Genomic DNA, 72089 nt, shown 5'->3' with positions numbered 1-72089 from the left:
ATGCATAGAATCATTCCTGCTTTTGTACTTTTCTTAGGGATGATAAATGTAGATTCATCGAACTTGAGAGCTGGAAGGGATCTTAGACATAAAAATTGTTGTAGGCATGCAGTGCTAAGGAAAGACTTGCTTTTCCTATAACTCTATGGATCTGATGCCCATGAAGAAAGAAGAGCAAAGGCTTCTGAGGGAAAGTGTCTGAGATTCAGCTGCTGGTCCTTGGATCTCCATGGTCCATCAGACATTGTGGCAGCAAGAGAACAAGGCAGTGGTTGTTGGGCAAGGGCTAGGGGTTCATGGCACAAATGTAAGAGCTGTGGAGTGCTAGTGCAATGAAGAGGCCACAGAGCAGCAAGAACCAGGAATTAAGAGGGATGAAATACAGACCATATGGATACCATTGGCAAAGACTGCCTCAGGTCTCTCCCTACTCCAATCTATCCTCCATTCAGCCACTAAAGTGACTTACCTAAAAACACAGGTCCTCTGTCACCACTACTCCCCAACACACAGGAGCAAATACAAAAACTCTATTTGGCATTCATAGCCCCTCATAGCCTAACACCCTCCTACCTTTCCTGTCTTCTTACACCTTATTCCCCAACACATGCTCTTAGATTCAGTGATGCTGGCCTCCTGACTGCTCCAGGAAGAAGACATTCCATCTCTTGGCTCTGGACATGTTCTATGACTATCCCCCATGCCTGAAATTCTCTCCTTTCTCTGCTCCAACTACTGATCTCCCTGACTTCATTTAAGTTCCAACTAAAATCTCACCTTTTTATATGAAGCCTTTCCCAAACTCTCTTAATTCCAGTGCCTTCCCTTTTAAAATTATTTCCTATTTATCCAGTATATAGTTTGTTTAGTATGTATTTGTTTACATGTTATCTTGCTTATTAGATCGTTCCTTGAGGGCAAGGGCTGTCAATGCCTCTTTTTTTGTATCCCCAGCACTTAGCCCAGTGTCCAGAACATAGGTCGTACTTAATAAATATTTACTGATTGATTGGTTCCAGCCTCTGGTTGAAGACGCCCAAAGAAAGGGAGCCTACTATCTCATGAGGTGGCCCGTTCTACTTCTGACCAACTCTAATTGCTAGGAGGTCTTTCCTGACATCAAGCCTAAATTTGACTCTACAGATTCCACCCATTGCTCCTACTTCTGCCATTGTGGTCCAAACAGTACAAATCAAATCCCTCTCCCACCTAAAAGTCCTTCAGATACTTGAAGGCAGCTATCACATCTCCCAAGTATTCTCTTCTTGAGGTTAAACATTCACATTTCTTTCAACTAATCCTCATACAACATGTAATGGAGCCCCTTCACAATCCTGGTAGCTTTCCTCTGGTCACTTTTCAAAACATCACTGATCTTTAAACAATGGCAACCAGAACTGAACACAATGCTCCAGATGCAGCTTGGTGAGTGAAGGGTACAGTGAGACTACCAGCTCCTTATTCCTGGAAGCAATATTCCTGGAAGCAAGCCTTCTCTGAAGGCAGTGCAAGTTTGCAGTGGCTTTTTGGGGCATCATACTGGGCTTGTGATCCACTAAAACCTCCAGGTCTTTTTCAGAACAAGTGCTATTTAATTGGTCTCCCTGCCTCAAGCCTCTTCTTATTCTAGTCCACCCTCCACCCAGCTGCCAAAAGCATTTTCCTCAAGCATATTTATCACCATAATAATCTCCTACTCAATCAACTCCAGGAGCTCCCTATTGCCTCTAGAATCAAACAGAAACTCCCCTCCTTAGATTTTTAAGCTCTTTGCAACCTGGATCAAACCTTTCTTTGCAACCTCCATGAACATTACCATCCAGTTTGATATTCTACATTTGTCTTTACTGAATTCCATCTTATTAGATTCAGCCCCATGGCTGGTCAGCCTCCTAGAAGAGAAAGTAAAGGGACTGGAGGAATATCCTTCCACACTACAAAGTGTTTCTGAAAAGAACATGGACATGAACAAGAATGATAAGATCAGGTTAACAAGTAGCTGCCTTGGTATCTCTGGGCCTAGAGTCATTCACTACCTCCTACTGTGTTGTGATCTTTCATCAACACATTCTCATTCAGTAGGGAATGGGGAGGGAGGACTTCAATGGGAGGGAATGCATTAGAGAGAGAGGAAAGGATCCAGAGTGGCAGAGGAATACCTTGACACTTGATCAGGAGGCTGGAGAGTAGAGGAAAGTCATATAGAAGAGGAAGGGAAGGAAAAGGATGATTGTATATTTGAAACTAAAAAAATACATTTGAGGCTCTTCCTGAAGAGGAGGGAGCTGGATGCTCTGAGAAGGAAGCGGATGCTTGTTCTCAAAAGAACAGTAAAGTAGAGGCACAGAAAGGATGAGCAGAAGGACCATGTCATCTGGGTCAGAGGAAGAAGAAAATAGGAGGTGGCTGATGAGTTTAGACTCAGAGACCAAGGCAGCTACTTGTTAACCTGATCTTATCATCTTTGAGGATAGGTGGTGTTTGGCTCAGGAGGAGAACCAGACTCTCTTTCTCTGCTGCTCCCCATTCCCATTTATATGTTCCCTCTGCATAGCACCACTTGGTTCCCTACTCCTCCTTTCACGCATGACTTTCTCTCTAGACCTCCCTTTTGGCTCCTCATCTCCAGAGTAGGGTTCTTTAAATCTGTGCACATTGTAGTCAGAAAGGCAACAAGTACATATATATGTAAATATAATCAACATAAAGAGAAAATGCAAATAAATGCAAAGTGGTTAATACTAGGTACTTTGGGAGGGAAAGCAGTTGGGGGCCCAGGAAAGCGGGATGTAGAAGGAGATGCTTCAGCTGCATTTAAAACGAAGAAAGGGATGCTATGAGATGGAGGTGAGGAGGGATTACATTCCAGAAATGGGAGTGGCTAGTGCAAAGGCAGAGAGATGAGAGGTGGGATATTGTATGGAGTGAGGAACAGATAGGCCAGTTTAACTGGATCTCACGTTCAAAGAGGGAAGCTGCGGAAGCTAGGTTGGGGCCAGGTTGTGAAGAGCTTTAAAAGCTGCATAGAAGAGTGTCTATTTGTTCTTAGATGCTATAGGGAACCACTAGAGTTGATTGAGTGGGAGAGTGACTTGATCAGAAGTATGCTTAAGAAATATGATTTTGGCAGCAGCATGAAGGGTACGCTGGGGTGGTAAGATTCTTGAGATAGGGAGACCACTTAGGAGGATGCTGGATTTATCTGGGTGAGAGGTGTATGATAAGGGCCTGAACTAAGCCTCTGTCTGAGTCGAGAGAAGAAATTGTGGAGATAGAAACAGGATTTGGCAACCAATTGGATACGTACGATGAGGGAGACAGAGGAGTTGAGAATGAATTTATGAACCTGAGAGACTGAAAGGAAGGGGGTACCCTTGACAGAAATAGAGAGGTTTGGAAGAAGACTGGAATTGAGGAAAAGATAGTGGACATGTAAGGTTTGAGATCTCTCTGGGACATCTCATCTGAAACATCCAATAGGCATCTAGTGTTTTGGGATTGAAACTCAAGGCAGAGAAGAGGACTGGGGATATAAATCTGTGAGTCATTTGCATAGCAATGATAGTTAAAACCATAGAAGCTTCGAGAGAGAAAAGTAGAGGGCCTAAGACAGACCCTTGAGGAATGCTGACAGTTAAGGGACATGGTAAGTGTAATAAAAGTGTTCCAAACTCCCATCTCAGTTTCTTCATCTGTAAAGTGGGGATGATAATAGCATCCACCATGCAATAATTCCAGAGCACCCAAATGTCTCAATTGAATTAATTCATAAGAGGCAGGAACTTCATGTGAATGAAGCCTATACACTTCTATGAAATCAGTCCATCAATGACACTAAAACTAAGTGTCAACAGCTTGGTTTAAAAGTTTGGAAAGAGTGAAAGTCGTTAGATGAAATGAAACAAGACTGTACAAGAAATGTATTAGTTGAGGAGATTCAGTCACACCCTGTGGGGCTTGCGTAAAATAGTAAACTAGTTTGGAACCAGTTCTGACTCAGAAACCCTGAACTGGAATCCTTTGGTGGGGGCAGGGAAAGAGGAACCTTCTTCTCCTTCTTTCCTTTGACCAGAAAGTGGCCTTGTGAACTTTGAAAGGCAACCAAGGTGTGAGTTATCATCCCCTTTGCCACAGAGGCTTTAAGTTTGGTACCATTTTCCCCTGGACTCTGTAGGTCCAAATGGGACAGTGTGTCATCAGCTTCTGGGAAGATGCTTTGTACCACCTGCTCTTACTGTATCTCCTTGGTAAATGCTCATTAATTAAAAGCTAGCAATGTCTGCTTGGCTAATTGATATCAACCAATAATCAATGAAGGAAGCACTGAACTATAGTAATAAAAAACCAGCTTCTAGAATCCTGAGGAGATAAAGCTGACCTCTGGGGACCCCACCTGCCAGTGAGAATCGAGGTTTGGGACAGTAGCCCTACAGGCTATACTGTATATGGAGGTTGAGCCAGGAAAGAACCAAGTGAGAAGTGTTACAAAACACAAAGAGGAGAGAATATCCTGGGAACATGTGTGTGTTTATGTCTGGTTTATCATAACATTCTTCTCATCTACATTTAATCCCTGTCAAAACACATACGCACACACACACACACACACACAAAAACCAATTTCTTTTGAAAACACATGCAAACTCTTAAAAAAGTTGATGTTGGAAACATGGGCTCAATTCAAGGGCCATATCAAGGTAAGGGACAAGGGTATTAGGAGTATCAGCAGTTTTATTCTTGAAAAATCAGAACAACTACAACCATTCTATATCACACTCCATGTTGCTTCCACATGGTTCAGATATAGTCTTTTCCAATGCCACATTTTCCCAACATGGCCACTCTCCTGTCCTCCTTAGAGTTAGTGCAGTAGATTGCTTGCTGCTTTTGTCCTTTGTTCTTGAAGAGGACTGTGACATGCAAGTGAATTGGATTTAAGTGAGGGAGGGTTGAATGCAGTAGACAGGGTACTAGGCTTAGGGTCAGGAAGACCTGAATTCAAATCTAGCCTTCAGACACTTACTAGCTGTGTAGCCCTGGGCAAATCATTCAACTTCTGTTGGTTTCAACTATAAGACAAGGATAATAAAAGGTCCGACCCTATAGAGTTGTTGTGAGATAATATTTGTAAAAAATGCTTAGCCCAGTGACTACATAGGAGGTATTATATAAATACTTATTCCCTTTCCTGTCTTTTCTCTTCCTCAGTTGCGCCATTGAGGACCTTGTGTACTTTCCCACTGAAAACAGCAACGAAATGATCTATTGTTGTCCCAGGGAATATCTCTAATACATAGAAGAGAACCTCTCAAGCCATCAAAACAGATGACCGCTAATCATTTCTGGTAATAGCACAAATGATATGCCAAAGGTAAACTAAAATTTTGTCTAAGATTACAAGGCCAAGGTTGTGTTTTTCTCACTACTTCCCACTGGAGACAAGAGTTCATTGTTTGAATAAGGAAGTCATGTCTAAGAATAAGATTTGGATTGGGGGACTTTGGCTTAAAATGTGAGGGTGACAGGCTTCTGACCAGGGATGAAGTCTATCTACCTAGCACTGATAATTATGTGTTTGCCTTATTGCATACAAATCTAATGAGAAGTGCCTTAAAATAGTAATAATTTTTAGAAGATCTGGTAGCATGAAAACTTTCCATGTATATCCACTGAGCTTATATATCAAAGAGAGGATAGAGGGAGCACATAGGAAGAAAAATACAGTTAAGAAGTTCACAGAAAGCAAAATCCAAGGAGACAGTGGTAATTCAGATCACCTGGACAGAAGAACTGATTGACTTTTGGGAAAGGACCACAAGTTTGTTAAAGAGGCATGCTATAATTATAATGGGAAACATCAATTATCCAGATGTATGCTAGAGCCCTTTCTCTGCCAAAAGCAGGGCAGACAATTCTTGATTTACCTTAATGATTTCTTTAAATTTTTTTTTTAAATTACAAACCTTATATTATTGAACACAATCTGGTAGTACAATAGCTTGAATGCTGGACCTGGAATTAGGAAGACCTGAGTCCAAATCCCACCTTAGACATTTACTATCAGTGTGACCCTGGGCAGGTCGCTTAATATATCTCATCCCCAGTTGGAGAAGTTGGACTTAGTGGCCTCTAAGGTCCCTTTTAGCTCTAAACCTATGATTCCATGATCCTGTGACCATTTCTATATATAAAGAGAAAAAGAGATATGTATGTGAAACCATGAATCTCTATTATGTATAGTTTGCTTTTATTTTAAAGTATGTAATAAAGTTTACATGCTAAGTCCAATATTGTCTTGCTTTTTTGTTTTTCCTTTGCATGTTTTGTATATTTTTAAAATATTTCATTGATGTTCTTTCCCTCTTTTTGGGAGGAGTAGAAAGGCATTACTATCATTTCCTTCCACTTGTTTCCATAGGTATGTACATTCCCCCAATAAAAGCTTTCAAATTTTACAAATAAATCTAATCAAGAAACCAAATCCATACATTGGCCATATTTGAAAATATAAATCTGGTTATGTACCAATGGTCCATCACATCTCAGCGAAGAAGCAAGAAACATGGTTCATCATAAGTCTTCTGCAGGTGTGATTGTACAAGATTAGAGTTCTTAAGTCTTTTATAGTTTGTCTTTCCAGTGTTGTAATCACATATAAATTGTTCTTCTGGTTGCACTCGTTTCATTCTGATCAATTCATATAAGTCCTTCCAAGATTCTCTCAGTATGTCCCTTTCATAATTTCTTATGGCACATTGTATTCTATTACATTCATATGCCACATTTGTCTAGTCATTTCCCCAATGGGCACTCACTTTGTTTCTAGTTCATTACTATAACAAGAAGTATTGCTATAAAAATTTTTGTGCATGTGGATCCTTTCCTTTTGGCTTTGATCTCATTGGCATATAAGCCTAGATATCATATTAGTAGGTTAAGAGGATGCACAACTTAGTCACTTGGGGGGAGTATATAATTTCAGTTTGCTTTCTAATTGTTTGCATCAATTTATAGATCTATCAACAGTGCATTAGTGTCTGTCCTCCCATAGATCCTCCAGCATTTGTAATTTTTCTCTGTTGTCATTTCTGCTAATATAAAGGGTGTGAAATAGAACCATGGAATTGTTTTAATGTGAATTTCTCTTATCATTGGTGATTTGGAGTATTTTTGCATGGTTATTAATAGCTTGGATATTTTCCCTTTGTTCATATTCTTTGACTCTTGATCTATTGAGGGAACAACTTTTGTTCTTATACATTTGTGTCAATTTATTATACATCTTGAACATTAGACCTTTATCAGAAAAATATGCTAGAAAGATTTTCCTCCCAGCTCAGTGTTTACCTTGTAATTCTAACTGCAGTTTATGTAGAAACAAATTGCAAGTAATCATGATTAGATATTTTCTCTTATGTGATTATCTCTCTCTCTTGTTGGGTCAAGAATTCTTCCACTAATTAGAGTAATAAAAAGCTCTCTCCTTCCTTGTTTCTATAATTTGCTTATGATATGACCTTTTAAATCTAGGTCATATATCTATTTGGAAATTTTCTTTAAACCTATGTATAATATACCTGTGGTGTGAGGTATTGGTCTAAACCTATTTTCTGCCAGACTGTTTTCCAGTTTTTCCCCAGCAGATTTTCCTGAATCTTTGCCATGTGTAGGAATCATGGTCTTGATAGAAATTTTATCCATTTCCTTTGTCAATATCAGGAAAAGGAGGAGGCCTAGGCAGAAGAGGGGAACAGCAGAAAAAAGAAAAGTCAGACAGACTAAATAGCAAAAATAATGTGTGTTCCAATTTGGTAGCTAGATGACTTTGACTGAAATTGTATAACCATAGTGAGGCTACCATAGCAACATAACTCTGCTACCAGTTTTTGAACTTTTTCATGGGCTCACCCTGGTGGTTGGACGTGTGTCTCTTCATATCAGCCTCAGATTCTGAACACCCCAGAGAGTGAGAATACTGAAAGGGCAACATGGAGTAATGAAAATAGCCCTGAATTTATAGTCAGAGAACCTGAATTCAAATATCAGTTCAGCTATTTACTAGCTGTATGACTTTGGGCAAATCCTACTTTGCGCCACTGTTACAAAATGAGAGGCTGGACTTTGTTTTGGGCTAGGTTCAAGTCCTCTGGTTCAAGCTCAGGATTAGGACAAAATAAAATACTTATAGGCTGTATCATATTTTACAAAAAGAATATAATATAGGATGGGAAAGGTATTCAGCAAGGACACAGCCTTATAGACAACCCAATCAGGAGGGTGTTGATTATCATAGTGTCAGGAAATTCTTTAAACTGGAAGAACACTGACTACTTTGCCTACAGGTGAGGCATTTATTCCCTGGACCAATTAAATCTTGAGAATGCTTTTATCATACTGACTGACAGACTCAGGAACTCTTGATTTCTTGAACTCATGAGGCTACCACTAAGACCTCCATGTGGGGTTTGTTTTTCATTCATCTGTACTCAGGAATGTTGCCACAAAACTCAGGAGGCAGTCAGAAAGTTGAAGTTCAGTCTCAAGCTTGTCAAAGCCAGTATGTGTCCTCTAGCTATCATGTATGAACAATCACTGTTTCTGGTAGGGTAAAGGAAGGATATCCAAGGGAGATAGACATCAAACCACATACTATAGAGCAAGAGTGGAGTATGTTTCTTTTTTTCTTTCTTTCTTTTTTTTTTTACTGATAATAGTCCTCTCTTCCTCACTCCATCCCTTTTAACATTCTGAGAGACCCAAAGGATGACCAAAGGATAAGTGGGAGCATCATTCCACAGCTGGCAGGCCTGGGGAACACAAACATTCCAATACAAACATGCTCAAATTTAATCAATAATATATTACAACATTTATCTTTAGGACATTTTTCTTAAAGAACTAGTATACATTCATATCTGTCTCTTATTGCTTAATGCATGGGGACATTTTGCTTTCTAATTCCACCAGTCTAAGTGGGGGTCCCTTCCTTGTCCCACTGAGAGGTATGCAACCAGAAACATGGTAGCCACAGGGTCCAACACTTCCATATTAAGCTATCTGATTGCCTGGAACTCCCTTCTTTTCCCAGCTTCTGTCATGAGGTCATTCCAATCCTGCCAATTATGCCAAATGTCAGGTCAGTACAGACTCAATCCAGTCTGGTGGTTCAGGCTTGGAATTGATGCAAAATGAGACATTCTTAGACTATGTAACATTTTTCAAAAGGAAGTTTGTTTAACAATAGCATGGGGAGGATATCCAACAAGGATATAACATGGTTTCAGATGGGCAAAACTCAGGAGAACGTGTTGATTCCTATGGAGCAGAAGCCAATCCTTCAAGCCTCCAGAGTCTAGACCAATGGTTTAACCCTTAATCCTCTGGACCAGTTAAGTCTCAAGCATGGTTTCATTGCTTTTTAAAATTGCCTTTAAAGGGCAAAACTCTCCCAGTCTTTGTGGCACAGATTTTCTAGTGTTGATATATTTTGCTCCTACCACAGACAACAATCCTCAAGGTTCTTCATTCTATCATCCTAAGAGCAATGCCTATGTCTATGGATCCAGAACAGCATGGAGGCATTCATTCGTTCAGGAAGCATTGCTTGAGCATCACACGTGCACAGGTTAATGTGGCTGGTACTTAGTAGCATACAAAAAGGAGTAGGTCAATATCTGCAAGAACTTACTAGAGAGAGAATGTGCATGACGAGGTCTTATTACAATAGCAATCATGATGAGCTTTGATGGGCCGTCTGACCTGAGATCCTTGGCCCCAGAATAATAACCATATACTACCATGCCCAGGAAGGGAAATAAACAGGGCATCAGAGTATGAAACCCTGATGCTAATGATGCCTAAGGGAAAAGACTGGTGGTAGGAAAAGAAAAAGTAGAATTTTTTGAGGAAGAGGAATGAGGGTTATTTAATAACAATAGCTAAAATTTCTGTAAGGTTTATAAAGCATTTTCCTCACAATAATCCTGAAAGATAAGTATTAAAGAATTATTTTCCTCACTTTACAGATGGAGAAACTGAGGCTGCTCATAGAGGTTAAGAACCTTGGTTAGGGATGCATAGCTAATAAATATCAACACCAGAATTCAAACTCATGTCTTCTTATTCTAAGAACACTGTTCTTTCCACTGCACCATATGCCTAGGCAACTTTTTCCCAAACAAGGAAATCACTAGGCAAGCAGGGTTAGGCCTAGGCTCAGCCACTTTCATGATGATTGCAGTCTTAGACTGGTAGCCACTTCTGTGCTACTAGGCTATGGGTGTAGGGAAGGATACGGTGGGGATTCCACAGAGAGAGGAGCCTGTCTTCTCTCCTTTTCCTCCCATATGTTTTTAGTAAGACAGCTGGGCTCTGTTGGTTAATCTGGGGGGAGGTTTTTGGTATCTACAGACCATTTTCCTCTCTGCTTTCCATTTCTCTGGGCTCTGTGTATCTGCCTATCTTTCTTGATTCACCCTCCTTCCTATTCACATCTACTGTTGGGGATCTAGGTCAGGATGAGTGGGTGGGTGAGAAAGAACAGAGAAATGAATCTAGGCACGACACCCTGCGGGGCAGCAGTGACAACATTTTAACCTGAAAACTGCCTGAAAATAGACTGTATGTCTATGACATCATGCAAATTTTATGCAAAATCAAGAGGCCTTCCGGCTCTATTTCAAGCAGCTAAATGCTGGCCCCCCAGAAAAATCCTAGTGGAACAGCGAGTTCAGAGAAATGGCTTGTTTCTGTCCCCAGCCCTCCAGACTAGTTGCAAGATTTTCTGCCGTCACCTCCGCCCCCAGGGGACTGTGGGTCACTGACGTGGGAAGCTCAGACTGTAATGCCAGTTTCCTTGTTCTAAATCTAATAAGAGATCTGGAGGAGAAACAATCCCCTCAGGAGCTATGGTTGAGCAAAACAGAGCTAGTAGGAGCACCAAGAAAGCCATGTCTTTCTTTAAAGAACTGAACTACCCTGAATTCTCGGATCTTGCTGAGCTAAGCATGCTAGAAGCTATTTGGTTCGGTGCCTAGTTATCATGTTGCCAACTCTCTGCCCAGTCATTATGTTTTCTCTCAGGTATTGCTAGGGATGTAAACTGCTGGCTTCTCAAGGTATAGCCTACTCACCTTTTCATGGTGTTTTTATTGACGTGTTTCTGTTTTTTATAATAGGGATGGGGGATCAGGACTGGATCTGTGATTTCATGGGCAGAGGAAATTCCCTCATCTGGGAATTCCCAGATGAGGGAGTTCCCTCTGACACAGTAGGTTTGTTTCAAGCACTGAGGAATTAAGTGACTTGCCCAGGGTCACGCAGTCAGTAGGTGTTGGAGGCAGGATTTGAATCCAGGTCTTTCTAGTTCTGAGGTCAACCCTCTCTCTAGCAAGAGTTCTGTCTATAGTCTCATAATAACCTCTGTAGAGTGGATAATTAAATACATACACACACATATATGTGTATACACACACATACACATAGACACAGACACACACACACATATAGTCATTTTGTAGATGGCAAAACTAGACCCAGAAAGGTGAAGTTAACTTGCCCAAAGACACACAGATAATAACTTCCAAGAGTACAGCCCCAAAGAGAATTGTGTCAGGTGTTTGGAGATATTTGCTATGACTTGGGCAACAAACATTTATTAAATGCTCACCGTGTGAGCACTAAGTGCTGAGGACACAAAGAAAGACAAAAATACAGTCCTTCCCTTCAAAGACAGCATGCAAACAGTTGTGTCCATACAAGATAGAGATTAAACAGAAGGAAGGCGAGGTCAGAGGGAAGGTTCTAACAGTAGGTGGGAAGGGGTTGGGGTCAGAAAAGGACTAGAAAAGGCCTCCTTCACAGGTAGGATTTGAGCTGAGTTGAAAGAGGCCAGAGAAGCCAAGAGGTAGAGGTGAGGAGGGAGAACATTCCAGACTTGGAACATACAGCCAGTGAAAATGCACCCAGGGGGCAGAGCCAAGATGGCGTAGTAGAAAGACGCACATACACATAGCTCCAAACCCACAACCCATAGAACAACTACAAAGAAGTAACTCACGGCGAATTCTGCACCCAGAGGCCACAGAACATTGGAGCGAGGGAGATTTCTGTTCCGGAGAGACCTGCAAACCTCTCGTAAAAGGTCCTTTGTGCTGCGGACTGGGCGCCGGGACTGGGAGCTGAGTACAGCCCTGCCGTGGCCGCGGCACCGAGAGGAACAGATCCGAGCGGGCTTCAGGGACGGGATCTCCAGCGGCCGTACAAGTACCTCCACCCACAGGTGACGGGGGTCGGTGAGAGAGTCCCTTTGGCGGGTCGAGGGGGGAGTGGGGTGCCCCCATGGCTCGGGCCCCCTTGGGAGACAGAAGCTGAGGGGCAGCGGCAGACCAGGGCTCTCCAAGCAGGCAGGAGCCTGGATCCATTGTTGAAGGTCTGTGCATAAACTCCCTGAGGGAACTGAGCCTGAGAGGCAGCCCTGCCCTCACCTGAGCATCTGAATTTAATCCCACACTGAATAGCAGCCCTGCCCCCGCCCAAAGCCCTGAGGCTGGAAGCAGCATTTGAATCTCAGACCCCAAACACTGGCTGGGAGGATCAGGAGGTGAGGTGGGTGTGAGGAAAATATTCAGAGGTCAAGTCACTGGCTGGGAAAATGCCCAGAAAAGGGAAAAGAAATAAGACTATAGAAGGTTACTTTCTTGGTGAACAGGCATTTCCTCCCTTCCTTTCTGATGAGGAAGAACAATGCTTACCATCAGGCAAAGACACAGAAATCAAGGCTTCTGTGTCCCAGCCCACTCAATGGGAACAGGCCATGAAAGAGCTCAAAAAGAATTTTGAAAATCAAGTTAGAGAGGTGGAGGAAAAGCTGGGAAGAGAAATGAGAGACATGAAGTCAAAGCATGAACAGCAAATCAGCTCCCTGCTAAAGGAGACCCAAAAAAATGTTGAAGAAAATAACACCTTGAAAACTAGCCTAACTCAATTGGCAAAAGAGGTTCAAAAAGCCAATGAGGAGAAGAATGCTTTCAAAAGCAGAATTAGCCAAATGGAAAAGGAGATTCAAAAGCTCACTGAAGAAAATAGTTCTTTCAAAATTAGAATGGAACAGATGGAGGCTAATGACTTTATGAGAAACCAAGAAATCACAAAACAAAACCAAAAGAATGAAAAAATGGAAGATAATGTGAAATATCTCATTGGAAAAACAACTGACCTGGAAAATAGATCCAGGAGAGACAATTTAAAAATTATGGGCCTACCTGAAAGCCATGATCAGAAAAAGAGCCTAGACATCATCTTTCATGAAATTATCAAGGAAAACTGCCCTGAGATTCTAGAACCAGAGGGCAAAATAAATATTTAAGGAATCCACAGAACACCGCATGAAAGAGATCCAAAAAGAGAAACTCCTAGGAACATTGTGGCCAAATTCCAGAACTCCCAGGTGAAAGAGAAAATATTGCAAGCAGCTAGAAAGAAACAATTCAAGTATTGTGGAAATACAATCAGGATAACACAAGATCTAGCAGCTTCTACATTAAGGGATCGAAGGGCATGGAATAGGATATTCCAGAAGTCAAAGGAACTAGGACTAAAACCAAGAATCACCTACCCAGCAAAACTGAGTATAATACTTCAGGGGAAAAATTGATCTTTCAATGAAATAGAGGATTTTCAAGCATTCTTGATGAAAAGACCAGAGCTGAAAAGAAAATTTGACTTCCAAACACAAGAATGAAGAGAACCATGAAAAGGTGAACAGCAAAGAGAAGTCATAAGGGACTTACTAAAGTTGAACTGTTTACATTCCTACATGGAAAGACAATATTTGTAACTCTTGAAACATTTCAGTATCTGGGTACTGGGTGGGATTACACACACACACATGCACACACGCACACACACATAGAGACAGAGTGCACAGAGTGAATTGAAGAGGATGGGATCATATCTTAAAAAAAAAATGAAATCAAGCAGTGAGAGAGAAAGATATTGGGAGGAGAAAGGGAGAATTGAATGGGGCAAATTATCTCTCATAAAAGAGGCAAGCAAAAGACTCATTAGTGGAGGGATAAAGAGGGGAGGTGAGAGAAAAACATGAAGTCTACTCTCATCACATTCCACTAAAGGAAAGAATAAAATGCCTACTCATCTTGGTATGAAAACCTATCTTACAATACAGGAAAGTGGAGGATAAGGGGATAAGCAGAGTGGGGGGGGATGATAGAAGGGAGGGCATGGGGAGGAGAGTGCAATTTGAGGTCAACACTCATGGGGAGGGATAGGATCAAAAGAGAATAGAAGTAATGGGGGACAGGATAGGATGGAGGGAAATATAGTTAGTCCTATACAACACAACTATTATGGAAGTCATTTGCAAAACTACACAGATTTGGCCTATGTTGAATTGCTTGCCTTCCAAAGGGAAGGGGTGGAGAGGGAGGGAGCTAAAGAAGTTGGAACTCAAAGTGTTAGGATCAACTGTAATGTTCTTACCACTAGGAAATAAGAAATACAGGTAAAGGGGTATAGAAAGCTATCTGGCCCTACAGGACAAAAGAGAAGACAGAGACAAGGGCAGAGAGGGATGATAGAAGAGAGAGCAGATTGGTCATAGGGGCAATTAGAATGCTTGGCATTTGGGGGGGGAGGGGAGAAAAGGGGAAAAATTTGTAACCCAAAATTTTGTGAAAATGAATGTTAAAAGCTAAATAAAAAAAAAAGATCTAAAAAAAAAAATTTGATAACTGTATACTAATAAAAAAAAAAAAAAGAAAGAAAATGCACCCAGTCAAGACATGGAGCTTCTCCTGCAAGGAACAGCAAGAGAGCTGGTGTCACCAGACCGTAGAGTATGTGGAAGGTAATAAAGCGTAAGAAGACTGGAGAGATAAGAAGATATCAGGTTATAAAGGGCTTCAGACCCAGAGGAATTTATTGTTGACCCTGGAAGTGAAAGGGAACCAGTAGAGCTTCTTGGGAAGGGGGTAGGGTGACATGTTCAGACCTGCACTTTAGGAAGATCACATTGGCAATTGACTGGAAGAAAGACAGGAGTAGGGGAGATGCTTGAGGCAAGAAGACCAACCAGAAGGCTATTTCTGTAGTCTAGGTATGAGGTGATGAGAGACTGCCCCAGGGTAGAGATATTGTGAAGGTAGCAATGTCAAGACTTGGCAACAGATTGACAATGTGAGGTTGAATGTGAGTAGAAAGATGTGGATGATACTGAAATTGCAAACCTGGGTGACTGAGAGGATGGTAGTGTCTTTGACAGTAATAAGTAAGTTGAGAAGAGGGGAGGATTTTTTGGTGGGGTTCTGTTTTGGACATGTGTCTGAGATATCTTCCTGCTTGAAACATTTACCAATGAACATGACAACAACAACAAAATGGTTTGTGATCACTTAGAAAAGGAAAGAATGATCACTAGGAGCCATCATGGGTTCATATCACTTGGAGTCTGGATCCCCAGGTTCTCATCTCAGCTGTGCCATTAAATCACTATGTAATATCAATAGTCTATAACTTGGAGTCTGAGTTTTCTTATTTCTAAAAGGAAGACAATCATAATTGCATGACCTACCTTGATGGATTGTTGTAATAAAAGCACTTTGTAAACTTTAAGCTGCTATGTAAATGTGAGATTTGTTTTTACATAGTTTTTTAGTCTAATAGATTACAAACATCCTCTGCAGTATAAAGAGAGCACACCTGGATTTCAGCAAGGCATTTGACCAAATCTTTCCTATATCTTGGTGAACAAGATGCAGAAATATGGGATGACTCCTGGTATAATTCAATGGAGCAGTAGGCAGCTGATGGAGCTCTCATCTAGTATTATTTAATGGACTTATGTCAGATTGAAGGAAGGTCTCTAATGGAGTGCTGCAAGACTCTGTACTCAGTCTGGTTCTGTTCCAAATTTTTGCTATTTTTTATTATTTTTAATGTTTTATTGATATATTTTGTCTATATATTCCAATCATTTCCTATCCTCCCTCCCCACCATCATGGAATCTTCTTTTCTGACGAAGAAAATATATTAAGCATGAACATCTGATATATGAACTTTGTTGGACAGCATAGAATATTCTGTTGTGAGGAAGGAGATATATTTTGCTATATACTATACTATATATATTTGCTGTATACTCCAAGGTTTTCATAGATTTTCCTATTATTCAGAGTTCAATTTTCTTCTAGTGGTCATTTCATGAACATTATTTGTAGTCATTCATATATTGTTCTTCCCATTTTAATCTCCCTTGGTTCTTGTCATTTCTGGTTGCACAATAATAGTGCAGTGCATTCATAGACCATGAGTTTTTCAGACATTTCCTAATCAATGGGCATCACTTTTTTCCAGTTCTTTGCTACCACAAAGAATGACACTATGAATGTTTTTAATCTACTGCATCTTTGTTTCTGGCTTTGACTTCCTTGGCATATATGTCCAGTAGTAACACTGCTGGGCAAAAGGGAATGGTAAGTTTGGTAACATTTCTTGTTGAATTCCAAATTTAAATCCCAAAAGGCTAGACTATTATAGTGCCAGTGCCAGTACATCAGTATACCATTCTCCTTCCAAGCCCTCCAGCATTTACGGTCCCATCTTTGTTCCTCAGTGCCAATTTGTATAGGGTGAGCTAAAAACTTAGAGTTTTTAAAATTTGTATTTCCTTTATTACTAGATTATTATTATTATTTATTACTAGCTAAATACCCGTTCTACATTTTTATTAACAACTTGGGTGAAAGCAGATTATTAAATTCATAGATGACCCAAATCTGAGAACAACAGTTAATATGTTGTATGGCAGGCCTTGATGGGCCTTGACGGCCAAAACAATTGAACAGTTTTCTGAAACCAATGAAATGGAATTGAATACAAATAAATATAAAGTCATGCTCTCAGCTTCAAAAAAAATAAATTTCTAAAAATAGGATTGGAGAAAAACCTGACCACTTGCAGTTTATTTTAAAACAAACAAAACCAGAATTTTTAGTTGACTTCAAGTTCAATTTTACGTTAATAGTGTGACTCCCAAATACTATATCACACCTGCACACATACACATGCACGTGCACACACATCTTTAACAAAAAAGAGGCAACGTAAAACTATTATGTCAAGAATGCACATTTAAAGGGAGATGCTCATGGCAGGGAGAGCAGATTGGGGGAGATAAAAATCAGAAGCAAAACACTTTTGAAATGGCTAGGGTGAAAGAAGAGGGAATAGGATAATAGGGGGAAAATAGAATGGAGAGAAATACGTAGTTGGTAATTGTTACCGTGAAAAAATTTTTTATAGCAAATTTCTCTGACAAAAACCTCTTTTCTCAAATATGTAGAAAGCTGAGTCAAATTTATGGAAAAAAGAGCCATTCTTCAATTGATAAATTGTCAAAGAATATGGGCAGGCAGTTTTCAGATGAAATAATTAAAGTTATCTATAGTCATATGAAAAAATGCTCTAAGTCACTATAGATTAGGGAAAACACAAATTAAAAACAACTCTCAGCTACGTCCACAAACCCATCAGATTGGCAAATATGATAGAAAAGGAAAATGACACATATTGGAGGGAATGTGGGAAAATGAAAACATTAATGCACTGTTGGTGAAGCTGTATACTGATTCAATCATTCTGGAAAGCAATTTGGAACTATATACAAAGGGCCATAAAATGTGTATTCTCTTTGACCAAGCAATACTACTACTGGGTCTGTATCCCAAGAGAAAACAAAAAGGAAAATGGCCTATATGTACAAAAATATTTTGACTGAACATGACTGAACAAGTGGTTGTGTATGTTTGTGATGGAATACTACTGTGTTGTAAGAAATGAAGAGGATGCTCTCAGAAAAACTTGGAAACCCTTACATGAACTAATGCAAAGTGAAATGAGCAGAACCAGGAGAACATGATACATAGTAACAGCAATACTGTATGATGAAGAACTGTGAATGACTTAGCTATTCTCAGCAATACAGTGACCCAAGACAATTCTGAAGGATTTCTGATAAAGGGTGCTGTACCTCTCCAGACAAAGAACTGGTGCAGTCAATGCAGATCAATAACGCTTTTGCTTTACTTTATTTTTCTTGTTAGTTTTTTCTCAGTTTTCTGTTACAGAATGACTTACAAAGAAATGTGTTTTGTATGACTATACATGCATAACCTATGTTAAACTGCTTGCTTTCTCCATGGGGGAGAGAGGAGAGAGAGAATTCAGAACTCAAAATTTGAGAAAAGAATATTAAAATTCTTCTTTACACCTCATTGGGAAATAAGTATTAATTTTTAGCAGGAAAAAATACACATTTAGAATAGCAGCAGTTAAATGAATGTTTGTAGACATTCCAAACCCCAAAAGGGGTTACAAAGAGTTGGACATGAGTGAACAAAACAAAACAAGACATTCTAAAAATTGTGAAACCTCTGTCGTTTCTTCCATTCTACTACTGTCATCATTGAAGTACAGGATTGATGACCATTTTGTACTTTATCTATGTCTTAGACTGCTATGGCCAAAAAAAAAAATTCATCACTTAGTGCTGATAAACCTCTTCATACTTAGCCAGACAGGTCTTGGGATAGCAGACAGACTGTCGCTGGGACCATTCTCAAAATCTTTCCAGTGAAGGGATAATTATATTGAAGGGATAATATTTCTTTCATCATCCAGTTCAACTCTTTCACCAACCAATGAATCAACTAATGAACAAATGAAATAACAGATACCAGAAGTTGTACTTTGATGATGCAGTAAAGAAGCTTAGCATCCACAGAGGAAAAATAAAGTGGATAAAGAACATAGATTTTCTAGATTTTGACAAGCAGTTTAACAGGTAGCCCATTATTAGTAGCTTGAGAGGCACCATGGATAGACAATAAGTTAGGATCATTGGTTCCAACTTCATCATTCAACTGAAACTGCTCACTCCAAAGTTACCAGGGATTTGTCAAGTCCAATGCTATTAGCCTTCATTCTTCTAGAAATTTCTACAGCATCTGACATAGCTGTTCATCCTTTTCTTCTGACTACTAACTTCTCTCTAGGTTTCTGTGACTCTGTTCTCTCCTACTTCTTATCCTATTTGCCTGGTTTGATGGATCATCATTCTCCAACTGTAGGTGTACCCTAAGATTCTATCCCAAGTTCCCTTTACTTCTCTCTATAACCTCTCTCTTGCTTATCCAATTAGTTTCTCTGGGTTCGGTGGCCATATTATACAAATAACTCCCATATCTATTTATCTAACTAGGGATGTTATGAGGCTCAAATGAGATAATGGATATAAAACACTTTGCAAACCTTAAAGCGTCATAAAAATGCCAGGTATTTTTGTCATTGTTAGTCTGCAGTCACTAGACCTCCAGCGTGGTGAGGAGTTCCTCCCTGAGCCTTTTCCTGTACTCCTCTTACTCAAGCATATTCCTAGAGTAATACATAGGGGTGTACTGCTAAATAGTGAACAACTAGGTTATCAAAAAAAAAATATGTAAACACTCTTAAGTTTAATCTGCATTATGAACAGTCTTAAGTCTAGACAATCAAAAAATAATAAAGTAAGGCCTGATTTGTAGTAATTCTTATTTTTGAGGTTTAAATATTCACCCTGAAAATTTAACAATCAGCTCTCACAAGCTGATTAGAGCTAGATCCAGCACACCCTTGTTTTCAGCCCTATTCTCTCCTAAGCTTATCAATTGCTTGTTGCTTTGACCACATGTGTTTCCTATATGTGTGCCTCCTTACCAGTGTACTCTAGATATCATACTCTTTTCTCTGAGACCGTGTGTACTTGTGGGGAAGTATGTCCCAGATTTACAGTGGGGAATCTTTATAGCTACTGTTTTCACCATGCCTTCTCAGGTCATGCTTTTGCTTTGAGCTGCGTCTATTGGCTGAATATTAAAGGTAAGTGAACCAGTGGGGGCTCTTGAGTTATTATTTTAGTAGTGCAGATGCACACAGTATCTTTGAACCTGAGCATAACCACATTCTTTTATATTTAATCTTTATATGCTTACTTATATCTTTGCTGTCTTCCTCATTTGAATATAGTAACCACCTTGTAAGCAAGGATTGTTTTCTTCTGTGCCTTTATATCCCTAGGACCTAGTGCAGTAACTGACTCACTTTTGCCAGTCAATTGATCAATCCAAATTATAATCTGTGATGGTGAGTTGGGGAGATTTCTCCAGAAAGGGGTAACATACTGTCAGCTCTGATAGTCTATGAATAGTCTGGGGAATGAAGAGAAGGTCATGGTAACTTACTCCTACAGTAGATCAGATTACTTTGGAGCAATTATATACTGGTGTACCTTGTTTTATTGTACTTCATTTTACTGCGTTTTGAAGATATCGTGTTTTTTACAATTGAAGGTTTGTGGCAATCCTCCATCAAGCAAGTCTATCAGCATCATTTTTTTCCAGGAGCATGTGCTCACATTGTGTCACATTTTAGTAATTCTTCCAATATTTAAAACTTTTTCATTACTATTATTGTTTCATTATTATTCTATCTGTGATCAGTGATCTTTGATGTTACTATTATAATTATTTTGGGGCACTAAGAACTACACCCATGTAAGATGGCAAACTTAATTGATAAATGTTGTGTGTGTTCTGACCACTCCACCGACAGGAGGTTCCTCCATCTCTCTCCCTCTTCTCATGCCTCCGTATTTCCTGAGACACAACAATATTGAAATTAAGCCAGTAAATAACCCCACAATAACCTCTGAGTGTCCAAGTGAAAGGAAGAGTCAATCACTAAGGCAAACATCATTGTTATCTTATTTTGAAAATTGCCACAGCCATTCCTGGCTTCAGCAACCATCGCCCTGATCAGTCTGCAGCCATCAGCATCTAGGCAAGATCCTCCACTAGCAAAAAAAAAAAAAAAGTACGACTTGCTGAAGGCTCACATGGTGGTTAACATTTTTTGCAATAAAGTATTTTTAAATTAAGGTAGGTACATTGGGGTTTTTTTTAAGACATAATACTATTGCACACTTAATATGGACCACAGTATAGTATAAACATAACTTTTATGTGCACCAGAAAACCAAAAAATCTGTATTACTTGCTTTATTGTGATATTTGCTTTATTGTAGCTGTCTGGAACTGAACCATCAGCATCTCCGAGGCATGGTTGTGCCCTTGGCACATACATTTTTCTTCCCTTTGTTTAGATTCAGTTCAATCCAACAAACATTTATGAAATGCCTACTATGTGCCACTACTTTGATAGGTATTGGAGATAATAAGAAAAGACAGAAAGAAAGACAGAAAGAAAGAAGGAAAGAAAGAAAAAGAGAAAGAAAAAGAAAGAAGGAAGGAGGAAGGAAGATCTGACTCTACTCTCAAGCAGTTTATATTCTAATTGGGGCAGAAAATAGAGGGTTAGAGTCATCCTGAGATCCAGGAGTAAAATTTGAATAGAACTATGCATCCTTATTCACTTTCCTTCTTCTAAAAGTTTGGATACTCTGAATACACAAAGAAGGTCAATGGTTCTGGCTCTCCTCTTCCTCCAGTTCCTCTAGTTCAGAGAGATGCTGCAAGGGTTAAGGCAAAAAGAGCCCTGGATAGTCCTGAGTCCGTCACCTCCTACTTTCTCAGTCAATAGTAGTCTGCAAAGTGTTTCTCTGGCTCTCCTAATTCCTCTGTGCTAACACCTTCTGTGAGATCAAAGAGGCTCTAGACCTGGAGGAGGATTAGCTACGGGAAAGACTACAGGAATGAAGAGGGAGTCTGAGGGTCCTGGGATGGAGTGGAGGTTCTTTGGGATGCCGCTCCATGGTCCCATATGCCTCCCTAATAATGGATGATAGGAAAACAGGGTCATAGATTTAGAGTGGGAAGAGAAAGAAATGGGAGGAGAGGAAAATCTTAGTAAATTGAAGGAGGGCTTTTTCGGAGGTATGAGAGGAGTGAGACTAGTGTACTCCTTACACTTCTCTTTATACTTCCCCTATCCACACACTTATTTCTGATGTAACCCTATGAGATTTAGGGCAGGATTTCTGAGCATTAACTTTCCCAGGTTTACCTTCAGCTGAAGTAAGTCTGAGTCCTCCAAGGATGCCCTTTGGAAAACAGCTTCTTCTGTTGGGAGACAGGGATGTATTCTCTCATCTCTGAAACCCTTAGACCACAGGCTTGCTATTTCCAGGCATTACCTAAGCCTACACAATACCTACTTTGAGTAACCTGAAACCTAGAAGTAGTTAGGGGGTACAGTGCATAATTCAAACTCAACTTCAGATACTTAACTAATGGCTCTTTGCCTCAGTTTCTTCAAGTGCTAAAAGGGGATAAAAATAGTACCTATATCACCAAACTGTTGTGGAGATCAAATAAGATCATTTTTGTAAAGTGCCTGACACATAGTAGATATTTAATAAATGCTTATTTCCTTCCTAATTTGGGAAATTAGAGTAATTTATAGGATTATAATCATAGACTATCACAGAGTATCAGAGCTAGAATGCACTTTAAAAGTCTTCTGGTTCAATACACTCATTTTATAGATGAGGACAATGGGGTTGAGAGAAGGCAAATGACCTACCCAAAGACACAAAACAAGTTAATCCTAGAGCCAGGATGTGAGCCAGGGTCTCCTGCTCCAGTATTCTTGACCCTGCTCCAAAATGACTTACTGCATCGCTTAGGGCAGACCTGCACAACATATGGCCAGTAAGCCACTTGTGGCCAAAGGATTTTGGGTAAAAAATGTAGGGTTGCCACTGCACTGTCTCCTATTTGTCATGTGACCCATGGCAACCAAGCATCCTCAGTCTGTCTCTATCTGACCTATCTGCAGTTCAAAGAAGTTTAGACTATTTTAATTTTGGCTCCTACCTACAACCAGGTTGTGCAGGTCTGGCTAAGAGTGTGGTCCATTAGAAGAAGGAGCAATACCCAACCTTATTCTAGAAAGATTGGAAGCATTCCCTAGGTGAAGGGAGCCATCCTACTTAAGGGAGTTGGGGACCATAAACCTGATCAGATTCAGGACAAATAAGCTAGACTTCCATCTCAGTTACTGGAGAACTGTGTGACCCTCAGGCAGATCCCTTCTGCCAAAGTCATTCCCTAACGTGTACATCTTGCCATATCGCCCTCCTACTTGATAAACTCCACAGGTTCCCTATCATTTTTTAGGATCAAATATAAGGTCCTCTGTTTCACTTTTAAAGCCCTTCACAACCTTGCCAGACCTAGTTTTCCAGCCTCATTTATTGTACATCACTTTTGCTCTCTTGCCCTCAGTGATCCAGGCAAACTAGCCTTCTCTCTGTGCCTCATACACATGACATTCCCTCTATTGTCTCTGATATGGCCTCATTCCTGGAATGCATTTCTTCTTCACCTCTTCCTTATAAAATCCCTCTCCTCAAGGAATATATTGGGAGGAGAAAGGGAGAAACAGAATGGGGCAAATTATCTCTCATAAAAGAGGCAAGAAAAAGCCTTTTCAATGGAGGGTAAAAGGGGGGAGGTGAGTGGGAAAAAGTGAAGCTTACTCTCATCACATTTGAGTTAAGGAGAGAATAACATGTACACCCAATTTGGTATGAAAATCTATCTTACACTACAGGAAGTAAGGGAGAAGGGGATAAGTGGGGTGTAGGGGGATGATAGAAAGGAGGGCAAATGGGAGGAGGGAGTAATTAGAAGTAAACACTTTTGGGGAGGGACAAGGTCAAAAAAGAGAATGGAATAAATGGGGGGCAGGATAGGATGGAGGGAAATATAGTTAATTTTTCACAACATGACTTATGGAAGTCTTTTGCATAACTACACATGTATAGCCTATATTGAATTGCTTGCCTTTTCAGTGGGGATGGGTGGGGAGGGAGGAAGGGAGAGAAGTTAGAACTTAAAGTTTTAGGAATGAATGTTGAGAATTGTTTTTGCATGCAACTGGGAAATAAGAAATACAGGTAACGGGGTATAGAAATCTATCTTGCCCTACAAGAAAAGAGAGAAGATGGGGATAAAGGAAGGGAGGGGTGTGATAGAAGAGAAGGCAGATTGGGGGAAGGGGTAATCAGAACACACGGTGTCTTGGGGTGGGGGGAGGGGAGAGATGGGGAGAAAATTTGGAACTCAAAATCTTATGGAAATGAATGTTGAAAACAGAAAAAAAATAAATAAAATTAAAAAAAAAATCCTTCTCTTCAAGATGCACTACCTTTTACCTGGAGCCTTTTTTCATCTACTCAGTGACTCTGAACTAGTAGCTGGCACTGTGGATAGAGCTCTGGACTCAAGAATATTTGAGTTTGAATCCTGTCCTGAAAACTTATTAGTTGTGTGATCATGGGCAAGTTATTTGACTTCTATTTGCCTCAGTTTCTTCATCTGTAAGATGGGGATAATTACCTCCCATGGATGTTGCAAGGCTCAAATGAGATTATATATGTAAAGGGCTTCACAAACCTTAAAAGCATTATGCAAATTCCAATTCAGATCACTAGTATTTGCACATATTTTAAAAATATTTATTCTGTATACTTATATGTATATATACTTCTTTTCTCCATTAGAATGTAGGCTACTTGCAAATAGGAATTATTTCATTTGTTGTATGTATATTCCCAGTGCCTAGCATAGTGCCTGGAGCCTGTTGATAGATCAATTTGCCTTGCCTTCCCTTCCCTTCCCTTTCCTTCCCTTCCCTTCCCTTCAAGTTTCCTCAAGGAACACAGGCAATCTTCATGTTCCTTTCCAGCTTTAGATCTCACAAGGATACAAGAGAAAAGAAGGATGCAGCTTTTCAAGGGCACAGGAAACCTTCCATGGACACAGGAAATGTTTGCCAATGTACCTTGGACTCTGGACCTGGACTTTCTGGAGCCTAGGTTTGTACTGAATTTTCCAACATACTCTGCCACATCCTCCCCTCAACCGCACGCCCCCAGGTTCTCTACACACACACACACACACACACACACACACACACACACACACACACACACACACACACCCCAACTCTTCAGCCTAGCCAAATTTCTCTGTCTTAGCTCTCCGCTCCGTCCCAGGGTGCCAAGGGCATTAGGGGATGCTGAGCCAAAGTTTCATCGTGTGTAAAATAAGGGACTTGGACTAGATGACCTTGAACCCGACTTCATGTCTGATCCCCTGCTTCCTCTTAAGCTGAGGAAAGTTTGCTTTGAACACTTGGGGGCCTTGCCAAGGACGTGGTTACTAACACCAGAGCTGGAGACTTCTCAAGGTCAGGGACTTGTTTGAACGGGAGGGGACCCTAGAGATTACCTACTTCAATCTCTTCAGTGGGGGATGATTTTCCCAATGGGAGGGCCTGCAATCAGGATCTTATTGGCATTAAGTACAGTGGCGCACTTGTGGACTAAAAGGTCCCAGGATGTTTCCCCAAGTGGCAGGGAATAAGCGCTGAGTTAGCCCCAGCACTGGGCCTATTAAAAAGTAGGCAGGTGCTTTTTTTTCTTCTTCTCCCAGACCCAGAAAGAATCAGCTGCTAGCTATTGGTGTGGTGCATTGGCAAGGGACAAGGGAAGAAGATGAATTTATATTGGGGATGGGTGTAGCCTTAGATTTTGGCTCAGAAAGCTCTAAGGATAGCTTTCTATGTATTTTGGAAGTCTCTCAGACTGGGTGCTAGTCTTTTCTGACCTTTCAGTGTCATCATCACCTTTTTGTGACCGGCTACCAAATGCACCAACCTCACTCTTGCTCAGCACTGGCCTGAGAGAAGCTTGAAATTTGAGGTTTAATTCCAGGTTAAGTGGTTTGGGGTAGAGGTTGCCTCTTGATCAAGGATATTTGACATGGGCAGGATTCAGTGACCATAGGTGGCTTCCCACATAATTGATATTCTCTATGCAGTGATGACATCTGGGGAGAGCAAGGACACAGGAGGGGGAGGAACACTTTGGAATTGAGTGCACAGGACCCCCTGGGCAGAGGAATGCTGGCTCTGCCCCAGTCCTTGATGCAACTAGATGATAAGGTATACACACTGTGCCTAGAGTCAGATCCTCATGCCACAGGGTGCATAGGATGTGGCACTATTCACAAGGAGGCTTACCCTGGAAGGGTGCCATGTGGAAGGGATTTGAGACCTTGCACCCTCCCTGCTGACCCCCTCGGCATGGCAAAGTGCACAAGCAGCCGATGGGACAGAGCAGAATGGGGTTTCTATCTCTCTGTTGGTGTGTGCACTTGTACACTGGGGAATTGGGTGGCAGGGTGAATGGGAATTCCCTACCCCTTACCCCAGTTAGGTGATGGTGGCTTCCCTGCAATCCTGTCTTAGGATAGTGTTCTCCTATAACTGGGGCCAGCTAGGATTTAGGCTTCTTGGGGAAGGAGGGGTCAATGTGGGTGTGTTGGGGGTAGGCAAAAGCCAGGCGTCAGGGAGACTGTTCCTTCAGACTGGGCTAGATGCCCTGGCATCAGATTACAGGCCCAGCAATATTTTTGGCTGGGAGAGCTGGGGGCTGGAGGCGTGGACTCCAGCAGCCGTAGCTGCCCTCTCAGGGGACCACCCTCCCCATTCCTCTCCTCCTAAGATCCTGGATAATAAGGAAAGCAGACTCTGTAGTGGTGAGAGGTCCAACCCAGACAGCTCCATACAGCCCTCCCCAGGGCACTGGGGGTATGGGCACCAGACATCTAGTGAATCACTTTGGGCTTCTCTAGATTTGCACAAAGTTTCTGTAAGGTCTTCTTGATACGCAGGGCTGTGAGGCGGGCTGAAGGGTTGGGGTACCAGCATTCCCTCATCGTTTGTGCCAGACCTGAAAGGAACTAGATGGCAGAAAGAGAAAGGAAGAGGGATTGGGAGAGAGAAATAAGAAGCATGGGAAATGAGAATTACAGAGAGAAAGGTAGGGAGAGGGAGGCAGTGTGGAAAGGAGGAAGGGAAAAACAGAGAGAAGTAGAGAGGAATAAAAATGGAGAAAGATAGGGAAGGAGACAGATTGAGGAGGAGAGAGAAAAATATGAATAGAAGAGAAAGAAAGAAAGGGGAAAGAGAAGGAGAAAGACAACAGGAAAAACATTATTGTGTCTCTAGATGCCATTTATATCTTGCCCCCAATAACAACGCCCTCCACATTCCCCTCTAAGAGATATAGAAGGAAGAGGGAGATGAGGAACAAAATTCCCCATTGCAATTCTCCATGATTCTTAGAGATTCTGGCCTTTTCAGGGTGACCCCTGCAGTCAAAGGTGCCACAGCAAGATTCAGGAGAGAAAGCAGAGGGCAGTGTTCACCAAAGGTCTTACTAGGCTGAGAAGAGATAGCCTGGCCCTTCCACCAGTGTCACAGACCTTGGCCTTTGGGGAGGTAGGATGGGCAGAGGACAACACCTGTTTAGGGAAACGTTGGGGCTAGAATCCCAGAGGAGAGCAGTGTGGCTACTCAGCTCAAGCATTCAGGGTTAGGCAGAAACAAAGGATGACCAGACAGAGTTGGTCCCAAAGACCTACCCAGGGCTGTGTATATGTGTATATGGAGCTATCTGAAAGTGAAAGAAAGCCAGGCCTGAATTCAACCTGATCTCTAGTCTGGCTTCAGACACTTACTAGCTGTGTCACTTCATCTCTGTTTGCCTCAGTCCCCTCATCTGTAAAATGGGGATAAATAACACCTACCTCCCAGAGTTGTTATTCAAGTAACAGTGATAATAATTGTAAAGCACTTAGCACAGTACTTGGCACATGGTTAGCACTATATAAATTAGTGGATTCCCTGTAAGTCATCAAGCTGAGCCTGTATGACCATGTGTTAGTGTTGTTGTACCAGTCAAATACCAACTTGACTAGATAATGTCCAACATTCCTCCTAAGACTGAGCTTCTCTGATCCAAAAGCCTTATAGTTGGGAAATCTCCCTTGTCCCTTCTCTAGAGAATGATGGGCTCTGAGCAGCTCAGACAAATGAGGGCTCCCCTTACAGCAATGGACATCTTCCTTAGGAGGTACAAGAGATGCAAAGAGATATGTGCCAATGTCCAATAGGTATGTATTCCACATATATGTAGATGCCAGTGCCGGGCACATAATAGGTGGTTAATAAATGCTTCTTGACTTGACTTGACATATATACTGATGGATTGATTCAACTCTCTACTTTCTGCCCATTGAATTGTCCAGCATTGCTTCATCCCTAACCCACTCTCCAATTACACCCTGGAGCTTGTTCATGATAAAATGGATCTGCAAGTATTTAGAACTGAGAATTCCTCCTCCTCTGCCCATCCCTCCCTCTGTCTCTTTTTGCAGGTGCCAACTCACCGGATCTGCAGCCAGTCGGTTGGGAATGTTGGGGGTCTGCTGGTCAACACAAACCACCTTTTTCATTTCCTCAAAACTGGGGTCATTGGGGACCATGTCAAAGAAGGGCGGTCTATAGTCCTCCACGATGCCTGGGGAACAGAGACACCATGGTGACACCATGCAAGATGGGGTACAGAATGGGGAGGACCCTAATCGGGTCATTGTTTTCACAATAAGAGGTCTTTATTTCACACCCTGGCCACTGTTTACTATTGCATGAACATGGGATCTATAGATTATCAATTTAGAGCTGAAAGGGATCCCCTCATTTTATGATAAGGACCACATATATTAAGTGACTTACCCAAGGTCACGTAGGCAGAAAGAGCCAGGACCAAGAATCCAAAGCCAGGCCCTTTGCCTCCAAACTCAGGTTTCTTTTCATTGCATCTTACACTCCTGAGAGAATAGAGGCTCTCAGCCAGGAGTCCCCTCTCCTCCTTCCTTCCATATTAAAAACCTCTCTTTTGCTTTACACCTGTGTCTGAAGAAGGGATAGCCCTTCCGGCCAAGGCCAACTGGCTCCCTGCTTACTTTCCCTCTGATACCTTCAGGAACTTTTCCCAGTAGCCTCTTCCTCTTCATTCCCCTTGAATTCAACATGCCCTCTCCTGACTCCATGCATTTGTACAAGTCAGTCCCCAAGACTAGGAGGCATTTTTCCCCTGCCAGAACCTGTCTTCCTCCAACCTCCTGCCAACAGATCCTCTAAGCTTTCAGTCCTCTCGCCCTCCTCAGTTCTCCTTGTAATTTACTTAATTATTTCTGTGTATGTTGTACCTTCCTTATCATTTTCCACTTCCTAGAGAATGGAAGCTCCTTGCGGGCAGGAACCACTATTTTTTGTTAGTGCCTTGCACAGAGTAGGTGTTTAATAACTAAATGTTGGATAAGATTTCAGACACCTTGCTGGAGAGGAGAATTTTTGAGCCTGAACTTTGCTCTACTTGGTCAAATGCCTTTGTTTTGTAATCAATGTAACAACATTAAGCATCATGGGATCTTGTGATCTCTATACTTTTAAGTAAAAAAAAGTTATACATACATATATATGTACACACACATACACACATACACACACATGCATGCATACACACATATACGTACACATATGACACATGTACATATACACACACACTCATATATACACACATACATATACATACACACACGTACACACACACACACACACACACACATTCTCCCTCCTGTTCTTCCAGTCGTCTTACCTTCTACTCACCTCTATGTACTCTTTGGTCTAGAGATACCACAGAACTAGGGAAAACATAAGTGTGTGTGTATAAACATATATACATATAACTCATATTGCACTTTATTATTGTCCAAAGACCTTTCCCCACAATAATCTTGTGAGGTGGTCAATATAAGTATTGTTATTTGCATTTTAGCAATAGCTAGGTGGTACAGTGGATAGAGTCCAGAGCTTGGAATTTAGAGGACGAGTTTAAATCTGACTTCAGATATTTACTAGCTGTGTGACCCTAGGCGAGTCATTTAGTTTCTTCCTGCCTCAGTTTCCTCATCTGTAAAATGGAGCTAATAATAACACCTGCCTCCCAGGGTTATTGTAAAGATCAAATGAGATGTCGTTTGTAAAGTTCTTTGCCACCCTTAAAACACAATGTAAATGCTAGCTGTTATAATTGTTATTTTACAGTTAAGGAAATGGACTCAGGGAAGAAAAGAAAATGGCTCCAAGATCTCGCAGTTGGTAAGGGTAGACTCAGAATTAAAACTCAGGTCCTTTGACTCTAAATCTAGTGTTCTTTCTATTATGCCATAATGACTCAGTTCAGACTACTCGTTCAGTTTGGTTTCCACTAACCTGTACTCTAGGGTGCAGCAGATAGAGTGCCAGGGCTGGAGTCAGGAAGACTCATCTTCCTGAGTCCAGATCTGGCCTTAGACACTTATTAGCTGTGTGACCCTCGCAAGTCATTTAATCTGTTTACCTCAGTTTCTCATCTGTAAAATGAGCTGGAGAAGGAAATGGCAAACCACTCCAGTATCTTTGCCAAGAAAACCCCAAACGGGGTTATGAAGAGTCAGACACACCTGAACAACAACAATCTTATATAATTGAATCCATCCTCTATGGAGTTGCTAAGGTGATTTCTGTAAGATCTGACCATGTCGGTGACTTGCTCAATAAACTCCAGTGGCTCGCTATTAACTTTGGAATCAATGTTTGGCAGTGAAGACTCTTCTCAACCTGGCTCCCTCCTGCTCCTCCAGTCTTCTTACCTTTTACTCACCTGTATGCACTTCTTAGTCTAGAGATACCACAGAACCAGGGAAAACCACTTCTTTTTTTTTTTTTTTTTTTTTAGAAATCTCTGTTTTAACTCTTCCTGATTTAGGTGTCAGTATCATATTTGTTTCATCAAAGGAGTTTGGTAGGATCCCTTCTTTACCTCTTACTCTAAATAATCTATTTAATATTGAAATTAGTTGATCCTTAAGTGTTTTATAGAATTTACTTGTAAATCCATCTTATCCTGGTGCTTTTCTCTTAGGAAGCTCATTTATGGCCTGTTCAATTTCTTTTTCTAAAATAGGTCGATTTAGATATTCTATTTCCTCTTCTGCTAATCTAGACAATTTATATTTTTGCAAATTTTTTTCCATTTCACTGAAGTTGTTAAATAAATTGGCACATGTAATTGGGCAGAGTAACTCCTTATAATTGCTTTAATTTCATCTTTGTTAGTGGCATAGTTTTTAACAAATAAAAACCACTTTTTAAGAAATCAATCCATCAACAGAGTAATTGCTTACTCTGTGCCCGGCATTGTTCCGTGGGCCAGGAAATAGAAAGGCAAAACCACAACAGCCATCCCTGGTCTCGTGAAAATAAATAGATTCATACAAGATATGTTCAAGAGCAAAAGGGAAGATGACCTTAGAGGATTAAGTGGACCTGCTGCTCCTAGAATATAACATTCCATCTCTGCCCCTTGGCATAGCTCTTCCCCCTGCCTGAAATGCTCTCCTTTATCTCTGTCTATTTACATCTTTAGCTTCTGTCAAGACTCAGCTCAAATGCTATGTCCTGCAAGGGGCCTCTGAGGGTTGCCCCTCCTATCCCAGCTACTTGAACCTTCCCCTCTCTTCAGTCTATATCTTGTATGTACCTCTTTATTTACAAGCTGCCTTTCCCATTAGGGTATAAGCTCCCTGAAGTTAAGAACCTTGTCTGCAGGGTAAGTGCTTGATATATATTTGTTGATAGAAGAAAGGAGTCTTCCCCTCATTCAACCATTTCATAGCCCAAGGACTGGAGTCATTTGGAAATGAAGCCCTGCTTGCAGGGTGAAGTAAACAGAATTAGGAAAATTATATGCATAATGATTATGACATTAAGAGGCAGCCCAACTCTGACTAACTCAGGAGGAGATGATGAAATATAATTCCTTCGGCTCTGAAGAGAGGTGGAGGACTACGGATGTGGAATGGTGCATACTCTGTCCAATGCCATTGCTACGTCAGTGGGTCTCTTGTTTAATTTTGTGCGTGGAGGGAGTGGTGTATGTATGGGTGGAGGGTGGTGTGTGTGTGTGTGTTGCAAGGGTCTAGTTCAACGCAGGTAGGGAGATCAATATCAAGAAGGATTGTGATATAAAAACAAAAGGCATCTATGTAAAACATGTTTTAAAAAATGAAAGAAAGAAAATGCTTACCACAGAGCCATAGAATGCTCTTAGGAAATCTTTACTCAAACTGGAAGGACCTCTAGGCCTAGAGATAGCCAGCCTTCCTACCATGTCCTCCAAACTCTTGGATTACAGGCACTGAGCCAATGACAAAGACCACACAGGCCACATCCCCATTAGGGCCATGTTCCAGCTGTGCTGGAGGTGGCTGCCTTCCAACCAGGCCCCTCCTGACTTGCATGTCCTAATCAGCACTGCACTGAGGCCTGAGCATGTCTAATGGGCCTTTAATCAGAGCCGGGGCTGACACCAGATTACAGTGTTTATAATGAACACTGTCTGTGTGAAGCTGAATGAGCTTGCCTTGCCCTGAGGAACAATTGGGCTCCTCCGCTTCTTCTGCCCGGTGAGGATTCTAGGCTCTCACCCGATTCTGGGTTGGGGAAGGGAGTCTTACCCAATTCTAGATGCCTCCATTCCTTCCACCCGCCTAAAAGCTTCTTCAGTCATCCCAGGTGAATTCTTTAGGGTTGTTTACACAGAAGAGGCAGACCAGAGTTGTAGCAATAGCATTGGAAAGGGAGTCAGAGGACCTGGGTTTGGCCTGTGTGACTGTGGTGAAGTCTTTAACCTCCTTGAGTTTCAGTTTCCTCATTTATAAAATACAGGGTTGGATTTGCTCTCTAAAGTCCTTTTTAGCTCTAAATCCTATGATCTCATAAATCCTAACGCCACCTGCAAGAAAGACTTTAGCCACTAACTTTAGTGTGGAGCTACCCTTCACATATGCAAAGGATCTTGGTACCATCAGGATGCCAGTGAGAGGACTTCCTAATAGGCCCACACTATAGACCCCCACTCAAAAATAATTCCCAAGATCATTCTACTCTAGTGTTCATCTTGGTGGAGAAATGGAAATAGAACTGAACTCTGAGGCAAAAAATGAAGTTGATTCCAGGCTCTGATCTTTAATGGTCGTGTTACTGTAGATAAGTAATTAAGACTCTCTGTTAGCTTTATCATCTATAAAAATGCCAGTTATGTGGTGTAGTGGATAGAGCACTGGCCTTTGAGAGGAGAACTGAGCTCAAATCCAGTCTCAGATATTAGCAGTGTGACCCTGGTTAAGTCACCTAACTTCTATTTGACTCAGTTTTCTCAACTGTAAAACGAGGATAATAAAGCAACTGTCTCTGAGGACAAAGTGAGTTAATATTTATAAAGTGCTATATAAGGCTAGCTATTACTAAAACAGAGATAATACTTTTCCAAGCTACTTCATATCATTGTGAGAATAGCACTTTGTAAAACTCAAAAACTATAGAAATTTGAGGCATTATCATCAATCAATATTATTACTGTTATCTATCTCTATCTATCTGTCTGTCTGTCTATCTATCTATCTATCTATCTATCTATCTATCTATCATCTATCTAGTTTCCCTTGAATGCCAGGGATATATGTTTTCATGAACTTGGAGAGCAATGGCCATAGATGCCCCATGGTCAAGGTAGACCCAACCAGGTACCAAAAACCATTAGCAAGTTAGCTTGAGTATCTGTTAAGAGGTCACAGCATGGAGCAGCTAGGTATCTCAGTGGATAGAGCACCAAGTCCTGGAGTCAGGAGGATCTGAGTTCAAATCTAGCAGGGCAAGTCACTTAACTCCAATTGCCTCAAAGAAGAAGTCACAATAATAATGATGATAAGGGGAAGAGAACTAGATCAATAATTTCATTGGTATAGGGAACTCCCAGATAAGGAAAGTCTCCCTACCAATGCAGGTCAGCACCTTCTCTGCAGTTTGTAGAGGTGAATGTTAAATGACTTGCCCAGGGTCACACAATTTGTATGTATCAGAGGCAGGACTTGAACCCAGTTCTTCTTAGTTTCAAGAAGAACCTCTGTATCCAATATGCCACATTTCCTCTCACTAATAGTAATATCATTTAGGGAAATAGGAGATGCTATGCAACACATCACTGTAGGCTACAACAATTTAACATCTACTGAATACCTAGCAAGATAACTAACTTGGTGGCTAGAATTATATACCAACTGTCTTTAATGGGCTTTCAGATGGTGAATCCATATTCTATAAATACAGATTCCAAAATATTCTGGAGAACTCAACTAAGAAACTGGACCAATCCTGGACCATTACCATAAACCAAACTATTGTCCACAATTGCCTAGACATAACATTGATCCACACACACAAAAAAAGAACAACCATTTACTAGGTATCTTTTTCCCAGCTCTCCAAACTTCCCTAAATGAAAAACTTTTACAATATCCAGTCATCCCTTCCGCTTCGTGGTGGTTAGGAATGCAGTGTCCCCTTGATCTAGAAAATCTGTGTAAAATTTTTTTCTCTCTGTATCAGAGAAAACATCTGAATTTTTTCTTTTTCTTTTATGGGGTGTTTATAATAGTAAACTGTAATTTACTGAATTGTAAAATTTGGGCTAAGTATTTGGTTATAGATTATATGTAAGTCAATATTAAGGAAAAATACCATATGAAAAAGAAATTGAAAAAAGGCAAAATACTACAGTAATTTCTTATGTCAGCTCACAATATATTGAAACCATTATAGGGAAAAACATGATGTGGAAGGAGATAACGACAAACGCCTAGTTGAGAAGATGACCTCATGTAGGTGCACCATCCCTACCAACCTCTCTGCTACTGGGATTGTACTGAGGATGCTTTCCCTTAGTTTACATAGGATGAACTGATATCTGAATACTTTTACTCAACTCCAGAAAGCTCCCTTGAGCAATACCTTGGAGAACATTAACTATAAAGTAGTATAGCAAGAGTTGCAGGACTGTTTCTGTCTGAACACCATAAAAAGGGCTGATGAAAATGATAGGAGTAATAATAGCTCACATTTCTACAGCACTTTGAAAGACTGACAAATTGATTTCTTCACAAGAACCCTCTGACAGATAGCTCTGGAATAATAGCCATTGAAGGTTTGTCTGTCTGTGTTCATCCTTCGTTTTCGAAGAAGACCATGACATCAGAGAAATGATGACATGCTTTGCACTTGACTTTGTTTTGGGTGAGAGAAGGCTGTGCAAGGTCACTAGCCTCATGTCTTCTCTGGAGCCATCTGGATCTAGTGATCAGATATTCATCAGGATGACTGGAGAAGGCTCAGGATGCAATGGGACACCTTGTCCTATTCAGGTACCCACTTAGAGTGAGGTGATGCCCATTCAGTGAATAGGCCTCTTTAAGAAGTCATCAGGGAATGGCCCCATTAACGAGCAAAAGAAAAAAACAAACAAACCAAGGAAGGGAAAGAACTACAGTTCCTATTGATAATTACTCTGAAGTCAGGAAAAGACCCATTTAGTGGAATTTGGGCAGGGACCTATTGATGTGCAAACTATGGGCCATTTGAAGGATAAAGAAACTGAAGGTGACAGTGAGTAAGTGATTTAGCCAAAACCACACAGGTAGTAATCATCTAAGCTTAGCCTGGATTCAGCCCAGATCTTCTGACTTCAGAAATCTATGCTCCTTTTAAGAAAATTGTCCTTTGATTCTTTTATTTTTATACCTGGCTGTCACCCTTGTAACAAAGAAATGAAGAGCAAATCAAGACATTAGCCATTTCTGACATTTTACATTTATAATCTACTCTCTCTGCCAAGAGCCAGTGCTCTTTCACTGAGACTATATCCCGTTTGCCAATCCCTCCATCCTCTGGCACTGAAGACTAAGTTGGATATTGGGAAGGAGAGTCAACCCCACCAATCTATCAGTAGACCAGGGAGAAGGATACCCTGGTCCATGTAAAACAAAGTAAAACACTCACCATTCACTATTGTCCGGCGTGCTATCTCCCACAGCACCAGTCCAAAGGCCCAGATATCTGTCCACTTGTAGGATTCAAAGCAGTCAGTGCGAACCTGTTCATCTAATACTTCAGGCGCCATGTACCTCTTGGTGCCCACCCGAGGGTTGTTGCCAATGTCCAGGGAGTCACTGCCCTGGGAGTGCATTACTGCCAGGCCTGTGGGTACCAGTGCCTCATGATATGGGGCTCTGGGACCCATGACCCCAATGTGCCACCCAGGGTTTCTCCTTCTCAGGGTATTCCCCAAGGCCTAGGGCCCAGAAAGGAAAATCAGGGAGAAGGCAAGGGAGAAGACAGAGGGAGTCAGAGAGAAAATAGAGATGAAGCCCAATGAAGATGGAGTCCCACAAATCCACACACAGATACACAGAAAGAGAAGGGAGAATTGTAAAATCTCATTCTTCTAACTTTTCAAAGTGACTTTAACTGAGATTATCCCATAGAAGCCCACGAAGTAATAACAGCTGCTTGCCTTGCTTTGTATTTGCATCGCTTGGCTCCATGCCCAGCATATAGTAAATAGTCAGGTTTCTAAAGCACTTAAGGCTTTATGAAGCCTTTCCTACACCATAACCCTGGTTTCACCATGAGCATTAGGCACATGAGGAAACTGGGCTCAGAGCGGTGCCCAAAGTACATGCCAACAATGGCAGTAGAATCCAGGTCTCTTGACTCTTAGCCTGGGCTCCCAATCAGGCTGACTGTCTTTGCAGACTAAGAAAGGCAGAAACACGCAGAGACTGACTCACAGAAGAGGCAGAAACAAACAGAAAAGGAAGCAGAGAGAACTCCTCTTCCACTTGCCTGTTTCCCTTCCTGCAGGAAAACCCAGGCCCAAATTATCTAGGCCAGTCTTCCCCTCCCAGGCCCCTCCTTCACTGACCCATCAGCATCCTGGTCCCATTCCCATGGACTCCTCACCCAGGTCCGCTATGCAACACTGAAGGTTGCTCTTGACCAGGACATTGCGGCTCTTCAGGTCCCGGTGGGCGATGGCTGGCTTGCCCTGGGTTCCAAAGATCTCCACATGAAGGTGGGCCAGGCCGCAGGCAATGGAGTGGGCCAGCCTCAAGGCCAGCCCTCGGTCCAGTGGTTGCCGCTGTAGGAAGTCATACAAAGAGCCATGCTCATGGTAGTGAGTGATCAGCCACAGCTGGGTGCTGGAGTTGCGGGATGTCATATCAGAAGCAATGAAGCCTGGGGGGAACAGGGTAGTCAGGGTCACAACTGAACAGTGGCAAGGACAGGGTTGGACTTTGGAGGTTGCCTCAAAGCAAGCAGGTGATTGGCCTTTATGGGATTTGTAATCCTAATCACTCACATGTCTATGTCAAGATTTCCAGAGTGGCATCCTCACAACAGCCCTTTTAGGTGGGAAGTACAAGGATTTATTTCTATTTTACACATGATGAAACTAGGTCTAGAGAGTTCAGTATGTTGCCCAGGGTAGCCAAGTCAGGAAGATTCATCTTCCTGAGTTCAAATCTGGTCTCGACACTTGACTAGCTGTTTGACCTTGGGAAAGTCCCTTAAGCCTGTTTGTCTTAGTTTCCTTATCTGTAGAATGAACTGAAGAAGGCAATCCACTTCAGTGAATTTGCCAAGGGAACCTGAAACAGGGTCCTGAGGAGTCAGACATGACTGAAAAACACCTGAACAACAAAAAGCTGGTGTCAGAACTCAGCCTTCCAAGAATGGGTAGTGTTCTTTCTGTTCCATTATAGATGGAGTGTGTATGTGTGTGTGTGTGCACATGCATGTGTGTGTGTGTAGGCATGTGTGTTCTAGTTTCATTGAGGAGGTGGTGCTGGTCCTGGCCCCTTCTGCTCACCAAGAACATTGTCATGTCTGAGTAGCACTGTGTTGTAGATTTCGGTCTCCCGGAACCAGGACTGCTCATCCCTGGAGGAGAAGATTTTGACAGCTACATTCTCACCATGCCACAGACCCCTCCACACTTCGCCATAGCGGCCCTTGCCTGTGGGAAGGGTAAGAGAAAGGGCGGGATGGGAAAGTCTCATACAGAGGGCAGCCCCACCTTTGAACAGACTCTCACTTAGATGCCTATCCTGTACCCTTACTCTGACCATCTACATGACCCAATTCTGGCCATATTTTGGACCTTAAACCAAACTCAGAGTCTAACCCTAGCCTCTTAATCTCCTCATTCCATTCCCCCCCCAACACCCAGAGTAGACCCTCTATTGACTCCCTTCTTACCTAAGGTGGTCCTTCACTTCACCACTCCCCAAAGGATGACACCTCTCTTACTTCCCTCCTTCCCCCCTACTCTTTCTCTTGTCTCCTTTCTCCTTTATTAGATGAACCCTATCCTATTTCCTGTCCCCTCTCCCCCAGGGTGGTCCTTCTTTTTCCTCCATCCTTCCCAACCTACCCACACACAGGGTGACCCCCTCTTATCTCCATCCTTTCCACTTCACCCCCACACAAGGTGATCATTCTCTTACCTCCATCTTCACTCCACCCTCATTCAGAGTGGCCCCTCTTTTTTCTCCCTCTCTCCATGGGACAGCCCCTCTTTCCTCCCTCTCTCTCTCCCAACTAAAGTACAGGGCATCCCTTCCTTTACCTCCTGCCTCCATGCCTGTAAGGTACTTCTCGTTTAACTCCTTCCTCACGCCCCCAGCTTACCCACACACTCCACCAGAGCTATTTGCCGAGCCACTGTCCGCTGGACCAAGAAGGGGAGGCCAGAACCGCTGCCAGTAGTACAGTCACTGTCCAAAAGGTCCTGGGGTCATCAAGGAAAAAGTGTAAAAGGAGAGCTTCCCTTGTCTTCCCATCTTGCTCTCCCTTTTCTGGGGGTCTCCAGCCAAGCTTGGGCTCATGATGGTCTGGAAACCACATAGCTATCTGTCTCTCTGTATGTCTGACTATCTTTCTCCCCTTCTGTATATATCTTTGTGTATGCAATTCTTAGCTCATGCTCCCCCTTTGTCATTCTCTCTGTGTCCATCTCTGCCTTTTTCTTGCTTTGTCAATACTTCCAACCATTTTTTCTCTGCTTTTTTCTCCTTGTCTTGCCATCTCTGTGCCTTCTTCACAGACACCCTCTCCCCTTCTCTGAAACTCTGAGGCCCTCACCCCCAGTGTGCTGTCCCCCAGCTCCGATGCCTTCAGGATGAGGCTGGATTCTCCCAGGTCACTGTGCAAGGCTCTCTGCTTCTCACGCCTCCGACTGAGTCGCCACAGGCCCAGGGCCCCCAGCCCCAGGACAACTAGCAGAGCTAGCCCAGGGCCCAAGATCAGTGGCAGATGGTTAGTTCGATGGGGTTCCTCTGGTGGGGCTGGTGAAAGTGGAGAAACACTTTCTGTAAGGAACTCATTCCCCAGGGGACCAGTCAAGACCCTACTCCATTCTAATAATCTTCTGTCCACTGGGCTATGGGAAGCCCAAATTAAGCATAGATAAACATGGATTGTTATCTCTTAGGGAGGAAAAGATACCTGATCCCAAGTCTAAGATAGAGAGAGAGCTAGGGTGGATGGTCTACTGTTTCCCACTCCCAGGGGAAACCCCTTAGAAACCAGTGATGGCGGGAATTTTTGAACTGGTGGATCAGGACTGAATAGACCACAAGTTCAAGACTGAGTTAAAAGGATGGACAGAGTGAGCTTTATGTAGGGGCAAGGGGGAGCACAGAAGCTAGCTGGGTGGGAAGGATGGCAATGCCCAAGGTTGTGGATAGATGAGACCTGCACTTGGTAGCGTCAGAGAGATGTTGAGGTTGCAGAGAGGCTCGGAGCAGCAGTAGTGGGCAAAGGCTTCAGTGGGCAGTCCCAGGCACGTCTCTTGGTAGTGATGGTTACTGCAGCCCCGGGACTCCCGGGGTTCTCCCCCCGGCTCTTTTATCAGCCACACGGTGCACCAAGATCCTTGGCAGGTTGAAGACCCCTTGCAGTTGAAGTTCTCGCAGGCACAGGTCAAGAGAGAGTTGGGTGAGGACAGTGCAGAACCATCTAATAGATGGAAGGACAGAAGGGCCAGCTGAGGGACTTGGAATCTCAACTCCCAACATGGGAGACTCCAATGTACATACACCCCCTTGAAACTGGACCCAGGTTCCCATAGTAGAGGGGCTCAGAGCCAAGAGCTGCAACAAGGGTCACCCTATTGTAATGCATTTCTATTGATACACCTCACATCCTTGGCTTGTAGCCCTGAGATAGGCTTTTTCATAGATCCATGCATTTATAGCTTGAAAGGACCTTAGAGGCAATACATCCTTACCAACCCCCTTGTACAGAAGAGAAAAACAAGGCCCAGAGAAGTAGAATGACTCACTTAATCACATGAACAGAGTGATCAAGTCAGAATTTGAACCCAGATCCACTAATTGCAGCTCCCACGTTCTTTCCGTTATATCATGGCTGCCATCAAGTCTCCCAGTCATAGTCAGTCACTATTCTGAGTCTCTAGCCTTTAGCAATTTAGCCCCTACTTTAGGCTTTTAAGAGTTTCTCCTACCCCCATTTACCAACCAACTCCATTACATCTAGTTTAATATTCCCAGCACAATCCTGGAAAGGGGTCAGGGGAAGAGAGAAAGGAATGAGTGACACCTTTCCTTCCTTCATCACTACCACCACCAAGCTCTGCCAGTCCCACCCAGGTCTTCAGAGCTCTCATAGTTCACTCCCTTTTGGCTCTCTTTCCTCAGAAGACCCATACAAGAGACCAAGAGTCATGGTTAAAACTATTCCCAGTTGTTAGACCAAACAACCTTGCCACTCCAACTCCCTGTATCCCCCACCACCATGGGATTAAGTCTGGATCAAGTGGCAAGCAGAAAACGGTGAGGAATCCTAAGAGAACTGAACTTACTCTTACCTCTTTCCCACATTCATGCCCTTGGCTTCCATTATTTCTTTCATCCCTCCTGTCCACTCATCTCCTCAAACTCTGCCACACCACCATTTCCCATCCATTCCATTTCCTCATCTACTCTATCCCATGTCCTCCACTACTACCCCTCTCCTTCACTCCCTCTCTCATCTACTCTGTCAGGTCTCTTCCACCACCACCTCCTCCATCTACTTTATTTCTAATTGTAAAGACAGACCTAAGAGGAATGTGGTCCTATACTCACAACTTAACCCCAGACTACTCTTTATGATGGTTTATTCATTGTCTAATAGACTTGTAGCCCCCAGATTCACTGGAGTTGTGGCATCTGGTAGCTGATTCTAGCCCTTCTCTGGCCACTGGGATTCCAGAATTACCCCAAGATTTCTCTGGTCAAGCAATGAACAAAAGTACTTCCTCTCAGACTTTGACAAGACATGGTAAGGGTTAAGAAAAAAATCAAAGTGTACAGATTAAAGAAAGATGCAACAAACAAACAAGACACAAGTTCAGCCAGATAGTGAAGTGAATAAAAGCCTAAAAGTTCTAATTCTACCTCAATAGCTTTATGACCTCTCTACTATGGGCCTTGACTTCCTTAATCTGTAAAATAGGATAAATAATATTCGTACTAACTACCTCAAAGAGGTATTGCGGTGTTGTGAGGAAAGTGTTTTTCAAACTTTAAAGCTCCATAAAGATGTGAGTTGTTTTTGGTGGATGAGACCTCTCATTTCATTGGTAGAAGGCAATCCAGTGAGGAAACTGCTTTTTCCAATGTAGAACTATACCTGTTCTTCAATTTGGGGCTTTAGCGAGTTATCTGGGGGCACCTTGAGATTTCATGAGATGCCCAGGGTCACACAGTGAGCATGTGTTAGAATTGGGACTTGAACCCAGGCCTTTCTGTCATATGAGCTTTTATTATTACCTAAAAAATGAGAGAATTCACCAGCCAACTGATCTGAGACCTAAATTCTGCAGTGATCTTTAAGGTCCCATCGAAGTTTACAAAAGTTAATAGCCCTGTGAGTCATAACCCTTCCTCAGCCCAGGTGAGGCTGGTGGCAGCTATGAGAGTGAGAGATTATTCATTTTACTGGTACAGGCTTATGAGAGACTAACAAAAGGGTGGTCTGGGTTTCAGCTATGAGAACTCTCTCTTTTTCTATCTCGTGCATTTCTTTATATGTCTGCTTTATCATTCACCCACTGACTCTCTTCTCTCAGTTGCCTGAATACCTGTCCCTCCCTCTATTAGCTCATCCTCTTCACAATTTCTACAAGAAGTTCCCTCTTCCCACCTTTAATCTTCCAAATCCAGCCCAGATGCCAAGACAAAGCTGGAACAGCATCCCTAGATGCTACTTAGAAGCTCCCTGGCCCTCCCTCTAGTCCTCCTCTCTGCCCCAGGTCAGGATGGTTTTCAAGATCCTATTCCCCCACCTCATAAAAACTCACCATCAGCCAGGCCCAGAGCCAGCAGCAGCACGAGTAGGTCCATTCCAGGGGACTTGGGGCCTCCTCCTGGGGGGTATAGAAAAGAAGGGTAGTGAGATCTTATTCTTTCTCCTGGGGCCTCAGACACTGACCCTACATCCAGTCCTACGTAGAGCCCCCTAAAATGCTATTCCCACTCAGAATCCCTGGGAGTTGTGAATGATGAGTGGTAAGTTTTGTTGGGGTTTTTTTTTTTGCAGGGGGGGGGGCTGATGTCCTCCTCCCTTCCCATGCAGCTCACTCTGGGGAGTGGCTTTGTAAGGGAAGTCCGGGCCAACTTCCCCAGTGGAAACCAAACCGCCTGGGAGGAGTGAAGGGTGTGGGGGGGAGGGGAGGGGAGATGGAGTATCAGTGATTCAGAGTTATGAAAGCACCCGATCCTCTTATGCCCCGGCCACTGAGTCTAAAGCAGAACCTAAGCCTGGGAAGCAGTACATTTTGAGGTGTACAAAAGTTCTTTTCTGGTTCTCTTTGGCCTCTCTTTGGCCTGCCTGTCTCCCTTGCTGCTTTTCAAGCATCCCTTGTCAGTCCCTTCCCCTTGCCCCTTTCTCGATCATCTACCCTTGCTCTCCCCCTGCCCTAGTGCCACCTTCTTCTCCACCCTTCCCTGCCCTGGCGGCCTGAAGCATAAACAGGCGACTGTCTCCACTTCCTGCAATTCACCGTCCAGCCAGGCTGGGAACAGGAATCAAGATTGTTTAGATTGGGGTCTGGATAGAGCACACAGGAGTCACGAAAGCACTTGGGGGTGGAGGAAGGCACCGTAGCCACATTCCTAGGATGGGCCAGGTCACTGGAGTCTGAGGGAGGCCTGGGGCCAGCTACTCCCACTCCCACTCATCATCAAAGAACATTAGGGTGAGAAAAACCCTAGAGATCACCTATTTTAAACCTTCAGGTCCAAAGAGGAAGGGAAGTGATTTGACCAAAGTCATACAACAAGATCTTCTGACTTCCTGTTCAATTTCTTCTTATATGCAATGGAAACAGCGAAGGACCTGGGTTTAAATCTCAACTGCTATTTACTACCTGGGTGATCTTGAGAAAGCTCTTTAGGCCTTCATTTCCTCATGTGGAAAAAGAGGATGTTGGACTACATGACCGCTAAAGTCTCTTCCAGCTTTCAATCATATGATGTTATGAATTAGGATGAGAAACCAGAGGCTGGGCCTTTTGGGGACCCTCCAGGTCATAGAACCCTAGGATCCTAAATCTGGAGATGGACCTCAGGGCCCATCTTCATCTTACAATTGAAAGAACTTAGGGAGTTTCCATGATTTGCTCGAGATTGGCAGCCAACATCAGAAGTATGAGTCTTGGAAGGAAACAATATCTGGTCCTAGTCCTACCTCACCTCAGCCACCTGGCTGCTGAGAGTTAAGGCATACCCTTCTCTGGATGCCCTCCCCTGAGTCCTCTCTCCCTAGCATATCTTTAGAAATAGCCTCTTTATTTCTCCTGGGAAGAGATGAAGAGGAAGGGGGGCAGCCTTTGCTAAGAGAGAGAGAAGTGAAACAGTGTGACCCTGGCTGGCTAGAGGGTCGAAGGGAACCAGAGTGGTAAAGTATGTTGTAACCTGAAGTCCCCAGCCCAGAGTTCAACTCACCATCCCCTCCCAATTCAGAAACTATCCTAGTTCTTACTTGTCAAAGGTTCAGTGTTGAAAGCCATTCTCCTACAGAAACTGATCAAAGGACATGAATGAGCATTTTACAAAGGAAGAAATCCAATCAACAACCATATGATAAAATGCTCCAATATTTGATATCCCATATAATGAAATGAAAGCAACTCAGAGGTTCTACCTCAGGCCGATCAGATTGTCAAAGATAACAAAAGAGGAAAATGGCAAATGTTGGAGGGGTTATGGGAAAGGGGTACCCTCGGGGCAGCTACATGGTGCAGTGCATGGTGCTCTGGCCCTCCAGTCAGAAGATCCTGGAGTCAAAACCAGCCTCAGATACTTGACACTAGCTGTATGACCCTGGGTTAGTCATTTAACCCCATTGCCTCAAAACAAACAAACAGCAAAAAAACAGGCATCCTAATATATTTTTGGTGCGACTAGGAGTTGGTCCAGATATTTGGAAAGCAAGTTAGAGTGGTGTCCAAAAAATCACTAACCTATGACTACTCTTTGATCTATTAGGATCTAGGATAACAGGTCTATGCTCCAACAAAATAAAAGAAAGAAGAGAGGACTCATATATACATAATTGCCCTTGTTATAGCAACAAATAAATGGAAATAAAGGGGAGGCCCACCTATTGGGAAATGGCTAAACAATATTATTGTATAATCAATGTAATCAATGCTCAACCAAGTGGTTCAGTGGATAGAGTCCTAGAGTCAGGAAGACTCAACATCCTCAGTTCAAATCTAGCTTCAGACACTTATTATCTGTGTCATCTTGGCCAAGTCACTTAACCCTGTTTACCTCGGTTTCTTCATCTGTAAAATGGACTGGAGAAGGAAATGGCAAACTACTCCAGTATCTCTGTCAAGAAAACCTTAAATGGGGTCTCAAAGAGTCTGACATAACTGAAAACAGCAGTGGAGACTAGGATCCTTACCCTGGCTAGGTCATTCAATAGCTCCAGCACAAGTAGCCTTGTTTCCCTTTAAATCTCAGCTAAAATCCCACCTTCTATAGGAAGTCTTCCCCAACTCATCTTAATTCCAGCATGTTCCCTTCAGTTAATTATTTCCTTTTTATCCTATACATAGCTCCACACTCAAAGTAAGATTGTGATAAGACCCTAACCTGAAAGGACCAGGGCCTCCCATTGTATCCTGGGTCATCTCCAGTCATCCTGATGACTATCTGGCCACTGGACCCAAATGACTCAGGAGAAGGAAGTGAGGCTGGTGACCTTGCCCAGCCCTCCCTCACTCAAATCAAAGTTAACTGCAAGTCATGTCATCATCTTGATGTCATGGTCCTCTTCGAGAACAAAAGACAAATACAACAAGCTCCACAACAATACCTCCCTGGATATATGCTTGTTTGCTGGTTATCTCTCCCATGGAATTATAAATTCCTTGAGGGCAGGGGCTTTCCTCTCTTTTTATCTCCAGCATATATCACAGGGTCTGCCATATAGTAGACTCTTAATAAATGTTTAATAATTAATTGTTGACAGACTGATCACTTGGCCTCACTGCCTTCATCTATTAAAATGGAGACAATACTCCAACTGCCTCACAGAGTTATTAAGTCATGGGATGTAGATCTGGAAAGGACTTTACCAATCACCTATTCCAATCCCAACAATTTACAGATGAGGAAATTGAGGCCCAGATGTAAAAGGGATACACCACTCAGAAGCAGAGCCAGGATTTGACCCAAGGTTTTCTGACTCCAAAACCAGTAGTAGCTAGAGGAATGAATGAATCTTATTGAAAATTATACAAAGTAACCTGTGATGAATTATAATTTTGGACTGAGACTGCAGCAGGAGGGATGGAGATTCAATAGGGAGGAGATTTTCTTTGAGGAAGGTCCACATGTGTCCTGGGAAGTGACCCAGGGGTCCCAAGCACCAGGAGAGGATTTCCTGTCTGTAGAAAAAGAAGAGTCCTTCTGTATGGAGAATGAAGTGAGGCAGGCTAACCCTGAATGCAGCAGGCACTCCCCACACTGGGGGCAGTTCCAGTACTCCTGGTTGCGCTGGGGGACCTCTGTTTCCTCCTGGCCTCACCCTGCCCTGTACCTCAGGCCAACAGCTGAAGGAAGAAATGGGCCCTAGAGCTGCACCTTCATTTTCAGTTATGTCTCTTAGACCTCCCTTTTCTTATCACTTCACTTTCAGAGGATAGACTCAAGGAATAACTTTCAGGTGAGGTGGAGGATGAGACATCTTTTTGGCCCTCAATCAAAGGACTCTCATCTAGTAGAGAAGGATCATCATTTACCTGGGCTGGTGCTATTAATTCATGATTGGGGTCTTTCTATAGGGACAGCTGGGGAGGTAGAGGGGAGTTTGGGTGAAGATAGAGCCATAGATTGTTAGAGCCAGAAGGAACCTTACATGTCACCTAGCTGAACTTCCTTATTTTCCAGTGGGATAGTTATATATAATTAGAGAAGGGAAATCACTTGCTTACAATCCCAGCTAGTAAATGCAGAGCTGGGACTCAGCAGGTGGGCAAGTCAAAAGTTTCAAGGAAAGATTAGGTAACGGAGGGAGGAGCGTTAAATGGAAGTGGGATGTAGCCCGATAGTAGTATTAGGATGTGTGTAGATATGTAAAGATGGTTAGGGCTGTGGGTGTATCTCTGTGTGTTTCACATGTGTGCATGTATGTGGGTCATATGTGTGCTTGTATGTGGCATGTGTGCATGCACACACATGTGTAGAAGCTGCTAAAACTGCCCAGCAAACATTCCTGAGAGTGGATGTTGGTAGATATTCTCAGACTTGGGGTCAGAAGCCCTAGGTTAAGAGGATGACTTAAACACATTGGCCACATGGGTCTGGGTACGTCATTTTCCTTTTCTGAGGTCCAGTTTCCTCAGCTGCAAAATGATAATAGCCATATTTGCACTAATCATGTCCTGGTGTTGTAGCGCGAAAAGTTTTTTAAATCTAAAAGCACTATTCTCCCATACCCTGTATTTCTCCCCCACTCCCACCCCCCCCCCCCCCCAGCCTTGTTGTTAAATCTTTACTAGCATATCTCTGTATTACTTTATAAACAAGCTTGATTTCAGCAGGAGTGTAGTAGAAGGCTCAGAAAATAAAGTCATCTCCAGACTTGAGGGTGATGATAATAATAATAAATAATAATGATGCCTTGCATTTACATAGCACTTTAAGATGTGCAAAGTGCTTTACATCTGCTATCTCATTGGAGCCTCACAACAGCTGGGGGGGCAGATATTGTGATTCTGGGGATAGGAGACTTAAGCAAGGGGATTTGAAGTGGATCTCAGAAAAAGGCTATCAAGCTCAGGTTGGTCTGATGCCAAAAGCTAAACAGGAAAAGCCTCTATTTCAGAGACTAATAATTGAAACAGACGAGACAAGGCCAGGCCTGAATGTCTAATCCTTTTATAACAGTCACATTCCAAACCCCTCTTCTTCTCACCCCGGGACTTCAGCCTTAGGCCTTGAGAACTGAGATTTAAAAAAAAAATGCATCATACCTCTAACAATCAAAAGCCCACCCACCTACAGTTCTATTCTGCCTGAAGGGGTGAACGGGGACTGGATCTAGGTCTTCTATGATGACTGCCTCCCCCCAATCTCTTTATGCTTTTAGCCTCTATCAGAAGCACCAGGAAATAGTGGTAAAACTACTGGACTTCCAATGAGAAGGCTGGAGTTTGAGACTTGATTCAGATACTTAGACAGTAGATAATTAGCCCAATCTTTCTGAGTCTCAGATTTCTTCTCTGTAAAATGGAGAGAAGCCACTTCCAAGGTTTATTGGTTGGAAGGATCAGATCGGACAAGGCCTGTAGCTTCCCTCAATATCAGTTTTATGATTAGAGGTTAGAGTCTTGGGGGTTGAAGAGCTTGCCTGTTCTCTTGCCTGTTCCCTTCTCCTTTGGTCAGATTGGGAACTTTCAGTGGGCACGGATCCTAAAATGAGGGAGTAAGACCAGATGATCTCTCTAAAGTCCTTTCCAATGGTAAACCTATTATCAAATCAAATGTATTAAGTGCCTCCTAAGTGCAAGACACCATGAGTACAAAATATACACAAATAAGTCAGTACAACAGAATTTGAGGATGGGGAGTGCACTAACCAGGGTGCTCAGGAAAGGTTTTGTGTAAGGAATGGGACCTGAGCTGAGGTAGTTGAGAGAGCTGGTGGTTAGATTTTCAATGTGAGTGTTGGCAAATGCTTAATTTGTAAATCAAGGTTTGATTTATTGGTTTTGTTGGTTTTCAGGCTTAAGAAAATGATGGAGAAAATTTAATAATGTAGATTAAACTTAAAAGTATATCTGGATACATTTGTTTTCCCCCAACACACCCACACCCACACCCACACACCCACACCCACACACACAATGTTGTTAAACATTCCCAGTACACCTAGGCTCTATAGAATCTTTGTGGGATCCTAACTTGCTGACTGAAATTCCAGAAGTATTTCCACTACCCCTCAGTGCTTCTCAGAGTGGCTAAAAGCACATTGGGGAAACTGGAGGAGTATTCATGGAAGATCCACTCTCAATTCACCCCTTCAGGCAGACTAAACCTTTACAGTTAGAAGGGACCTTTGAGGTCATCAAGTCCCACACAGGTGAAGTGATTTGCCCCAGGTACTGAGGCAGGATTGGAGTCCAGCCCTCTATCCACTATACCAGGCTAGTTTAGGGAAGCTAAGGATTCTCAGAGGCAGAGAAGAGGAAGGAACACATTCCAGACATGGGGGAAGGTCTGTGGGAAGGCACAAAGACAGCAGATGGAATTTTGGGAACACTAGCAGGCCAGTTTGGCTTGACTGTACAATGAGTGAAAGGGGGTAATATGAGATCTCTACAAAGGCATGTTGGAGCCAGAGTGGGGAGGGCTGAAATGCTAGTTGGAGGAGTTAGTTTTTATCCCAGAGGAAATAGGGACCCACTAGAGTATTTTTGAGCAAACATAAGGCCTGTACTTTAGGAAGATTGTTTTTGCAAACTCTATGAAACGTGTATTGGAGAAAGGAAGAAACTGGAAGCAGAGAGCCTCATTAAAAAGCTGCTGCAATCATACTAGGATGATGGCGGTCCTCAACTAGGGTAGGGGCCATGGGAATGGAGAGAAAGGTTCAGATGCAGGAGATGTTATGGAGGCAAAATGCAGAAGACTTGGATATGACCAACTATGATTCCATATTTCTTCCTCCCTTTAGATCATCCCTCACCTGAGAGTGCCAGAGTCAAAGAAGGGAAAACCTTACAACACGATATGGCACTGGGTAGGGCTAATTACTAAACAGAAGAAAGAAGAAACAGATTTCATCATCTAAGTAGACGTACAACATGGTCCTTTCTGGGTAGAGTCCTAAACTGCCCTTAGAGAAAGATCAATTTGCCCAAACAAGCATATATTATCATCTCTTCAGGAAAAGGGAGGAAGTATAATGGTCTAGACAGTATGCACAGTAGATGTTGGTCTACAGAGCCAAGGTGGTCAGGGAGAGTAGGGTAAGGGGAGTGTCCCAAGATGGCAGGGAATGGGTTTACAGGAGAGTCAGAAGAAAAAAACAGAAATGCTGGCCCCCTAAAGGACTGTCTCTTAAGGAGGGCCATAGGAGCATAGAATTTAGAGCCAAGATCATCTTTTCCCATTTCCCATTTTAAAGATAAGGAAATTGAAGGTGAGAAAGGGTAATAGCTAGTAAATGTCTAAGTCAGGACTTGACTTAGATATCATACTCCCTTTGGCAATAAAAGGGTTGTGGCTATGGGGTTAGAGTTATGGGGTCAGATTGGGGGTCCAACCCATCAAGAGCCCTGAAATCTAGGGGAAGACCTAACTGAGACAAAGGTCAAGAAGAGGCCAGAACTTCCAGTCCTGGAAAGGGTCATCACTTGTGGTAGAGACCAACTTGATTCTGCCCACATACATGGGATTTAATATTTCAGAAAAACCTCCTTTGGAGCCAATGGAACAGAAAGGAACTCCTGATAAGATTCTGCAGCCTTACTTGAGGTCCCCAGGATACTTCCAGTTTATTCCTTTACATTAAAACTTTCAGTGGCTCCCATCACCTACCAAATAAAATAAAACCTCCTGGCCCTGTTATTTAAGGTCCTTTGCAAAGTGATGCAAACTCACTATTAAATCATGCATAATTCTTCCTGTTGGTGGCATATCGACTTAGAAAACCACAAATTAACATTATCTATGTTCTATTGTATTTTAATTTATTTTTGTTAAACATTCCCCAATTACATTTTAATCTGGTTCCTATATAATAGGCACCTCTGCCTACAACATCTGTACCACATGTCTTTATCTCATACTATTTTCCTTCATGAGATTACTCTCCATTCCCATTCTCTACCTGCTGGCTCTCATCTGTGTCCCTTCACTCTTAATCATACCCCATGCCTGAAAAGGATACCTCTACTCCTATCTCCAGCCTTTTAATCCCCTCTTCTTTCAAAGCCACATCCTCCAAGAAATCTCCCCTGAGACTGTCCCCACCCCCTCCCCCAACCTCCTTTGATTCTTTTCCTCCTTAAGTGTCCCATGACACCTTACCAGGATTCTCCTTTGCACTTATCTCACACCCCCTTATATCATAGCTGCTTATATAATTGTCCTTCCACTCTTCCCCATTTAGATCACAAAGTCCTTAAAAGCAGGATTAATATCATACCTTTGTACCCTCAGCAGCTTGCACAGAGTAGGTCTTTAAAGATAATTAAGTTCAACTAAATCAATGCAGAAAAGACTATATACACTTTAGAACTGGGACATGTTACCAAAAAGTGCTAAAAAAAAAAAAAGTGAGGGAAATGGTGTGATGAAGAGATCAGATATTTAGAGGACAGATGGGTCACACCAAGTCTGTAGAAAGGAGAGTTGGAGAAAGACTCAAGAAACTAACATGGTCATCCAGAGAGCTCAGTCCCAGGACCACGCTTTAGAAGATAAGAGGCATCTATTCACTGGAAAAGCCCATCTACCCTTGCAAATCAGTAAATCAACATATTGGTGCTGGTAAACAGGGGAGGGGGAATCTAGAAGGTGTAGTTTGGCAATCTGATTTGGGAGTGAGATAGTGCAACTGAGAAGGATGATCTTGGGAAGTTCAGAGCCTATGGGTTACCTAAACAACATTATTTAACTAGTGATCCCTATGTGTTGGGGACCAGAGTTATAGACTAGGGATTAGAGGTTTAGGCCTATGGAGTGGAAGTCATAGGAATTCCAATTATAAGGCCGAGGTTTTCTGGGAATAGGGATATCCCATCCTGGAATCACAATATGGGCTTCACGCCTGGAAATCAGCGAATTTTTCCCCCTCCCTACTCCCCAAGGGCTGACCCCAACTCACCTCCCTGCTCTGCCCTAGGCTGTAGCCAGAGGGCTAGCAGCCCTGGGACTTGGGGGGTGGCGGACAAGGGGGAGGTGTGGACTCAGGCCAGCTCCTCTCCTCCCACGCCCCTGACACCCCTGACTCCTCCTCCTCCTCCTCCTCCTCTGGATCTGAGTTGCGGATGCTCTGCCGCCGGGCCCTCGCTGGGGTCCTGGGGCCCTTGGGGGCCCGGGGATAGGGTGGGGATGCTCTCGATCCCCTCTCCAGCCCCGCTGAGCCCTGGGGGCCGCTTGCTCGGCCCGCCGGCACTCGGGAAAGACCAGGCAGGAGTTGTAAAGTGTCTTCTTCCAGCTTCTTCCTGCCTGGCCCTACTCCGCCACTCCCTCCCCTGTAATATACCGTTTCCTATTGCCAAACGCGTTTACAGGGACTGCTCTCTCCCTGTTTATGGGGCCGCCTCCCCTCTCTTCCTCGCCAGCTGACCATTCCCTCCGGTCTCCCCCGCACCCCCTCCACAAACCTCCCACATCCGCTGCTCCCTCCAGCCCAGCCCAGCCCCGGCTCCAGCTCCCTGGCCTTGCTCGGGAATGGGGATGAAGTGGGGGGGTAGGGCCCCCGCTTTGGGGGCTGGAGTCACCAAATGCAAATCATCATCAGCTCCAAAAGCCCAGCTGCTCCATGTGAGGTAGTGGGGTCCAGAGCCTCTGCTGCTCAAGGCAAGCATCCCAGTGTAAGGAACGAATAGCCCGGCTCTGGGACCTCCGACAAGTTAGCTCGCTTGTCTGTGCTTCATATCCTAACCTATAAAATGAGGAGTACTTACTCTCCAATGCTCTTTTTAACTCTTAAAAAAAATGGATTATAATCTATTCTCTCCTTAAGGCTGTCCCCAGTGAGAGGGTTAGGAGCCAGGCTGAGCAGTGGGGGAGTGAGAGATTCTGGAAAAAGTAGCTCAGGCCTGAAATTGTAAGTCATATCTCAAGGGTGTTGGAAGGGTTTGTTCAAGTCTGTGCCAAGACATACCTGTTGGGACGAGTCCGTTCCAAATTTGGGGTAGTCACCGGGAAGGAACCAGAGTGAGCCTCTTGGGACTAACCTTTCCTATTCCCTGCTCTCCACCATTGTTGGGAAAGGGGTTCATCAAAGGAGCATAAGGAAACACAAAGGGGAAAAAATAAATGGAGTTCCCCAAATGAGGTGGGATTGGGCCATCTCTTTGTAATGGTAGAGAAGGGTCTGGGAATCAAAGGGTACCACAAGCTGGCTAAGCAACAGTTGCAAGGATTGAGTTGCTTCTGCTTTATCTCAGCTCCTTTGGTGACTGACTTCCTTTCCTCTGTTGACATGTTATTATCAGTTGTGAAGACTATGAATTTCCAGAACCTGTTTGAGATATAGCAAGGGTTAAGAAAAAAGAAATCAAAGTGGAAAAATTAAGGCAAGAAGCAACAGGGAGAGAGAAACAAGGACGGAATGCTAAGCATCTAAAGGTAGTGGAGCTGGTGGGCAAAGGGGAAAGAAAAGTCTTTCAGAAGGGCTCTTCCTGGAGGGCTTTTTTGGAGAAGAGTAGATCAGAGGTCTGAAGGGGAAGGACAGGGCTGGGATAAGAGTGGGGAGGTGAGAGATATTCAGAGTCTCTGCTCTTCTCTCCATTTTAATCAGCCATCGCTGACCTAGTTTACAGTCTTCTGTTCAGTGACACATGGATTGGGAAAGAGCTAAAAGTCAGACCTCTGAAGAAAGGGGAAAGGAATTAGAATCTGTGTCCAAGTCTACAACGATTTACTGCTCAGAGGGACCAGCTGTTCCCCATATCCAGGGAGGAAGCAGGCCAAAGGCAGATACTGAGATTAGACATGCAGAAGAACTTCCCAGTTGAGTCAGGCAGGAGACAGGGGAGCAGGGGCCCAAGGGAGCTTGGGAAGTGAGATTTTAAAACCTAGGAAATACATGTCTGAGGCTAGAGAGGTGGGAGAGGGTAGAGAGGGAGTTGTCATTTTGAGTCCAGACTTGGAGCATGATAGAGGCAGAGTAGAGTGGGGGGGTGATGAATTAGAAAGCATTTGTAGCCAGAATTAGATGGGAAATTTCCTTGTGTCCTCTTTGCATTAGGAAGGGAAGGGGAACAAAGATGGGGCTAAATCGCCAAGGGGTGGAGGAGGTCTCATGGATCCCTCACTCCTCTGAATACTAACAACAGCTAGTGTTTTAATCAGAGTAGCTTGGCCCTTAATTATAGGATGTCTTCTGTAATTGTCCCAACTAGATTGTGAGCTCCCGGAAAACAAGTCTCTCAAGCTCTCTTGGCTGCCTTTTCCCCATATATAAAAAGAAGTGTTGGAACTAGACTACCTCTGAGGCCTTGTCCAGCTTGAAATGTGTGAACCAATGATCCACAGTCACTCAGGGCGCTGACTCAGAGAAGATTTCACAGCTTATCAGAGCTAGACAGGGTCATCCAAATTGGTTAGTAACTAGCTTCTTGGCCAACCCCTCCTTGTACAGGTGAGGCCCACAGAAATGTAGCTTATCCAAAGTTCTATAGAGAGTAAAGAGGGAATGGAGCCAGGATTTGAACTCAGTTCTTTTGACTCTAATTCCATTCCTCTAGGCTCTGACTCTCCAGACTTCTTTCTCTACCAGGCTCCAGAAAACCTCAACCCAGGAAGATTCCTGGGGCCCCTTCCCCTGATCTAGCAGTTCCTCCCAGAAGCTCCATTTTAAGGAAGGGCCCAAGGCCAACCATGCTCACATTCCCCTTCCTCTTCAAGTTCCACTCCCAATACTCCAAACTTCTTTCTCATATCTCCTTACACTCCCTTTTCCTAGCTTTCTGTTATGTTTTTCACCATTAGAATGTAAACTCCTTGACAGCAGAAGCTCTCTTCCTTCCTTCCTTCCTTCCTTCCTTCCTTCCTTCCTTCTTTTCATTCCTCCTTCCTTCTTTCCTTCCTTCCTTCTTTCCATTCTCCAAGGGCTAATTTACAGCTTTGGTGCCAGATACCAAGGACAAGAGAGGTCCCTAATGGGCTATGTACCATTATTTTAGCTGACTGTTCCTCCTCTACTCTCTGCTATCCACCTTGTAATTGCCCCAACCTCCCAATAAGTGCTGTAACCTAGAGAAGGAGAATCTCCATCCTAGACCAGGTGAGATTTCTGTATCTGGTCCTAGACCTCACAATGTCAGAGGGATATGGAGGCTTTGGGGGTCATGAGGAGTAATCAGAGGAGGGACACAGAGACTGAGAATAAGACCTGTGACCAAAGAGGAAAGAGCTAAAGATTGGGGGCAGGTAGTTGGAAACTGGGACTGAGAGAAAGGCTGAAATATGAGGAAGGATGATTCTTTATCACAGAGAACAAAAACTTAGATGTGGGAGATTTAGGTCCTGGACTCCAAGGCAGAAGGATGGATGAAGTGACCCGTTAGATGTCATCTATCTCAGACAAGCTGGCACCCCCTGGTTTCCCCAGCCCCTCTCTCTGCAGCTGACAGGATGTATAAGGTACTGGAATGGGGGGAGTGGGGGAAGGGCAGAGAGTGGAGAAGTTAATGGTCTTAGAAGTTCAGGAAGGGACTGGTAGACCTGCAACAGGGGATGCCAGACAAAGGGCCAGTGAGTCATCTTCCTCTTCTGTTCCCAGCTACTGTTTACATCTTGGGATCTCCAAGCATTGTTCTTCTTTGGAGCTGGTGAACAAGGATAGGGCCTGACTGTCTTGCCTATTCTTTCCTATAATCTTTAATAAAGGATCATTATTCAAATTTGTATAGTTAAAGCATAATTTATCCATGATGATCCTGTGAGCTATGTAGATGCATAGCATTATTATACCCATTTTACAGATAGGTGAAGTGATTTGCCATGATTATACCTTGTATTTACACCTACATTTTCTGACTTCTTTCCACTGGATCCATGGTCCTTCCTTTCCTCACTTAGATCTGGTCTTGACTCCCTAGACATGCCCACTTAATGGGATACCCTTTCACATAGGGTGCCCAGACCCACTCTGCAGGAGTCAGTTTTCCTAAACCAAAGTGACCAGCCGCTTCTACCCTCTTCTCGTATAGGAGAAGCCAGTCAGTTGTCCTGCCTCATATCGAGCCTTAGAGAGCTCATAAAGTCAAAATCAGACACACATACAACACGAAATGGAAATAGTAAAATAAACAGATCTAGGAGCACAAGATATTTAGAGAACTCTTAACACAGAGCTGGGATAAACCTTGGACTAGTTCAATCCTCCTCCTTCCCCTCCTCCATTTTAGAGATGAAGTAACTCCGGCCCAAAGGGAATAGTTGGTTTACCCCAAGTAGAAGACTATTTAGCACATCTGGGATTTGAACCCTGGTCTGTGAAATACAGCCCAGATTCTCTTCCCACTACATCGTTCTCACTTTAAGTGCCAAGTTGTCATTCACCAGAAGTTATCTCAGGGCCTTCCATTATTCGTCCCAAATTTATCCCTATTCTCTCTCCTTTCCCCTCCCTTTTTTAACCCTTTAACTCTGTTGCAATGAGAAGAACTGTGAATTTGAAGTCAGGAGACCTAAGTATTGGTGGAAGGAAGGAAGCAAGAATTTATAAAGTTCCTACTATGTGCCAAGCACTAGGTGCTGGTATTATCCCCATTTTACAGTTGAGGAAACTGAAGCAGAGGTTAAGTGACTTACCCAGGGTCATATAGCTAGTAAATATCTGAGGTTGGATTTGAACTCAGGTCTACCTGACTTTAGGGGTAGTTAGGTGGTGCAATGGATAGAGAGCCCAGCCTGAAGTCAGGAAAATAAGTCTTCCTGAATTCAAATCTGGCCTTAAACACTTACTAGCTGTGCGACCCTGGGCAAGTCATTTAATTCTGTTTGCCTCAGTTCCCTCATCTGTAAAATAAGCTGGAGAAGGAAATGGCAAACCACTCCAGTATCTTTGCAAGAAAATTCCAAATGGGGTCATGAAGAGTCAGACACAACTGAACAACAACAACTTCCTGACTCTAGGCTCAGGGTTACCATACACTGTGGTACCTCTTAGCTTTCCCTGATTCTAGGCAAGACAAAGGGAACATTTATTGAACATTTACTATGTGTTGGGTGCTTAGAAGACAAAGACCAAAGTGAAATAATCCCCATCCTCAAGGAGATCAGTGTAATAGCTACTAATCTAGTCTGCATAGAAAACAGAGTATGAGAAGGGGAATGTAGTGAAATAATATTGGAAAGGTAGGTTAAAGCCATATTGTTAGGGGCCCCAAATTCTAGTACGATGGGAGTCTGGAATATAGACAGAATCACTTTAATGGAACCATCCCACATGGAGATGTGGAGATCTTGCTTTCTGCCTCTGAGAGAATCATGATAATGTGAATGGAGGTATCATAGAGAGACTATGAATCATATGTGGAAATACTTTAACTGGTTCCAGCTGGATAAACATGTGGTTCAGAGAAAGTTGATTAACTACTCAAGTCTGTATCCCAAAGAGATCATAAAAAAGGGAAATGGACCCACATGTACAAAAATATTTATAGCAACTCTTTTTGTGGTGACGAAGAATTGGAAATTGTGGGGATGCCCATCAATTGTGGAAGGAACAACAAATGAACAAGTTGTGGTATATATATGCAATGGAATACAGTTGTCCTATGAGAAATGATGAATAGACAGATTTCAGAAAAACCTGCAAAGGCTTATATGAGCTGATGCTGAGTGAAGTGAGCAGAACCAGGAGAACATTGTGCATAGTAACAGAAACATTATGCAGTGATCAACTGTGATACACTTAGCTCTTCTCAGCAATATGATGATACAAGATAATTCCAAAAGACTTGTGATGGAAAATACTATCCAAATCCAGAGAAAGAACTATGGAGTCTGAACACAGATTGAAACATACTATTTTAATTTTTTGTTTGTTTTTTCTTTCTTGTGGTTTTTTTCTTTTGTTCTGAATCTTCTTTCACAACATGACTTATGTGGAAATATATTTAATATGGTTGTACATGTATAATCTATATCAGATTACTGATATATCAGCTTACTGTTTTGGGAAAGGAAGGGAGGAAGGGAGAAAAATTTGGGAACTCAAAATCTTACAAAAATGAATGTTGAAAACTATCTTTAAATGTAATTGAGAAAAAATAAAGTACTGTTAAGTAAAAAAAGAAAGAAAGAAAAAGAGGAGGCTGGTTAGCTTGGAGTCTAAAGCAAAATAAATCTTTTGAATTAAATATCCCTTGGTAAGACACTATCCATTTAATCACTCCACAATGGATAGAGTGCCAATCACTGGTCCTAAACAATGAGAGAACACAGCCAGTGGGGGCTCAAGCTGATAGTACTGGAAAAGAGACAACCCCCTTGAAACCTTTCAGGGGATCTAGGGAAATGACATGTCCAAAGTCACAACTAGAAAGTTAGTTGTTAACAACTAGTTAGTTATAGGAGATAGGATTTGAATTCAGGTTTTCTGACTCCAAAACTAGTCTTCTTTCCATTATGTCATGTTGCCTCTAACTGTCTTATAGGCAATAAAGAGACTATAAATATTCTTGAGTGAAAGAGCAAGATGTTCGACCCATCAATAAGGAAGATTGTGTTGGCAGCTGGGTGAAAAATTAATAAGATTTGGGGTGACTGGAGACAAAAAGAACAGTTAGGAGACTATTAGAGGACTCTAGGGGGGAGAGGTGATGAGGGTGGTCATGTGAGTAGAGGAAAGAGTGTAAGGAAAATGGACAGAACTTGGAAACTTATTGGTGTCCTCTAGGAGTTGATATCTTCCATCATAACTCCTCTCTCCAATCTTTGCTCTGTCTGTCTGTCTGTCTCTCTCTCTCTGTCTCTGTCTCTGTCTCTCCTGCCTACAAACATGCCTAGATCTTCCACGTCCTTCAAAGAAATATCACTCACTCCTACTATCCTCTCAAACTGTCATCCTAAGAAATGATGAGCCCAATGATCTTAGAAAAACATGGAAAGATTTGCACAAAATAATGAAGAGTGAAATGAGAAGAACCAAGAAAACACTGTATACAGTAACAGCAGTATTGTTTTTAATAATTTGAGAGAATAAGTCATTTTGACTGTTATTAATACCCAAATTAACTATAAAAAATGTGAATAAAAATGTTATATTCTGACTTTCAGAGCCAAAATCCTAGAAAAAGTCATCTATGCCCTTGCTTCTCCTTCCTCCCCTCCCATTCACTCCTCAGTTCCTTAAAATCTAATTTCTGATCCTTTCACTTGACTTAAACAGCTTTCTCCAAGCTTACCAATGACAACATAATTGTATAATTCAATAGCCTTTTCTCAGTCCGCATCCTCGATGATTTTTTGCAATACTTTGCCAACCCATCCTTCCTTGTGCATTCTTGCTGAGTCTTCATGTTATTTCTCTATTTGGGTTCTTCTCTTACCCATCTGAACACTCCTCAGTTTCCTTTGATGGCTTATTATTCATATCCTACCTATTATGGGAGGATCTATGCTAAGTCTGTATCCTGGACCCTGTTCTTTCTTAGTAATCTCATGGGTTCCCATGGACTCAATTCATCTCTATGCAAATAGTTCACAGATCTACATATCCAGCCCATATCTCTTTCTTGGTCTTACCAACTATCTGCTAGACATCATGGGATGTCTCATTTGTATCTCAAACTCAGTTCATCCAAAATTAAATTCACTCTCTTTTAAAATCACTCTGTTTCCTAATCTATTTCTGCCAAGGGCACACCATCCTTCAAATAACTCAGGACTCACGAGGCAGCTAGGTGGTACAGTGGTTAGAGTGCTTGGCCTGGAGTCAGAAAGACATGAGTTCAAATCTGGCCTCGGATACTTACTAGTTATGTGATCCTGGTCAAGTCACTTAACCTTGTCTGTCTGTTTCTTTATCCTTAAAATGAGCTGGAGAAGGAAATAGGAAACCATTTCAGTATCTTTGCCAAGAAAACCCCAAATAGGGTCACAATGATTTGGACGTAGCAGAAAGTGTGTGAACATCATCAAACCACGAAGTCTTATGGGATACCCTCTCTTGCTACCATAGCTGGTCATTTAACAAGTCTTGTCTATTCTATCGCCCCAACACATTTTGCATTTACCTTCTTGTCTCCCTTTGTATAGCTATCACTGTTGGTTCTTTTTTTTAAATTTAGATTTATTTTTTCATTGTTATTTTATTTGCTTTCAGCATTCTACAATCACTTCCATATATCTTAGATTTTTTCCCCTCCCTCCCCCCTTCTCCCCTACCTCCCCACTTCTTCCCTGAGACAGTATACAGTTTTATACAGATTCTACACATACATTCCTATTAAATACATTTTCACCTTAGTCATGCTACATAGAAGAATTAAAATGAATGGGAGAAATCATAAAACAAACCAAAACATAATACAAAAGAAAATGATCTGCTTCATTCTGCAATCAAATTCCATAGTTCTTTCTCTGGATGTGGAAGGCATTTTGCCTTAAGAGACCATTGGGAATTATTCAAGTCCTTGCTTTGCAATGAATTTCTAAGTCTACCAGAAAAATTCCTTGCACACTGTGGTTGTTGCTGTGTACAAAGTTCTCCTGGTTCTGCTCCTTTCACTCAGCATCAGTTCATATAAGTCTTCCCAGGCCTCTCTGAAGTCTTCCTGTTCATCATTCCTTATAGCACAAAAGTATTCCATTACATTCATATACCATAATTTATTCAGCCATTCCCCAATTGATGGGCATCCCTTTGGTTTCCAGTTTTTGGCCACCACAAAGAGAGCTGCTATAAATATTTTTGTACATGTGAGACCCTTTCCCATTTTAATGATCTCTTGGGGATACAGTCCTAGAAGCACTACTGCTGGGTCAAAGGGTATGCACATTTTTGTAGCCCTTTGGACATATCACTGTTGTTCTTACCCTTATTTAGACCATTATAGTAGCCTTCTAATTAGACTCCCTGACTCCATTTTCCCAACTAACCAATCTATCCTTCCAAATATTCCTAAAGCACAGTTCCTATTGTCTCACTATCCTACTCATAAAGCATCTGTGACTCCCTATAGTTTCTCTCTAGGATGAACTATAAACTCTTCTATTTGATATTTAAACCCAAGATGGCACCAAGTCATATTCCCTGTATCCCAGCCAAACTGACATGCATAGGATTCCATCTTCCATTTCAATGCCTTTGCACACCCTACCCTCCATTGTCATCTCTATCTCTATTCTGGGCTCAACTCTAGTGCCTTCTCCCCCACGAGACCTTTTCTGATCTCCCTCAATTGTTAACACTTTCTTCCCACTCTAGTGATTCCATTGATTTTTTGTAGATATTTAGTATTGACTTATGTTCTTTTTATATTATTTTTAACATTCTTCAAAACAATTTTTTTGAGCTCTATATTCTCTCCCTCTCTCCTATCTTTCCCCCATCCACTGATAAGGCAATTTGGTAGTCTAGTACCTCTTTGCTCCCAAACCTTCTTCATAGCCTCCCAAACACTGAGCTAGCTCTGGCAATGCATGCATCAACCTCATCGTCAATGTGTACATCCCTGGAAAGTACACTGCCAAGGTAAGTGAACTTATCTACAGCCTTCAAAACTTCTCCATTTGTTGTAACCAATATTTCCACTTATGAATGGTGTGGTGGTGGCTGATGGAGCACCTGTGTTTTTTTGGTGTTAATTATTAGGCCAAAATTAGCACAAGCAGCAGAGAACTGACCCATACTTTGTTGCATCTCAGCTTCAGAGGCTGCATTGAGTGCATTATCATTTGCAAACAGAAAATCATGCACCAACACTCCGTACACTTTGGTCTTGGCTTGTAGCCTTTTCAAATTGAAGAACTTACCATCACTATGGTAGTTGACCTTGATGCCGTGTTCATCCTCATTGAAAGTATTTGTCAACATGGCTGAAAACATCATGCTAAAAAGCATGGAAGCAAGCACACAGCCCTGTTTCACTCCATTGGTGACTGGGAAGGCACAAGAGCTTTGTCCATTATCCAGAACCTGGGCAAACGTGCCATCATGAAATTGACATATAATATTGATAAACTTCTCTGAGCAACCAAATTTTGACATAATTTTCCATAAGCTCTCATGACTAACAGTGTCAAAGGCCTTGGTCAGATCTACAAATGTTGTGTACAGACCTCTGTTCTGCTCCTGGCATTTCTCCTGGAGATGTCAAGCAGCAAACACCATATCGACTGTTCCTCGAGCCTCTCTGAAGCCACACTGGCTTTCAGGTATATGCCCATCTTCCAGGTGAAGGATAAACCTATTAAGGAGGACTCTAGCAAGAATTTTGCCAGCAATGACTAAGAGAGGGTCATTGAAGGGTAATTGAAAGTCTACAGAGCCGTTGTGCTGGCCTCATTGTTATATGTTTGTGACACATGGACGATCTACCAGTGCCATGCCAGGAAACTGAATCACTTCCCTTTGAACTGTCTTAGGAAGATTCTGAGGATCACCTGGCAGGATAAGGTACCAGACACTGAAGTTCTTGCTTGAGTTGAACTACCAAGTATTCAATCTATGCTTCAGAGAGCGCAACACCGATGGGCTGGCCATGTTGTTTGAATGCAAAATGTATGCTTGCCAAAAAGACTATTTTATGGAGAACTCACATGGGGCAGATGATCACATGGTGACCAGAAGAAATGATACAAGGACACTCTCAAGGTCTCTCTCAAGAACTTTGCATTTGAATATGCAACATGGGAGACACTGGCACAGGACCGCTCAGCATGGCATGCCCACATAAGAAAAGGTGCTGTGCTCTTTGAGCAAAACAGTTGAGACAGCACCAAGTAAACTCAGGATATACAAATTTGGGATATCCACCCCAAATATTCACATGGACTATCTGTGCCCAACCTGTGGTAGAGCATTCTGAGATCCTATTGGTCTGATCAGCCACAATCAGACACACTGAAATTTCACTTTACAATGGTGATGTCATTTTGGTCCTCTTCGAAGATGAAGGACAACAACCAAGATAAGGTAAGCAATATGATATTAATAATACATAAGAAATCATGTAAAATGTATTTCCATATTAACCATATTACAAAAAAACCCAAGAAAAATAGTCAAATTTTCTTTTCAGCTCTGGTCTTTTCATCAAGAATGCTTGAAAGTCCTCTATTTCATTGAAAGACCAATTTTTCCCCTGAAGTATTATACTCAGTTTTGCTGGGTAGGGGATTCTTGGTTTTAGTCCTAGTTCCTTTGACTTCTGGGATATCCTATTCCATGCCCTTTGATCCCTTAATGTAGAAGCTGCTAGATCTTGTGCTATCCTGATTGTCCTTCCACAATACTTGAACTGCTTCCTTCTAGCTGCTTGCAACATCCTCTCCTTGACCAGGGAACTCTGGAATTTGGCCACAATGTTCCTAGGAGTTTCTCTTTTTGGATCTCTTTCAGGAGGTGATTGGTTGATTCTTTCAGTATTTATTTTGCCCCCTGGTTCTAGAATCTCAGGGCAGTTTTCCTTGATAATTTCATGAAAGATGATGTCTAGGCTCTTTTTTTGATCATGGCTTTCAGATAGTCCCATAATTTTTAAATTGTCTCTCCTGGATCTATTTTCCAGGTCAGTTGTTTTTCCAATGAGATATTTCACATTATCTTCCATTTTTTCATTCTTTTGGTTTTGTTTTGTGATTTCTTGGTTTCTCATAAAGTCATTAGCCTCCATCTGTTCCATTCTAATTTTGAAAGAACTATTTTCTTCAGTGAGCTTTTGAATCTCCTTTTCCATTTGGCTAATTCTGCTTTTTAAAGCATTCTTCTCCTCCTTGGCTTTTTGAATCTCTTTTGCCAATTGAGTTAGCCTATTTTTCAAGGTGTTATTTTCTTCAGCATTTTTTTGGGTCTCCTTTAGCAGGGTGCTGACCTGCTGTTCATGCTTTGACTGCATGTCTCTCATTTCTCTTCCCAGCTTTTCCTCCACCTCTCTAACTTGATTTTCAAAATCCTTTTTGAGCTCTTCCATGGCCTGAGCCCATTGAGTGGGCTGGGATATAGCAGCCTTGACTTCTGTGTCTTTGCCTGATGGTAAGCATTGTTCTTCCTCATCAGAAAGGAAGGGAGGAAATGCCTGTTCACCAAGAAAGTAACCTTCTATAGTCTTATTTCTTTTCCCTTTTCTGGGCATTTTCCCAGCCAGTGACTTGACTTCTGAATATTCTCTTCACACCCACTTCGCCTCCAGATCCTCCCAGCCCGCACTTGGGGTCTGAGATTCAAATGCTGCTTCCCAGCCTCAGGGCTTTTGGGCTGGGGCAGGGCTGCTATTCAGTGTGAGATTAAGTTCAGGTGCTCAGGTGGGGGCAGGGCCTTCTCACGGGCTCAGTTCCCTCAGGGGGTTTATGCAGAGACCTTCAACAATGGATCCAGGCTCCTGCCTGCTTGGGGTGCCCCGGTCTGCTCCCACCTCCGCTGCTGCCTCCTGAGGGGGCCTGAGTTATGGGGGCACCCCACTCCCCTCTCGACCAGCCAAAGAGACCCTCTCACCGACCCCCATCACCTGTGGGTGGAGGGACCCGCGCGGCCGCTGGAGATCCCGTCCCTGAAGCCCACTTGGATCTGCTCCTCTCGGTGCCCCGGCCGCGGCAGGGCTGTGCTTGGCTCCCAATCCGCGGCGCCAAGTCCGCGGCGCAAAGGACCTTTTGCAAGAGGTTTGCAGGTCCCTCTGGAACAGAAATCTCCTTCGCTCCAATGTTCTGTGGCCTCTGGTGCTGCAGAATTCGCAGTGAGTTGCTATTTACAGATGTTCTATGGGTTGTGGGTTTGGAGCTATGTGTATGTGCGTCTTTCTACTCTGCCATCTTGGCTCCGCCCCCAAAACCCAAGAAAAATAAAGCAAGAAAATTCTACTTTACTTTGCACTCAAAGTTCATCAGTTCTATCTCTGGAAATGGATAGCATTTTTCAGCATGGGTCCTTTGGAATTGTCTTGGATCATTGTTTGGATCTAAGTCTTTCACAGTAGACCATCATACAATATTGCTGTTACCATGTTCAGTGATTCCCTGGTTCTGTTCATTTCACTTTGTATCAGTTCATATAGGTCTTCTCGTGTGTTCTTTTTTAAACCATCCCCTTCCTCATTTCTTATAGTACAATAGTATTCCATCACTATCATATACTACAACTTGTTTAGCCATTCCCCAACTGAGGGACCTCCTCACATTTCTAATTCTTTCTCACCACAAAAAGAACTGCTATAAATATTTTTGTGCATATAGATTCTTTTTCTTTGATCTCTTTGGGAGATAGACCTAGTAATAGTATCATTGGGTCAATGGGTATGACATTTTCTTAAGGGATGTTTCCATTTTTGTCTTTGTATATTGCCTAGAACAATTAAGCACATAGTAGGTGCTTAATAAATGCTTTTTCAAAAACAATCTTGAAAAACTCTAAAACTCTGATCAATGCAGTGACCATGCACAACTCCAGAAGATCATTGATAAAGAGTGATAACTGCCTCCTAATGGAGAAGTGATGAACTCCAGATTCAGAATTAGATATGTATTTCTGTTCATGTCCAATGTGGAAATTTATTTTGCTCAACTATGTGTATTTGTTATAAGAGTTTTGTTTTTCTTTTGGGAGAGTATGGAGAGAAAATAAATGCATATTATTTGAAAACAATTTAAAATTAAAAAAGTGTTTGTTGAATTGTATTATTATGGCAGCTGAGGGAGAGGAAAAATAAAAAATGACTCAGTTTTTGATCTTGCATTGCAGTGAAGAGCCAAAAAAAAAAAAATAGTGTATATGAAGTACTGAATCATTGTAAACTATTATTAAAATTTAAACTATATTATTATATGTCATGGATCTCATTTTTCTTTTGTTCTCAGTTGGAGGGAGGTTGGGGCAGGAAGGTAGGAGGGAAATTTTTGCTGATTGAAACTAATAAAAAAAATTTTTAAGAAAGAAACTGAAGAATCCAAGATTGGGTTGATCTTATTTTTGAGTTTGAGGTGGAGGAGGGGATGGGCTGTGGAAATGGGTCTCAAAGGCTGGGCTGAGGACTTGTATTGGTTTGACTTTTGGAGGTAGATGGAAATTCAGACACTTCAGTGTATGACAAGAATAATGTTTGGATTGGGGTGTTTGAAACTAAAGTGCTTTATTAGGCTTAGGTTTAGAGTGGAGTAGAAACCCCTGCAAGGCTTCCTAGGGAGAGGCAAAAGGGACCCCCGGTAATCTGAACGGTTATCAGGAGGAGGAGAAGAAGCTTAGAAAGGAGTGATAAAAAAACAGTCACCCTGAAACTAAGGGGAAAGGGGAGGAACAGAGTGAGGTTTTCAGGAAAAACTGGAGAGCATAGAGAAGACAGAAATGATTAAAGTTGAGGGGCAGAAAGAGCATCCAGTGGGCACTGAGAAGTAGAAAGAAGACTGAATCTACCATTCACAGCCAGCACCTTGGGGAAGTCACTTAAACCTCAGTTTTTACATCTGTAAAATGGGGGTTGTTGGTACTTGTCTTCTCTACATCATCAGGCTATTGGGGGCAGAGGGTTTTTAATCCCTAAAGCACTTTATATAAAAGTCAGTTATTAATAAATCAGAGGACCTTGACACTCAGCAGCAGGAATACAAGCAGACAAGACTTCTAAGGCTCAGTCCCTCCGAGGCTAAGGTGGGTGGGGTCCAGACTGCTCACAGGAACCTGCCTTTGTTTGCAGCCAGAGAGGAAATTCCATTTAAAACCAGCTCCTCGGCCAGGCCCTCCCTTCCCATTACTACCCCTCTCTCCCCCAACACACTCCTCGTTCCCCTCCCTCTGCTGTGCCCTAGTGTTGATGGCATCAGCTAAGTGGGCTTCTCTCCCTGCAAACCTCTGCCCTTCTAGATGATGGGCAGCCTCATCCTCTCTGATCCTTCCCCCATAAAGTGGGGCATGAAGAGGAAAATAAGGAGATCCAGCCTTGGGAGAAGGAGGCTAAAAAGAAGTAACTTTGCTAGAGGAAGTCATAGGCAAAAGGCAGCAGGTCTTTTCCTATATTAGTGACTGTGTGTGTAATGTGTGTGTGTGTGTGTGTGTGTGTGTGTGTGTGTGTGTGTGTGTGTGTGTGTATAGGAGACAGGCAGAAATACAGACTGAGATAGAGGAGAGAGAAAAAGATAGAGACAGAGATACAGAGAAAGACAGGGAAAGTGAGAGAGGAAGGAGAGAGAAAGAGGAGAAAAAGACAGAAGAGAGAGGAGAAAGAGAGGAGAGAAGAAAGACAGAGAGAAGGAGGAAGAGGAGAGAGAGAGAGAGAGAGACTGTGTACTAAGTCTAGACAAACACTTGCCCCCTAGTTTTTACAGGTGAGGAAACTTAGTTGCTGAGGGGTTTCATGACTTGATCAAAGTCACCCAGGTAGTAATTCTCAGAGCTGAGATTTGATGCGGATCTGGTCCTTCTGATGTAAAATCCAGCATCCCTTCCACGATAGTAGGCAGCCTCAGGTGTAGTTTGATTAATAATGAAAGGTGGTTTCCCCCAAATCTTTTCCTTTCCTTACCCTACCATAATCAGATGGAAAGTCCCACTGTTAGTCACTCTCTAGCATTAGACATCAAAAATGGAAATAAAAGATTTCCAGAAAATCCCTAAGAAAAACCAAGTTTCTGAGCAGGGTACAAAATGTAAGAAGGAAGGGAGGGAGGGCACTGGATTTAACCCTTTCCCAGTTGTTTAGATTAGTTAGCTGTTACCTCACAGAGAGCCAACTCCCAAGAGGATGGAATTCAGGGTTAGATATTTTGCTGGCTGTGGGTGAGAGGTGGGGATAGGGAAGAATGGGTGGAACACCTCCAGAGTTGAGAGAAGGGAAAGAAGACAGATTGGGCACCAAATGGGGCCCTGGGAAATCCCCAGTACTTCAGAGGTTGCTACCAGAGTGGTTTGGGTTGGTGCCAAAAACAAATTTAAATCACTATACCTCTCTGGTGCTCAGTTTCTTTCTCTGCGAAGTAAGGTAGCTGCCATATATGACATCAAATATTCTTACCTGCATTTTGTATGGTAGCAAAAACAAAAACCCTGAAAATTAAGTGGGTACCCCTCAGTTGGGAAATGGCAGGACCAGTGGCAGGGTAAGAATGTCCCATATACTGCCAGATTCAGGTACTGGATCATTTAATTTTGTTTGCTGCTTTAATTTTTATTTATTTATTTATTTGCGACAAGGCTTAATGGTTAATGTATGTGAAGGCTACACCTACAAGCAACTTTGGCATGAAAACAAAAGGTATTAATGGAACTTCCTTTTTAAAAGAAGAAAAGTTAAGGATACAATTGGGGACACTCTATGAACTTAGGATTTAACAATTTTGCCTTTCATGGGCATATAAATCATCAGTTAGTTTTATTATCCTCATTTTACAAATGAGAAGTAAAGGTCAAACAGCCTCTAAATGTCGGAACTGAGATGCTAAAGCAAATGTCCTGACTTTGGGTCCAGGAAGCTTCCTGCTTACATCATCACTTTGGTGGTCAAGCAACGTCAAGGGATCAGGAGAAAGGCCCCAGCAAACTGGCAGTGTGTCTGTGTGTTTTACAGAAGGATATGGATAAGAATTGTAAGATAAGAAGTCCCAGATAGGTCCACAGCTGGATGACTGGTGGTGGATTATCATATAAGGTCCCAGATCCATTCAATTCTGAAAAGTCTTATGAGGATCTGCTACTTTGGATGGCTGGTGGTGAAATTCCTCTAGTTTAGGCCTTTCTCAATTCCTGAGAACATTCTTTGCATCTCCAGTTTTACCTACCCCAGGGTGCTCTGGTCTGGTATGGAGGAATAATGAGGAAGGCAGACAAGTGTCTCATCTCATCCTGCTTCCACACAGTTAACATTAATCAAAAAGGGTCAGAACAGGAACGGAATGTGTCTCCTTTCTACACCCACCCCAATCTCAGACCTAGGTGGATCCTAAACCGATCAAGGAGAAAGAGACAGTGGGGAAGGATGACCCTATTAAATATTTGAGAAAATTTGATGTACATAGAAAAAATGTTCAAGTTGAGTATTAAAAGGGCTTTGAATCAAAAGACTGACCAATCTAATCTTGGATTCTTCACTTTCTTTCTTTAAAAAAAATCATTTGTTTCAATCAGCAAAAATTCACCTCCTATCCTCCTGCCACAACCTCCCTCCAACTGAGAAGAGAAGAAAAATGAGAGTCATTACAAACATGTATAGTCAACCAAAATAAATTTCCACTTTGACCATGACCAAAAGAATATTGTCTCATTCTACACCGAGTCCTTCACTTTTTCATTAAGAGGTGGGTAGCAGGTTTGATCCTTAGTGAGAACTTAATTCTTTTAATTTGTCATTATCATCTTGTTGTGGGATACATTGTTCTTCTGGTTCTGTTCACTTCAATCTGCATCAGTTCATGCAAATCTTCCCAAGTTTCTCTGAAATTCTCTCCATAATTTCTTATAACATAATTGTATTCCATCACATTTATATACCATAACTTGTTCTTCCATTCTCCAATTTATGGGCATTCCCTCAAATTCCTATTCTTTGCCACCTTTAAAGGAGCAATAGGTATTTTTGTCTTGTTTAGGATGAATCCCTCCTTTAATCTACTGCTCCCCAATCCCCTCCTCCCCGTTCCCTCCTATTTCCCTGTTGAATGAAATGTTTCTATACCCAACTTTATGTATGTGTATTTATTCTTCCTTCTTTTTGTTTTTAAATTTATTTTTAGTTTTCAACATTCACTTCCATAAGATTTTGTGTTCCCAATTTTCTCCCCATCTCTCCCTTCCCCCTACCCCAAGATGGCATTGTAAATTGATATTGGCTCAACATATGCATTCATATTAAACCTATTTTCATATTAGTCACGTTGTACAGAAAAATTAGAACTAATGGGAGAAACCACAAGAGAGAAGAAACAAAAAAAGAGAGTAAATAACATGCTTCAATCTGCATTCAGATTTCATAGTTCTTTTTCTGGGTGCAGACAGCATTTTCCATCATGTGTCTTCTGGAGTTGTCTTAGATCCTTGCATTGCTAAGAAGAGATAATTCTATCAAAATTAGTCACTATACAATGTGGCTGTAACTGTATACAATATTCTCCTGGTTCTGTTCATTTCACTCAGCATCAGTTCATATAAGTCTTTACAGGTTTTTCTGAAATCTACCTGCTCATCATTTCTTATAGCACATTAGTGTTCCATTACATCCATATACCACAACTTGTTCAGCCATTCCCCGGTTGGTAGGCATCTCCTCATTTTCCAATTCTTTGCTACCACAAAAAGAGCTGCTATAAATATTTTATGCATGTGGGTCCTTTGCCCATTTTTAGGATCTCTTTGGGATACAGACCTAGACGTGGTATTGCTGAATCAAAGGGTATGCTCAGTTTCATGTATGCCCATTGGGCATAGTTCCAAATTGCTCCCCAGAATGATTTATTTTTCCTTCTTTTGACCAGCTCAGACGAGAGTGAGGTCCCAGTATCGGTGGCTCTCCCGTACCTCCTCCTCCCGTTTGTATAGATGTCTAATTGCATGCCTTGATTGCTTCCACTTAACTTCTATGTGTGACCTTCAATAAGTCTTTTAGCCTCAATGGATTTTTAGAGTTAGAGACCCCAAAGGTTATCTTCACACCTTCTTCTTTTTACAGATGAGAGAACTGATGCTCAGAGATGGAAAACAAAGCTGGAATTTGAACCCAGGTCTTCTGACTCCAGATCATTTCCACTGTCACATTGTCACTGCTCTGAGCCTCAGTTTCTCCCTCTGTAAAATGGGAGCAAATGCTCACAAGATTGTGCAGGGGTTAAATAAGATGATACAGGCAAAGCTCTTTGTAAACTGCAGAATGGTATATAAATCATAATAAAACACTATGTAAATGTGGACTATTATTATATCTCCAAACGCAGCAGACAGGATATCCAAGAGCTGCTTTCTTCCAGTTATTTCTGGGAACATGTCCCCCAAGGAGAAAGGGTTGGGCCTGGCAATCCCCAGCATGGCTGTGGGTGACTCACTACCTGGCATCCATTCCCCCCGCCTCTAAGGGCAGCCCTTAAGGTGAGGCAAGGTCTCCCAGTGCATCCTGGGTCATCTCCAGTCATCCTGAGGAATATCTGGCCACTGGATTCAGATGGCTCTGGAGGAGGAGTGAGGCTGGGGACCTGCACAGCCCTCCCTCACTCAAAACAAAGTCAAGTGCAAGTCGTGTCATCATTTCTCTGATGGCATGGTCTTCTTCGGCAACAAAGGACAAACACACAAGGGCAGCCCAGGGGACTCTGCAAGTTCCCAACAGTATGAACAGGAGGAGTCTATTAAGATGGTGCTGGGGGATGGGAGCAAATCAGGAAAAGACTGAGGCTTTGAGGGCAAGGGAAAAGGACTGAAGGCTACTCTGGGTTTTCTGGGCAGAGAAGTGAAGCTCTCCCCTTCCCATGTCAGGCAATCCCACCCCTGGTGCAGCGTCCAGTCCCACCCACTAAGGGGTGAGGAAGAGAGAAGCTGCCAGAGGTACCAAAGCAGGGCAAAAAAAGAAGTCAGGGAGCAGGACTGAATGGGAGCTAGTCTTGGAAGGCTGCCTGGAGGAGAAAGGACTAGGACAGGATTTAGATACAGGAGGTTCCTATTCAACAGCTTACTCACAAGATTTAGTGTTGGAAGAGGTGTTAGTCTAGTCCCATCTCTTTCTTTCACAGATGAGGAAACTGACGCCCAGAAGCAATTTTGCCCAACATTATACAGGTAGTAAGTGTTAGAGTCAGGTTTTGAATCTAGACCCTCTGATTTCAAACTCATATTCTTTCCAAAAAATTGGCAATACTCCTCTTCCCTCCTCCTCTTCATCTTATGTCACTTAGACATCCCCCCAACTATCTCCTCCCTTACTCTGTCTCACATGAGGAAATGTCTTTTCCCTTCACCAAGGGCAACTCCTTGACATATACCCCTGATCCTCTCCCCTCCAGTTTTCTCCAGCAAATGGCTCTTATTATCACCCTCCAATCTCCAGTCTCTTCCTATCTACTAGTTCTTTTTCTGCTACCTATAACTACATTCATGGCTCCTCCATCCTTAAGAAAACTTTCACTTAATCTAACCATTCCCACTAGCTATCATGCTATGGTTCTCCTTCTTGGCTAAATTCCTTAAGAAAGTAATTTTTATTAGGTGCCTCCCCTTCCTTTCCTCTCACTGTCTTCTTAATTCTCCATAGCCTGGCTTCCGCCCTTATCATTCAATCCAAACTGTCCTCTCCAAAGTTACCAGTGCTCTCTTCATCAACAAATATAATGGTCTTTTCTCAGTCCTTATCCTTTTCTCTACATTCAAATTTTTCTTTTTTGTATTATGAATTTGTTTTCAGTTCACAGAACAAAGCAAGCATTTCCACAACACAGTACAATTGGTCTCCTTTTCCTCCTGAATATTCTCTCATCTCCAAGTTTCAGTGAGACTACTCTCTCCTGCTTCTCCTCTTACCCAGCTTCTTCTCAGTGTCTTTTTCTGGATCTTTATCCAGATCATGCCCACAAACCACAGACGTCCCCCAAGGCTCTGTCTTGAGTTCTCTTCTCATTGCCATATGTATCATCTCGTGGGGTGATTTCATCACCTCCCAAGGGTGCAATTATCATCTCTAGGCAGATGATTCTCAGATCAAGATATTCAGCCCTGGATTTCTCTCCTGAGTTCCAGTCCCATGTTGCCAATTGCCTTTTGGACTTTTTTGAAATGGACATCCTACAAAGGTCTCATATTCCATGTGCCCAAGAGTGTCTCATTATCTTTT

At 42.5% G+C, this 72089-nt stretch overlaps 1 protein-coding gene across 1 annotated transcript; it reads right to left on the bottom strand.

The window, feature by feature from the left end:
- Window positions 1-24519: 24519 nt before the first annotated feature.
- Window positions 24520-52078, bottom strand: ACVRL1 (activin A receptor like type 1). The gene is made up of 10 exons (XM_072654719.1): window positions 51281-52078; window positions 42234-42299; window positions 39623-39886; window positions 39011-39213; window positions 38558-38657; window positions 37737-37883; window positions 36827-37102; window positions 35864-36061; window positions 28315-28445; window positions 24520-26823 (listed from the first exon to the last, which is right to left on the bottom strand). Exons 2-10 carry the CDS (start codon window positions 42274-42276, stop codon window positions 26689-26691), a joined length of 1497 nt encoding a protein of 498 aa, XP_072510820.1. The 5' UTR covers window positions 42277-42299; window positions 51281-52078; the 3' UTR covers window positions 24520-26688.
- Window positions 52079-72089: the final 20011 nt, after the last annotated feature.

This window comes from Notamacropus eugenii, chromosome 3 (assembly GCF_028372415.1).
Source record: "Notamacropus eugenii isolate mMacEug1 chromosome 3, mMacEug1.pri_v2, whole genome shotgun sequence".
In the NCBI taxonomy this organism is placed as follows: Eukaryota; Metazoa; Chordata; class Mammalia; order Diprotodontia; family Macropodidae; genus Notamacropus; species Notamacropus eugenii.
Note: the sequence above shows the minus strand (reverse complement) of the source record. Positions and strands in the feature narration are given on the sequence as shown.

Excerpts from the sequence above, each read along its gene's own strand:
- ACVRL1 (XM_072654719.1), bottom strand. The coding sequence starts at position 42,276 with ATGGACCTACTCGTGCTGCTGCTGGCTCTGGGCCTGGCTGATG. Across the intron at positions 39,887-42,233 it reads GGCTCTGGGCCTGGCTGATG|ATGGTTCTGCACTGTCCTCA; the intron begins GTGAGTTTTTAT and ends TCCATCTATTAG. Across the intron at positions 37,884-38,557 it reads AGCTCTGGTGGAGTGTGTGG|GCAAGGGCCGCTATGGCGAA; the intron begins GTAAGCTGGGGG and ends CCCTTCCCACAG.